At 41.4% G+C, this 72,089-nt stretch overlaps 1 protein-coding gene across 1 annotated transcript; it reads left to right on the top strand.

Annotated features, from left to right (window-relative positions):
• Positions 1-49,834: 49,834 nt before the first annotated feature.
• On the top strand, positions 49,835-56,882 carry DSEL (dermatan sulfate epimerase like). The gene is made up of 2 exons (XM_068147683.1): positions 49,835-50,401; positions 51,094-56,882. Exon 2 carries the CDS (start codon positions 52,009-52,011, stop codon positions 55,657-55,659), a length of 3,651 nt encoding a protein of 1,216 aa, XP_068003784.1. The 5' UTR covers positions 49,835-50,401; positions 51,094-52,008; the 3' UTR covers positions 55,660-56,882.
• Positions 56,883-72,089: the final 15,207 nt, after the last annotated feature.

Here is a 72,089-nt window from a genome sequence, read left to right as displayed (position 1 = left end):
AGCTGTTAGCCATAGAGTCATAAAATCATTAAGGACAGAAAAGACTTCCAGGGATGGTTAACCTGTTCCATTGCCTCACCACTCTTTTAGTCAAGAAATTTTTCCTAATGTCCAGTCTTAAACTTTCCCTAACACAACTTAAGCCCATTTCCTCTCATCCTACCACTGGTTTCTTGGGAGAAGAGACCAACACCAGCCTCACCTCAGCCTTCTGTCGGGTAGTTGTAAAGAGCAAGATCTCCACTTAGCCTTCTCCTCAGACTGAATAATTCCTCCCTCAGCTGCTCCTCATATTAGGTGCCCTCCAAATCCTTTACCAGACTTGTTGTTTTCCTCTGGACATGCTCCAGGACCTCAATGTCTTTCTTAGACTGTGGCATCCAGAATTGAACACAGTACTCAAGCTGTGGCATCACTAGAGCTGAGTACATGGTTTCTAGCTCATTGGCATCTTCTCATAACCATTGATTTCCAAGCTAGTTTAATACACAAATCCCCACATGAAAGTCTCATGTGTTCTTAGATTGCAACAAAACTAGTGGCACATTTCTCCAAGAATGCACACTCTGCTTGCATACCTTTCCTTCCTATTAAAAAAGTAACAAACCAAACAGGATTTGGATGTCTTTGCTTCTGCCATAAAATTTCTTCTTGGCTATGGTGGGCACATTTACACCATAAACTCAGTTCCCTTCATTTGTTTACAGAAAGGAAGACTGGTACCTGCTTTGTCTGTCCTTTGGGGCAAAATGTCAGATGCTCAGGTGATCTACAGATCACAAGATTTTTTTCACTCTTCCTCTTGTTTAGCTCACCTTTACTGTCATGTCTGCTTCTCACTAACCAGAACAGTGACTAACCTATGGTCAGATTCCACCTAACTTCTCTCCATTCAGTTTCCCTCTCTTTAAGTCAGCCCAAATCTTTCTTCATTAGGTGATAATTTCAGTTTTAAAGTTCCTGTTAGGCATGCAGTCAGTACATTTTTGATGTGTAATACAATCTACATTTCTGTGTACCTTCTGCTACAGACATTGCATAATATCCATAAAATCCTGGGGTGGATTTTGTACAAATTTGGGTTTTTTTTCACTATTGCAAATTAACATATGTCTCTTTCTAAGTGAAACTTGTTACACAGTTAATCTCTGAGGCTGTCAGGTTGTTTACCATTGTTGCAGTGTGATACCATGGCAATTAACATCACACCAAGCACTCATATGTTCAAGCAGTACATCTGAGGAGCTGAATAATGGCAGTGATTTGGCAGGATACTTACAATGACGTTATTAGCTCTGGAATTTATTTCACTGCAACCCCTTTTTAACTTTATGTTGGCAAGATTACCAAGAGCTTTCTCATGGCTGTCTGGGGGGGGTTTGTTATTTGGGGTTTCTTAGCAGATTTTTTATTATTTATTGTTTTTCAGGTAGAGTTACAGAACAGTTCAGACAGAAAGAGTTCACTGCTTTGGACTTGACTGATGGGGAGAGGACACTTTTGTACCAATGCAACAAGATTTCACAATATATCTTTTTTAGTATAAATTGGATATATTTAAAAAAATAAAAATAAGTGCACTTTAACAACGATAGGAAGAGTCCTGTTAAGCATAGGTAAATTGAAGTACAGAACAGTTTTCTTGGAGTATTAATATACAGATTTTGGTTAATATTAGAAACACTTGCCTATTGGCATGACCATAAAATATCAGTTATAGCTGAACTTAAACTGACAGTATCAATTTAAGATGTTTTATTTTTGTTCTGAATCTCATTATTTCTGCTGCTCGAAGACAGAGAAAAGATATAAAGAAAAAAAACAATCAAATGGTTTAGTAACCTGTACATATTTTATAAGTTTTATCTATCAAAACTGAACTACAAAGACACAACTGTGTGTGAACTCTTCTCCCAGGAGGGCACTGAATGAAAAATGAAAAAAATTAGAAGATTTCATAACGTTTTCAGCAAAATACATCTTTGACTCATAGGTTCTTGGTTATTTGCTGTTGTTTTCTTGCTCAGTTCAGTCCACAAAGGGTATTACTGGAAATAAATTTAATTCTAAATTAAAGTCTTTATGTAATGTTTGTTGGAAAGTGTTTAAAAGTTTTGAGTCATGCAAGGCTTTGAAACTGCTTCAATAATAGGCTAAAAGATGGCAAGAATCAACAAAATCCCAACCAGTCCTGACTAAAGTATCCCTATTGTCCTGGTTTGAGGTCAGGCAGATCCTTTCTTGCCCCTGAGAGGGACAAAAGAATGACACTCACACAAACAGATTGCAGAAGTGATGGAAAAGCAGCAAGTGTCTTACAGAAGCTACAAGCATAGTGACAAAAGAATCCTAAAACATACAGAGTCCCCTATAACACACCCAAAAGCTTTCCAACACTTCCCTTCTCCCCAACTAAGAGTATACCCAAACCTCCCAGGGGTCTTTCTTCCCCCCACCCTGCTAGGCTAGTCTCCGATGGCCAGGTCTGAGGCTGCTCCCCACTTTTTCCTCCTGACATTAGGCCTAGCCAGGCCTAAGAGGTCTTGAGATACTCCCCTACCGTTACCCAATAGGGAGCACCTCCCACAGGAGCAGAGAGGGAAGAAAGAGGAAGAGAATGACTTTACAGATGGATTTATAGGGTGCAGGATATTATGGGTGTGAAATACACTATTTCCTGTGTCCACCTTGTTGGGTCAGACACTTTGGACACTGGAGGTATAACCTATGTGGCAGGAACAGGAGGAACCCAGCCTAAACTACCACACCTATTGACATAGAATCATAGAATTGTTTAGGTTGTAAAAGACTTCCAAGATCATCAAATCAAATCAAATGTTAAGGACATTGAAACACTTGACAAGGACATTGAAACACTTGAACGTGTCCAGAGAAGGGCAACAAGGCTGGGGAGAGGCCTTGAACACAAACCCTATGAGGAGAGGCTGAGGGAGCTGGGATTGTTTAGCCTGGAGAAGAGGAGGCTCAGGGGTGACCTCATTGCCCTCTACAACTACCTGAAAGGTGGTTGTAGCCCAGAAGGGGTTGGCCTCTTCTCCCAGGCAACCAGCACCAGAACAAGGGAACACAGTCTCAAGCTGCGCCAGGGGAGGTTTAGACTCCAGGTGAGGAGGAAGTTCTTCACTGAGCGAGTTGTTTGTCATTGGAACGGGTTGCCCAGGGAGGTGGTTGAGTCACCGTCCCTGGAGGTGTTCAAGAGGAGATTGGATGTGGCACTTGGTGCTATGGTCTAGTCATGGGGTCTGTGTTGATAGGTTGGACTCGATGATCCTCAAGGTCCTTTCCAACCTAAGTGATACTGTGATACTGTGAAATCCAACCACCAAGCTGAGACACCGTGGCCATTAAACCATGCCCCAAAGTGCCACGTCCACACATTTCTTGAACACTGCCAGGGATAGTGACTCCACCACCTCCATGGGCAGCTTGTTACAATGCCTGATTGTATCACAGAATATGTCAGAGGAAACACAAACTATCATAAAAAGAGGAATCCACATTGAGCTGGAGAGAAAATTTACTATTTCATATAAAAAGACTATAAAATCCAGTGAACTGAACACCTTAAATGCCACTGGCACAATGTATTCAAATACTTCATGTGACACTCTAAAATGTGTTGTCAAACAGCATGGTTGTTGCATGTCCAATAAAAGTAAGATATATTTCAATGAAAAGACTATCTCTGAACTGGCAGAAATATCCTCCAGACCTAAACCCATAGAATGAACTCTAGAAAATCTTGAGGAATAAAGGAAACTGGAAAAGTTTAATAGAATAATAGAATCATTTTGATTGGAAGAGACCTTTAAGATCATCAAGTCCAACCATCAGCCCCGCACTGCCAGGTCACCAGTCCCTGATTTTAAATACCTCCAGGGATAATGACTCCACCACTTCCCTGGTCCAGGGTTTTACAGCCCTTTCCATGAAGAATTTTTTTTCCTAATATTCAACCTACATGCCTCCTGGTGCAACTGGAGGTTTTTTTCTTGAGCAAAGTGTAGCATGTAGATGGTCAGTAGTACATATAGGATCATCATTAAGATGAGCAGTACAGGAGAGAGAGTTCCTGTACTCCTTGCTGACCTGAGAAGTCTTTCTGCAGTACACCTCTGGGCATGGTATGTGCCTCAGGGCCACAAATGGGGACCTATGGACAGTGCAGGCTGCAGCACCCCAGGATGCCCTGCTCTCCTGGAGTGTAAAAGTTACAAGTGGGATGTATTTTTGCATTGTCTTGGTCTACCTCCAGCTTTTGTCCACTGCATCCTACTGTGACTTCTCTTTCTTGATATCTGCTTGGAAACTCATAGAATCACAGAATTGTTAAGGTTGGAAGTGACCTCAAGGACCATCCAGTTCCAACTCATTCCAAACTCTCTATGATTCAGTTCTGGAAAGACCTGCAGCACAAAATGTGCTTCAGTGAACTGATTTGAGTGTAACTAACTCACTAGCTACTGCCACCTTCTCCCCTGTAACTACCATTTAATTTTTCATTAAAATGATAAACAGCCAAAGCAATATTAGGGAAGTGCTCCAAGCAAGCATACAACATCTTGAAACAGAGACAAAAAAACAGAGAGCAAATCTCTACTTACTTATATGCCTCCATAGGGTAAGATAGCTTGTAGAGGTGAAAAATTTAATATACAAAGACATGGACTTTACATACTTTGACAAATATCTGTTACAGCAGTCTGAATTCAGCTGCAAGCTCAGGAAATTACTGATAGTAAGAAAATAGATTGCCCTCCATGTTCTCTGTTTATAATATTATTTTCCTCAGCATCTGCTCCTACTGGCCATTATCAGACACACTGCAGTGGGATGAATGGGGTTCTGTCTGGCCCTTTTGCCAAGCACTGCAGTCAGGACAAAGGTCTTATTCTGTTCTAGATACACTGTTAGCAGCATGCCATCTATTTTTGTGACTGAAAACTTACCTCTGGTTTTTAAAAGGCTTTTAAAAATACTCACAGCAGGAGAATAAAGAATAGAGTTGTCAAAAGCCACCAAACAAACCTACTGTGCTGCAAGAAGTTCTGGTGATTTATGATACTTCTGATGGAGGTTCTAGCCAGGTGGGGGCTGGTCTCTTCTCCCAGACAACCAGCACCAGAACAAGAGGACACAGTCTCAAGCTTCGCCAGGGGAGGCTGGATATTAGGAAGAAGTTCTTCATAGTACGAATGTTTGTCCATTGGAATGGGCTGCCCAGGGAGGTGGTGGAGTCACCATCACTGGAGGTGTTTAGGAAAAGACTGGATGGGGTGCTTGGTGCCATGGTTTAGTTGATTAGATAGTGTTGGATGATGGTTTGGACTCGATGATCTCAAAGGTCTCTTCCAACCTCGTTAATTCTATTCTACTTCTAGTCTACTTCTATTCTACTTCTATTCTATCCTATCCTATCCTATCCTATCCTATCCTATCCTATCCTATCCTATCCTATCCTATCCTATCCTATCCTATCCTATCCTATTCTTCCCAAGGGATGAAAATAGAATTAGTTTCGGCAAAGACAGCATTAACTAAATAAAAAGTCACTGAACCCAGCCTTAGCTACAGGTGTTATCTTGGATTACTTAAATTACAGAGAAGAATAAAGTAGCATTCAGTAATTTGTAGTGAAATATATATATTGGCTTCTGATGTTTTTGTTTGGGTATTGTATGGCTTCACGCATCAAGATCTCAGTTTCTCTCTCAGAAACTTTTCAGAGTAACACACTTCCAATGGTAAATATGAAACTAAAGATATTTTCCCAAAATGTCTAGTTTTCCCTGGGATTCTTGGCATTTGTGGGGCCCTGTGCCTAGAGCAGTTCCATTATGTGAAGCTCTCTACTTCTGGCTCTGGCAAAACTGGAAAGCCCAATTTCAAATGGCCACAGGGAAAAGGTATCAGTCTTCCACTCATCAGAATGTTTCTCTCAAACACTGCAGAAGAAAATAAAATAAAACCAAAACAAATTAACTAATCTCATAAAGAAACAAAGGGGGGAAATAAAAAAATAATTAGTAATGGTATCTATAATTTTCTTGATTGGTACATCATCATGGCCTTAATGTGGAAAAAATCCACAAACAAACAAAACCACAACTAAATAAAACCAAACCTACAAACATAAAACAAACAAACAAAACCCCAAACAAACAAAAAGAAAAGGAAACAAAAAACAGAACAAGATAGAAAACCCTACAGCCTTTGGTTTAATTTTACCTGTATTTAAAACTTTGGTTCTTCCCAAATCCATTCACATAGTCCTAACATCACTCTGTAAATCTGCCTTAGCATCAAATTTGCACTATCTGGCTTAGTCAGTACATTTATTAAACATTCAAAAGGTTGATTTCCACTCAGTGTCACTCTGATGGCTGAAGGGTGTAAATATTTTCAGTATTTCCTTCTGGTAAAGACCTTTACTATCTTGAGACGAGTTGATGGCTCACTGTCAGTGCTGATAGCTCTTAATGTTATGGATCAATCCCTGGAGGCACCAGACCTCATCAGCACCTATGTTTTGCAAAATTTGAGGGTACTTGTCTCGGTCTGGAGACACAGTTCTTATGAATATTCCCGTGTTGTGAAATTAGAGGCACAAACGAGGCCAAAATATCAACAGCTAGACTATTTATTACATAAATAAAGTGGACATAAGAAGGGGAGAGGGAGAAAATAGAAAGGGAGAGAGAGAAGTGAGAGAGAAGGGGAAAGGAATTATATTACCACACCCCTCACCCCCCCCCAAGACAGTTTGAGTCTGTGGAGGAAAGGTGCTGCAGGAGATGTTGGGTTGGTACAGGAACGGTGCTGAGGCTCTGGCTGGAGAAGAGCTGTGGTCCTCTGGGCAGCCTCTTTTCTCCAGAGAAGCATTGTCCCGTCTTTCTCTTCTCAGTGGCATGGTCCGTCTCCTGTGTTTTCCTTCATCTCTGTTTTTCTCCCTAACAAGCCAGTAGTTGCTCAAGTCTTTTATACAGTTTTTAGTCCTTAGGTATGTATCCAAGTATTGTCCCTCAGGAATTCCAGGGGCCAGGAAATCATCCTTAGGTAAATGTCCAGGTATCGTTCCCCCGGAAATATTTCTGTGCATTTCTGTGTGTTTGGGCAAGGTTCTGGATGGAGGGGGGGTGGGGGCCTCCGCCTCCTCCGTCTCCATCCAGACAAGCCCCCACACTCCTTACACATCAGGAAACAGGTGGTGAATCCATTGTGTCACCCTTCCCAGGGTACTTGATGGGTGGAGATTATCTTGCCCTAAAGGCATGATGTCTGGGTCCTTGGGTCCATTGTTGTAGTCCAGTGTTATCATGATGCAATCACAAATTGATTTGCATCCAGGATTGGTCTTTACACCTTCCTTTCAGTGTTGGGCTCTGCCCAACACATATCAGCAATTGTCTGGGCAAGCAGCAAGTGATTTTATCTTTGTTGAGTCACACCAAGAGGGACAAACTTTTAGTCTCTCACAGTACTTCTTTTTAAAAAGACTAAAAATTCTTTCTTAGTTAGAATTATTGTACTAGTTATGACTGCATTTGTGAAAATATGGACACGAAAACAATGTTCCTATGTGAGGCCTCCCCTCTAGTACTGTTTGTAGTTCTGGGCCAATCACTTCAGGAACGATCTTGAGGTGCTGGAGCAAATCCAGAGGAGAGTGATGAGACTGGGGAAGGGACTGGAGGGAACGTCTGATGAGGAGAGGCTGAGGGAGCTGGGGGTGTTCAGCCTGGAGCAAAGATGGCTCAGGAGGGGATCCTATCACACTCTATAACTACCTGAAGGGAAGGTGTAGTAAGGTGGGGGTCAGGCTCTTCTCCCAGGTAACTTGTGAAAAGATGAGAGGGTATGGCCTGAAGCTGTGCCAGGGGAGGTTTAGGTTGGATATTAGAATAGAATAGAATAAACCAGGTTGGAAGAGACCTTCAAGATCATCGCGTCCAACCTATCATCCAACACCACCTAATCAACTAACCCATGTAACCAAGCACCCTGTCAAGTCTCCTGAACACCTCCAGTGATGGCGATTCCATCACCTCCCCGGGCAGTCCATTCCAGTGGGCAATCACTCTCTCTGTGTAAAACTTCCTCCTGACCTCCAGCCTGAACTTCCCCTGCAATTCCTGACAGAAAGGGTAATCAGACACTGGAATGGACTGCCCAGGGAGGTGGTGGAGTTGCTGTCTCTGGAGGTGCTTAAGGAAAGATTGGATGTGGCACTTAGTGGCACAGTCTGGTCAGTGTGGTGGTGTTAGGTGGTAGGCTGGACTTGGATCTCAGAGGTCTATTCCAGCCTCAACAATTCTGTGATTCTGTGATTCTGTATCACAACTGTAAGTACAGCTATAATTAGTGAGGTGCAGGACCTCTGAACATAGGCAGTGATAAAGACATGGGTTTGTTTTATTATATGCTTTCTTATGTGTAAAAAGTGCTTTGAATAGTAAGCTCCTTTAATTTTCTGAAATCTTTATGTGAATTCTGATGATACCAGTATCTATGGAATATTTATGAAAGAGATCAACACAGTTACAAACACAATTTTACATATGTGACTTTTACTTATGAAAAGTTTTATTACATATATTTTGCTTGTGAAATATTTTGGATTATTTTAAACTATTATGGGGTTCAAGGTGACACAGAAATGGAAGTCCTGGTTGACTGGTCTGATTGACATTTTTAATTTATTTAACATATTTATTTTTATAAGAATATTGAACTACATTAATTATTTGTTCAGGGTATACTTCTTGACTGAACAAATACGTTAGTCAAATTTACCTCACTGGTTTAGAATCATGCTATTATTCTTGTATATTATTACATTTTAACTTCTCCATCCATGGAACCCATACTGCACCAGCTCGGAGACCAGGATGTGGCGCAGGACAGTGTTGAAGGTTTTGCTCAGGTCCAGACATCAGTTGCTCAGCCTTCATCTATTGGTGGTGTGACCTTGTCAGAGAAGGCCACCACTCTTGTCCTGTCACTGGGCACCACTGAAGAAAAGACTGGTCCCATCCTCCTGACACCCACTCTTTAAGACTTTATAAGCATTAATAAGATCCTCCCTCAGTCTTTGTCAGTCTAAAGAGCCCCAAGCCCCTCAGCCTTTGTTTTCATAAGAGACATAAAAGCTGCGCTAGGGGAAGTTTAGGCTCGAGGTGAGGAGAAAGTTCTTCACTGAGCAAGTCATTAGTCATTGGAATGTGCTGCCCAGGGAGGTGGTGGAGTCGCTGTCCCTGGAGGTGTTCAAGGGGAGATTGGACGTGGCACTTGGTGCATGGGGTCTGTGGTGACAGGTTGGACTCGATGATCTTTGAAGTCTCTTCCAATCTTAGTGATACTGTGATACTGTGATATTTATTTTCTGAGCTACAACAATTCCATCAAGCATCATAGACATTTTAAATTCAGAAAAAAATCACATCTTAATTTTTGCTTTTGAACAACAAGTGTGCCTGCTGCAATTATTTCAGGTAACAGGGCAACTCTTGGAGATTTTAGCATGAATCAGCATTTCCACAATTTAATTTCTGACATCACATTCAATTAGTATCATAGTATCATTCAGGGTTGGAAGGGACCACAAGGATCATCTAGTTCCAACCCCCCTGCCATGGGCAGGGACACCCCACACTAGAGCAGGCTGGCCACAGCCTCGTCCAGCCTGGGTTTAAACACCTCCAGGGACGGGGCCCCAACCACCTCCCTGGACAACCCATTCCAGGGCTTCACCACTCTCATGATGAAGAACCTCCTCCTCACATCTAGCCTGAATCTCCCCACCTCCAGCTTCATTCCATTCCCCCTAGTCCTATCACTACCTGAGATCCTGAGAAGTCCTTCCCCAGCCTTCCTGTAGGCCCCCTTCAGATACTGGAAGGCCACAATTAGGTCACCTGGGAGCCTTCTCTTCTGCAGACTGAACAGCCCCAACTCCTTCAGTCTGTCCTCATAGGAGAGGTGCTCCAGCCCTCTGATCATCCTTGTGGCCCTTCTCTGGACACGTTTCAGCATTCTGTACATAAACTCAGTACAATTCTGTACATAAACTCTGTGCACACAAAAATTGCTTCTATTTATGAATTTTCTGCTCATGAACAGAAATGGCTTCAGCTTATGAAAATATAAAATGTCTTAATGGCGTCAACAGGGCTTTCAAAACATAGGAAAACTAGCAGGACAGGAGAAGACAAATTGTTTTGAGTAGAATCCCAGTTAAGACTGACATCCTACCTCAGAGGCTGTTGCATGCACCGTCTGTCTCAATACTGGAAGCCCTAGTAGCTGCTGAACGAAATGGAAATTTTTTATTGCTGAAAGCAGTGACCTTACATCAGTGTTTCCAAAATGAAACAGTGTAAGACTTTGCTCTTATATAAAAAAAAAATCTTTGTTATGGTTAGTTGTTTTGCTTCAGAGTCATTTCCTGCTTAAAACTCACATACAAAGTTTCTGAAAGCAGCTGAATGAGTACTAGTTTTATAAGCCATATGTTATTGTTGTTTAACATTCTGTTACAACCAGAGAATGGAAAATCAGTTTCCAGATGACTCCATATCCCAAGCATTCTGGAACAAGAAAACAGCAATTTGAGATTTGATGTTCTTTAGCTATGACAATAATTTTCCTCTTGAGAATAATTTCCAGTTGAGTAAGTATAAATCTTTTTCATTTTTGTGGTTTGAGTAAATGTTTACCTTCCCATTTTCATCCTGAAATGGGAATTTCCACAGATTTTTGGTGAATTAAAGGTTCTTAATGATGTCTTTGACCTTTAAAATTCATTGTATACTTAAATTTTGACAAAGCAAAGTGACTTGGAAAGTAAGATTAATTATGGATCTTTTTTTTCTACTACACTCTCCCACCTCTTTATTTAGCACCTACTGTAGTATCTTACTGTGTTACTGGTAGCTTGCCCCTCCTATTCTTAATCACTGTTAAAACACAACCACTATCATAGAATTATCAGGGTTGGAAGGGACCTCAAGGATCATCTAGGTCCAACTCCCCTGCCATGGGCAGGGACACCTCACACTAGATCAGGTTGCTCAGAGCCACATCCAGCCTGGCCTTAAAAATATCCAGGGATGAGGCTTCCAGCACCTCCCTGGGCAACCTGTTCCAGTGTCTCACCACCCCCATGGGTAAGAACTTCTTCCTAACATCTAATCTAAATCCACCCTCCTCTAGCTTGGATCCATTCCTTCCAGTCCTACCACTCCCTAACACCCTAAAAAGTCCCTCCCCAGCTTTCTTGTAAGCCCTCTTCAGATACTGGAAGGCCACAATAAGGTCTCCTCTGAGCCTTCTCTCCTCCAAACTGAACAACCCCAAATCTCTCAGCCTATCTTCACAGGAGAGGTGTTCCAGCCCTCTGATCATCCTATGATTGTTATGTGTTTTATTAGTTATTACAAATTGTATTTTTGTTTTGATTTTTCATACACATGTATGACATTTCAAATGCATGTGCAAATATGTAGCAGCATATACCACTGTCATTTTAGCAGGCTGGTTTTAGCTGAAGAATATGTTTTCCTCTCAAGTGCAAACAACATTTAGTGGCATGCTTTCTGTGGAGTTCTTTTCTTGCAATTTCATGACTTCGACATTATTCAGATTTCACTGAATTCTATTCAAGTATTCAGTGAGTCAGACTAATTTTGTAATGTTAGAGCTGGGGAACCAGCTTTTGCTTTTGAAAAAGAAATCCCGTTATGAAAGAGCCTCTTTTGTTTCCACAGGTAGAGGCACTCATTGCTTAAAGTAGACGGAGAATATATACCACAATTTATTTTAAAGAAATTTAGATCAGTAGTAACAGATAATTTTAAATTTAGTTTCTGGAAAGCACACCCTTTCATTATTCAAAGAAAAAAAAGAAAAGTAACCTCATTTTTGCAAATTTTCATTTCAAAAAGAATTTGAACCACAAGTGTTCCTAGGAAAGCAACTACTTTTTAGTGCACTTACTTCAGTAAATAAAAAATGGCCATCAGTTTTGATTATATATAAGGCAGATCAGACAGAGAATGTTGCATAGTGTAAAGCTATTATAATTTTAATTAATTGGCTTTATGGGTTTTTTTTGTGAAATAGGATTTCAGGATTTTTAGAATGAGCTTTGTGGTGTTTTGGCTGTTTCTGGATATTCAGTGCTTTAGCAGGCCATTTAAAATTTGTTATTACCTATTTCTGCTCTGGATTTTTTTTTATTCATATAGAAGGTATAAACCCCCTAATTTTTTATATCAAAGAAGTCTATATAATTATTACTTTTTTCACAGAAAGAGTGGTCTGGCATTGAAATGGGGTGTGCAGAGAGATGGTTGATTCACTAGACCTGGATGTGTTTAAAAGTCGCTTGGATGTGATGCTTGGGGATACGGTTTAGGGGTGAACCTTGTACAGAAGGGTTATTGGTTGGACTTGATCCTGAGGATCTTTTCCAACCTGAACATCTCTGTGATTCTGCAATTTTCCCCACTTACCTGATGCAGCTTACAGAAAGTCAGAGGACACAGTCTCAGGCTGCACCAGGGGAGGTTCAGGTTGGATACTGGGAAGAAGTTCTATACAGAAAGAGTGATTGCCCATTGGAATGGGCTGCCCAAGGAGGTGGTGGAGTCGCCGTCATTGGAGGTGTTCAGAAGGAGACTTGATGGGGTGGTTGGTGTCATGGGTTAGCTGTTTGGGTGGGTTGGATTGGTTGATGGGTTGGACACAATGATCTTGAAGGTCTCTTCCAACCTGGTTTGGTTTATTCTAAATAAGTTTATTCTAAATAAAGACTAACAAACAATGTGAGGCAAGAGCAAATTACAGCACAGATCAGATTAATGTCTCAGAGTAGGAAGGTCTGGGTTTTTGTTTGCCAGCACCAAGCTGAAGCCAGGAAATTGGAGAATTATGACATCAGGCTAGCCACATGGAACCCTGCAGAGGTTTAACTACACTTGCCATTTCATTTGTGAGTTCACAAAGTAGACTGCAACCCAGCTAACTACTAGATAACAAAATGATCCTTAATCCACGTAGCTCATTTCCATTTGCACAATTTATCATGGCTTCACCTCAAAAGAACAGATTCTACAGCAGTAACCAGGCAATCATGACAGAAAAAATTGCTCATTAAATTGAGATTATTAATTGAAGGCAACTCTTTCCTTGTTTAGGATTAGAGCAAGTATAAATGGATGAGTCTGAAGAGGGAAATTAAATAATAGGAAAAAGAACTTTTTTTTTCCCCACTTATTTAGTTACAGCTTAACAAAATAATGCCATGGCATGGTCAAAGTTCAGACTTCTCCTGGCAATATAAACATCTAACAGAAAAGTCTTGTGGTCCCAGGCTAAATGAATAGTGTAATTAGGCACAAGTCAACATAACTATGAAATTCTACTGGAGGAAAACAATCTTTTGAAGAGTTTGAGGATGAATTATTATTGAAACAGTACATTAATAATAATTTATTACTAATATTTATTTCTTTTTTTCCACTCTTCTTGTTTTGTTGCTGTTGTTTTGGTTATTGTGATTAAAAAATATGTATTTAACATAGTAGCACAGTTACTTTTGAATTAGTAGAATGGAGGAAAGATTATTCTCAACAAAGTCTTCTTTTGCTAAGACTAAATTAGACCTAAGTGATCACTCACAGAATCACCTCAAAAGATCATCCAGTCTAACCCCACTACCAGAGCAGCACCACCTAGAGCAGATCACACAGGAACACATGCAGATGGGTTTTGAGTATCTCCAGAAAAGGAGACTCAACAATCTCCCTGGGAAGCCTGTTCCAGTGTTCTGTCACCCTCACAGGGAAATAATTCTTCCTCCTGTTTCCATGGAACTTCCTATGACTCAACTTCTGCCCATTGCCCCTTGTGCTGTCATTGGGCATCACTGAACAGAGCCTGGCTCCATCCTCTTGGCACTCACCCTTTACCTATTTATAAACATTAATTAAGTCACCCCTTAGTCTCCCCTTCTCCAAACAAGAGCCCCAGCTCCCTCAATATCTCCTCAGAAGGATGATGTTCTACTCATTTAGTCATTTTTGTGGCTTTGTGCTGGATTTTCAAGAAGTTCCCTGAGGTTCTTCTAGAACTGAGGGACTCAGAACTGGACACAATATTCCATGTGTAGCCTCACCAGGACAGAGTTGAGGGGGAGGAGAACCTCTCTCGACCTACTAACCACAGCCCTTCTAATCCACCTCAGAAAGGCATTGGCCTTCATGGCCACAAGAGCACACTGCTAGCTCATGGTCAACCTTCCGTCCACTAGGACTCTCAGGTCCTTTTCCCCTTCACTGCTTTCCAACAGATCAGCCCCCAGTGTATACCGCTCCATGAGTTCATTCTTTCCCAGGTGCAAGTCTCTACACTCGGCCTTGCTGAACTTCATTAAATTTCTCCCTGGTTTTAGCCAGTAGTTGTGGTTTTAGCTAATACTTTCAGAAAGTGGGGTGGGCTCCTTCGTGAAAAGATATACAAGACAATTACATAAGCTTTTACACCAGTTAACAAAGCACCCTTCCTTACAGCTTGCACTTACAAATGAAAGGAATGTCAATATTTGTTGCTAAAAATACTATGTCATCTTTTCTGATTCATTTGGAAGGTACGTTTTTACTACTGGCCACATTCCACAAAATATTTTGGTTCTTCAATCTTTGTTCTGAGTATGAGCAAAACACAAAATTGTTATGCTTTTTCCATGTCTGCTGGAGTGCCTTCTTGTGTTGTCTGAAGTAATTTTCCAGTGGTATTTCTACTCAGATTTCCACCCCCAAAAATGCTTCAGTTTCTTGTTTCTTTTTTTTCCTTTTTTCTTTTTTTTCCCCTTAATAAAAGGCAGAGCAAAGCCAAAACTATTCATACTTGGAGAATAGTTTGGGGGGGTGGAGGGAATAATGGATAGGAATGTTTATTTTTTTCATACTATGTCTAAATTTATGTTATTAAATGGTATGTTATTACCCTATTGCCAAACCATTTTTATTGAGTGGAAAATAAAATTACATGCAAGCTGTTTTCTTAACATAGATGACTGTCTTTTGCAAAGCAACTTGAGGTTTTATCTAGGCACAGTAGGGAGGGCTTGGAGGGTCTGTATTTTTTTGGAACAGGAAATTTTATTCTGTAGGCTTTTAGAAGGAGAGGAAGAAGAATGAGAGGGAGAGGAAGGGAGAAGGAGAAGATATTATTTTTCTTACTTGTCAGGGGTATGCCAAACCCAAGTAGAGTGAATATTATTGATATTTCAGGTATGGTAGATGGATGGGAGAAATGACCATAGATTTATCGCTATCCTGAAATTCACATTGTTTAACAGGACAAAAGGATATCCTTATTCCTGACAGTTTTTTCCTTGTGGCTTAATTCCCTGCTCTTTAATAATATTTTCTTTTCAGTATGTCCTGCCAAAAAAAATTCTCAGTGTTTTGTTACAGATTGATTTTCCCAGCTCTTGAAAGTAATTCACATTCTTCTCTTCCGTAGTCCAGTAATAGCAATACAGAAATACTCGGTTTAAACTCTGTTACAAAAGTACCTGCAAGTAGGAAACAAGATTTGAGCATCTTTGTTTAATGATTGACATATTCATAATCAGGTTGAGTTTGAATTAAAATATTTCTTTTCCCTTTCCCTTTCCCTTTCCTTTTCCTTTTCCTTTTCCTTTTCCTTTTCCTTTTCCTTTTCCTTTTCCTTTTCCTTTTCCTTTTCCCTTTCCTTTTCCCTTTTCCTTTTCCTTTTCCTTTTCCTTTTTCCTTTCTCTTTTCCTTTCACTTTCCCTTTCCCTTTCCCTTTTCCTTTCCCCTTTCCTTTCCCCTTTCCTTTCCCCTTTCCTTTCCCCTTTCCTTTCCCCTTTCCTTTCCCCTTTCCTTTCCTTTCCTTTCCTTTCCTTTCCTTTCCTTTCCTTTCCTTTCCTTTCCTTTCCTTTCCTTTCCTTTCCTTTCCTTTCCTTTCCTTTCCTTTCCTTTCCTTTCCTTTCCTTTCCTTTCCTTTCCTTTCCTTTCAAAAATCCTTATTTTTTTTCTTATTAAAAAATAGAAATAAAAATTCATTTTTCCACTGAGAAAAGAACATTTTGTAAGGAAACTCAAACTTTCTTGCCCCTATCTGAGTTTGCTATTTTTACGTTGCATCTTCCTCTCTTGTTTGTTGGTTTTGTGCTTTTTGAGTTTCTTTAGTCAAGTAACATTCAGCATAACTTGTGTTGTAAGATTTACTCTATAGTCACAGATTATAAAATTGAATTTAGATTGGGTTGAACTTTTTATTCCACAAAATTTGCTGACTCAGTACCTGCAGATCTTTATTCTCTACCACTGTCCACCAAATTTTTCTCATTCCACCTTATTCCCTCTCCTAAATACACTTAATTTTCTCATGGTGAAGCTATGCTTCAAGAGATTCTATGCAAACCTACAGCACTTCCAAAACCCTATCATGAATTTCTAAATAGAATAAATTTTCTTCTCTCTTTCATTTCTGTATCCTCTTTGCTCCAAAGAATTCTGGCCAACACGCCATACTAAAGTTTGTTCTGATTTTCAGCATTTCTTTCTGTTTCTTTCTAATTATACTTACATGCTGTCAGAAGAAAAAAAGACCTATGGTTGGAAAGACTAGGAATATTATACAGTTATAGGATTCCCAGAAAATATTGGATCTATGCTTGCATATGGTGATTTCCTGTTATACTGATCTATTATATCTTCCTAAAAAACATTTAACACTTCCTCAATCTTAACCAATTATTCTTTTCGTTCTGAATTCCATTTTCACCTTCTAGTGGTAACAAGAGATTTCTGGCAGGCAAAAATAATTGAATAAACTTTAATTAGAATGTTCCAGGTAATAATGGATCTTTTAGGATGGCTCAGGAACAAAGCCTTTAATCCTACAAAGCATTGTTAAAGGCCTGGGTGAAGCTTTTGCAATTTGAGAGGAGGAAAGGTGAGTGTAATATTTTATTTTATTTTTAAAACATATATGATGGGGAAAAGGACCTGAGGGTCCTCATGGATGGAAGGCTGCCCATGAGCCAGCAATATGCTCTTGTGGCCAAGAAGGCCAATGCCATTCTGGGGTGGATTGGAAGAGGTGTCGGTAGTAGGTTAAGAGAGGTTCTCCTCCCCCTCAACTCTGCCCTGCTGAGGATACGTCTGGAATATTGTGTCCAGTTCTGAGTCCCTCAGTTCAAGAAGGACCTCAGGGAACTGCTTGAAAGAGTCCAGTGCAAAGCCACAAAAATGATTGAGTGGAACATCCTCCTTATGAGTACAGACTGAGGGAGCTGGGGGTCTCTAGTTTAGAGAAGAGGAGCCTTAGACGTGACATCATCAATGTTTATAAATATGTAAAGGGTGAGTGTCAAGAGGATGGAGCCAGGCTCTGCTCAATGATGTCCAATGACAGCACAAGGGGCAATGGGCGGAAGTTGAGTCATAGGATGTTCCATGGAAACAGGAGGAAGAATTATTTCCCTGTGAGGGTGACAGAACACTGGAACAAGCTTCCCAGGGGGATTGTTGAGTCTCCTTCTCTGGAGATATTCATAACCCATCTGCATGTGTTCCTGTGTGATCTGCTCTAGATGGTTCTGCTCTGGCAGTGGAGTGCAACTGTATGATCTTTTGAAGTCCCTGCCATCACCTAATATTCTCTGTTTCGGTGATATGCATGCAGAAATAAGAATCTCACAAAAAATACATTTCTGTCCAAGCCTACACATCTACCCAAAGCAGCATCTTTCAAAGTAATTTTGGTTGTAGCTAACACTCAGAGAAAATAAGGAAGCAGAAACCAGCAAAAATTTCTATTATGCAAACCAGATTCCCTAGAGAACCTCTACCTCATACTTGAAACATAGCTGGTAGGGCCCATCTGGCAGATGGGAGGATCAGCTGTTTCTTTTGAACTGTGTTCAATATGCTGCTAGGAGTATTGTTTTTCAAGTGATTTATTTTTCTTTCTTTTTTTTCTTGTTTCACTTTTTGTAATTTTTGCCCCCTTCGCTATCTTGTGTATTCATTCTTTATCTGACTAGAACAGCCAAGCAAAATGTTCTTTAATATTAGTCTTTGAGTAGGTAGGATCAAAAGCTTAAACAGCAGCAACCACCAAAAATAAAGACTTTATTTGATGTATTATTTATATTTCAGTAAAGAATGTGAAGCTGAAGAAAAGATTACTCAACAGTACTAGTCTGTGACAGACTGTCCTCTTCAATAATTCTCAAGCAACCTGTTAGAGTGTGCAAAGAGCAATGCAGTTTTACTCTCCTAATCTCCCATCAAAACACCAATAGACATAATTAACATGCTCTGAACAAATGGCAGTTGGCTGTGTTTTGCAAGCAGGTTCTAAAATACTCTAAGGTCTAAGGCAACCTGCCTGGATGTGTTCCTGTGTGATCTGGTAGAGGTGATCCTGCTCTGGCAGCGGGGTTGGATGACCTTTCAAGCTCCCTTCCAGCCCCTAACATTCTGTGATTCCATGATTCTGTGATTCTGTGAACATCAGCAGATATTTAAAGCCTCACATACAGTTAGAATGAGTGCTATTTTTTGGTTTTGTTTTCACAGTTAGGTATTTTGAATATATATTTAGCATTTTAAGAATAGAAGCATATTTTCCTAATTGATTGATCTAATATTTTTTCCCCTTAAAATTGTCAATACTCATTTCAAGATTGAACATCAGTGAAGCATCTCTTGAGAACCATTCCTTCTCCATTGGACTTAATGCATTTCTACTTGGTTTTGGCTTTTGGTTTGGTGTTGGCTTTTGGTTTGGTGTTTTTTGCCTGGGGTAATTTTTTTGGCTTTGGTGTTTTGTTGTTGTTGTTGTTGTTGTTTTGTTTGTTGGTTGGTTTGGGGTTTTTTGTGTGCATTTTTGTTTTGTTGTTTTGCTTGTTTGGTTGGTTTTTGGAGGGGGGTGGTTGTTGGTGGCGTTTGTTTGCTTTTATTAAGTTTATTTTCAGTTGTTCTCCTTGGTCTGGGTGAGTGGGAAAAGTTTCAATGCCCAGAGGAAAAGTGTCCATTAAGTAAGACAAGGGTGCCTTCCCTGGAAGAAAATAAGTGTGTTTGGAAAGATTATTCAGTGTTTTCTGTAGAAGAGGCTCCTCAGGCTAGAGAGATCAAGAGAAAAAAAGACTGTATTGTTAGAAAGTACAAGCATTCACATCATATTGAGATTTTTACCCTAAACTTGTAAATAGAATGATGAGAAGAAAGTGTTTACTTGCTTCATTTTCAGTCACACACAGAATGAGTTTTAACCTGGAAGTGAGAAGAGGGAACACATATGCAAAGTAGAATAATAAAAAAAGAAACCTAGGCATTAGAGATGATTGTTTTCAACACACATTTATTTCTCCTTTAGGTTTTAATTCACATATCAAGTTTAGGCAGATACAGTAATAAATTGAAACCACTAAAAGGGGTATTACAGCTGACTTCTTAGGGAAACATTGTTAATACATTGCAAATCCATTTGAGTAATGTGCATACATTTGCTGACACAGATAAAATTCTTGGCAGTGTTAGCAAGCAAGCTAAGGCCTGAATACACCACAGCACCTGATATAGACAGTGAATGAGTCTTCTCCTTTTCCAACAGAAATGGAAAAGCCGAATGATGAATCTCATCAACTCAGCATAAATGATCAACATTTCTAAAGTGAACTCCTCCTTACAGAATCACAGAATATCTTCAGTTGGAGGAGACCTTCAATATTATCCAGTCCAGTCTTCAACCCTCCACCAAACCATGTCCCTAAGCACCAGGTCCACACACCATTAACCACCTCCAGGGATGGTGAGTCCCCCATTGCCCTGGGCAGACCATTCCAATGTTTGAGAATCATTTTAGTGAAGAAATATTTCCTAATACCCAGACTGGAAAAGAGGAGTCTCCAGGGAGATGTAATAGCAGTTTCCATACCTGAACAAGACCTACAAGAAGGATGGAGAGAGGCTGTTTGCAAAGGCTTGTGGTGATAGGACAAGGGGCAACGGCTTCAAACTAGAGAAAAGCAGATTTGTACTGGATGTTAGGAACAGGTTCTTTACCATGAGGGTAGTGGAACACTGGAACAGGCTGGCAGGGGGGTGTTTGAGGCCCCATCCCTGGACATATTCAAGGTTAGGCTCAACAGGTCTCTGGGCAACCTGATCCAGTTGAGGATGCCTCTGCTGACTGCAGAGGGGCTTGGACTAGACACCTGTGTCCAGTTCTGGGCCCCTCAGTTTAAGAAAGACATTGAGACACTTGAACATGTCCAGAGAAGGGCAACAAGGCTGGGGAGAGGCCTCGAGCACAAGCCCCATGAGGAGAGGCTGAGGGAGCTGGGATTGTTTAGCCTGGAGAAGAGGAGGCTCAGGGGTGACCTCATTGCCCTCTACAACTACCTGAAAGGTGGTTGTAGCCAGGAAGGGGTTGGCCTCTTCTCCCAGGCAACCAGCACCAGAACAAGAGGACACAGTCTCAAGCTGCACCAGGGGAGGTTTAGACTCGAGGTGAGGAGGAAGTTCTTCACCGAGCGAGTCATTTGTCATTGGAACGGGCTGCCCAGGGAGGTGGTTGAGTCATCGACCCTGGAGGCGTTCAAGAGGAGGTTGGACGTGGCACTTGGTGCCATGGTCTAGTCATGGGGTCTGTGTTGATAGGTTGGACTCGATGATCCTCGAGGTCCTTTCCAACCTAAGTGATACTGTGATACTGTGAAACTATCCTGAAAGTGGTAAAGACAGAAGGTTCTTCAGAGTTTCCCTACTGCTAATGTATTTATATCTTGCTCAAACCAGAAATGACTGGAATAAAACATATTAAAGCAATGTGCATTTCCTACCCAGGTTCTGGAGAGAAAGGTTTAAATTTAAAGACAAGAAAAAATAGAGTTAGTCAGTTATTTTTTAAATTCTAATTAATGTGATCATTATTCTATGTCAGGTAGGAGAAGAAAAGTTTTAAGTGGAATTTCTACGGATAGAGAAGAAAATGTAGTGAAAATTAGATTAAAATATTAACAGTTTCCAAAGTTAAAAATAAATTTAGGCATTGCTCTATGTCAAGATTACAGAACTGAAAACCTAAAGAATAAAGGCTAGACTGAAGGTCCTATTTCACAAAATCACAGAATCACAAAGTGACAGAATCACAGAATCACAGAGTATTAGGGGTTGGAAGGGACCTCAAAAGATAATCTAGTCCAACCCCCCATCCCTCCAGGGGTCAGGATCAACTATACCAGATCACACAGGAACACATCCAGGTGGCTTTTGAATATCTCCAGAGTAGGAGACTCCACAAGCCCCCTGGGCAGCCTGTTCCAGCATTCTGTCACTCTCTTGGCACTCACCTTTTACATAAAGAGCCCCAGCTCACTCAGACTGTACTCAAAAGAAAGAAGTTCCACTCCCTTAATCATTTTTGTGGCTCTGCTCTGGATTCTTTCAAGCAGTTCCCTGAGGTCCTTCTTGAACTGAGGGGCCCAGAACTGGACACGATATTCCAGATGCAGCCTCATCAGAGCAGAGTAGAGGAGGAGGAGAACCTCTCTCAACCTACTAACCATACCGCTTCTAATCCACCCCAGAATGGCATTGGCTTTCTTGGCCACAAGAGCACATTGCTGTCTAACGGTCAACCTTCCATCCACTAGGACCCCTGATCTCCAACAGATCAGTCCCAGACTATACTGATACATGGGGTTGTTCTTTCCCAGGTGCAAGACTATACACTTGTTGAATTTCATTCAATTTCTCCTTGCCCAACTCTCAAAACTCTTGCTGAATGGCAGCACAACCTCCAAGTGTGTCAGCCACTCCACCCGCTTTTGTGTCTCCAGCAAACTTGCTGACAGTGCACTCTGTTTCCCTTGGTTCCAGATTTTCAGTACTCTGACCCTTGCTGAACACTCTCTTACTCCTGACTTTTCAGGAGAACAAAATTCATATTTTTATAGGAAGATTTCTGAAGCAAAAAAAGTCTTTAATTGCCTCACTCTTGAAAGTGATGAGTAACTCAGTCTCTAATCCCATCTGTGAGTGCCCTCATGATCTACACCTTTTGCTTTATCCATTTTGATCTAATTAGTTATACTCACACAAAACTGAGAAGGTTACATGATTTCACAATATAACACATTTGGTATTTTGATAAACTTTAAGATATTTGAAGATGAATGGAAAATTTCAAGAATTTGAACTCCTGAAGCATGAAATCAGGGTTGGTCCAATACCAATCACTGTGCCCAGATGTACAGAAATGAATACGCAACAGCATTGGACAATGTGACTTCTCAAGTAAACCTAAAATTATTAGTAGTAATAATAATAAATATCAATTATTGTTAGTAGTATTTAGCAGGGAAAAATTGCACAGATAATCTGTGTTTCTTCATAAGCAACTTACATGGCAACTTTCTGCAGGTCAGCACAGAAAGACTGTTATAACAGCATTTGGGATGTTGTTGCGGAGCCTGTGTCCTGAGAAAATAACAACTTGCTGTCAAGTTGATTGATTGAAAGCACTTTGCATCACCACTCAGCAGGGATTTAGGCAGGATATCCTGGCTGCAGGAATAACTGCCCTCTTGGGCTTGAGATGGGGTCTTTGAGGTAAGTGTTTTCCTGATGTAATGTTCTCATATTTGAGGATAAGAAACTGTTGCCTTGGCCAGATGTCAAATGAGACTCAGCAATTTAAACTTCAGTGCTCTGCTTTGGTTTTCAGATGTAGAAGGTTATATGTTCTTACTGATAACTGTCAGTAGCTAGAATGGGACAAAGCCATGACCTATTTAGTCATTAACGATGAAGCAGCCTTGCGATGTACGTTTCATTTCACTACTCACGCCCATGTATTTAGTGTGTGTAAGAGACTCTGAAATTCTCAGACAGTCAGTTTCAGCTTCTCTGTAGCTTATCATGGAAATGTCTAGAAGCTGTCATTTGATATGTGGACAGGAGCATGGCTCTGCAGTGAGTTGAAAATGAAAAATGAAAAAGGAGCTTTAGTTAATTGCACTAGCATTGGGCATTGGAAGGAGAAAGAAAATCAAGAGCAGGTGGTGCAAGATTATGGTTGTTATCTACAAACAAGTGCAAAATATTTGTGTCCAAGGATTCTTTCTATTAACAGAAGCTGAGATTTCTCTATTTGAGTGTAAATTTACTAACTACTAAATTAACAATTATATTAAGAATTAATAAATTAAGAAGGAATTAAGAATTTAATTCTAATCATAAATTAAGAATTTAGATAATGAAGAATTAAATTAAATTCTAATAATACAATAAGAATGAATTAAATTACCCCATGAAACTTGAAAAGAAGGGCTTGAAAACCTCAGTCTCCACTGATTGGGATATTCTCCTGGGAGAGAAAAACTACAGATCCATGTCTGTTTAGACAAGGCAAAGAATTGCAGCCAGCGTGTACAATATGCTGGGTGAGTGCTTTTATCCTCTGTAAAGAGGCATATCATCATGATGTCTTGAAAGAAAGCAGGACTCTCTACTCTTTGCCAAAGGAAGTCAAGATTCCAAATTCCAAATGAAATCTGCAAATCCTTGGTGACACATCACATCCTCAGACACATTGTGAACTGAGGCACTTCTGTCATCATGAAAAGAAAGACTTAATTTAAACCAAACCCTTCTCCAGAGGGTTGTGCGCAGCAGGCTATGTGTTGTGATGCCACTTTGATTGCTGCATCGTTGTGATGGGAATATTAATTAACAATTAATTACAAAAACCCAACAACTGAAAAAAAAAACCCTCAAAACTGTAACAAGAGTAGCAAAGCTTTTTGTAAGAGAGAATGTAAAGGAGATAAATCATGCTAATATTTCTATGCAATATACAAGGACTCAGGTATCTATTTTAGGAATATGGATTTCATAGCTGCAGCCAGTTAGGATTGGTGATATTTTGTTTATTAAGGTGACTTTAATATACTTTATCAATTAAATGATAAGTTTCACTTAGAATCATGGAATCATTACAGTTAGAAAGGACTGTTAAGACCACTGAGTCCAACTGCAACCCAAATACCATGACCACTAAACTACCTCCTGAAGTACTATATCTACAGCTTCTTCAACACCTCCAGGAATGGTGACTCCATCACCTCCCTGGGCAGCCTGTTCCAGGTCTCACCACTATTTCAGTCAAGAAATTTTTCCTAATATCCAATGTAAACCTCCCCTGGCACAACTTAAGGCTATTTTCCCTCATCATATCGCTAGTTCCTTGGGAAAAGAGATCAACACCAGCCTCACTCCATCCTTCTTTTAGGGAGTTGTAGAGAGCAATAAGGTCTCCCCTCAGCCTTCTCCTCTTCAAACTAAACAACCCCAGCTCCCTCAACTGCCCCTCACATGACATGCCCTCCAAACTCCTCAACAGCCTCATTGCTCTTCTTTGGACACCCTCCAGGACCCCAATGTCTGTCCTCTACTGTGGAACCCGGAACTGAACCCAGTACACAAGCTGTGGCCTCTTCAGTGCTGAGTACCATCACTTCCCTACTCTTCATGGACACTGCTTTTCATACAGTCAAGCTTGTTGCTGGCCTTCTTGATCACCTGGGCACACTGCTGGCTCATGTTCAGCCAGCACCCCCCAGGTTCTATGTGCTTACTATATTTTTAATGGTTTAATATTATGGCTTAATCTTATGGCTTAATTTTAATGGCAGAGTCCAACGGCATGAGATTTAACACATCCAAGTGCCAGGTTCTGCACATTGGCCACAACAACCCCATGCAGAGCTACAGGCTGGGGTCAGAGTGGCTGGAGAGAAGCCAGGCAGAGAGGGACCTGGGGGGTACTGGTCGATGGTAGGATGAACATGAGCCTGCAGTGTGCCCAGGCAGCCAACAGGGCCAATGGCATCCTGGCCTGCATCAGGAACAGTGTGGCCAGCAGGAGCAGGGAGGTCATTCTGCCCCTGTACACTGCACTGGTTAGGCCACACCTCGAGTCCTGTGTCCAGTTCTGGGCCCCTCAGTTTAGGAAGGAGGTTGACTTGCTGGAACGAGTCCAGAGAAGGGCAACAAAGTTGGTGAGGGGTTTGGAAGACAAGCCCTATGAGGAGAGGCTGAGGGAGCTGGGGGTTGCTCAGCCTGGAGAAGAGGAGACTCAGGGGTGACCTTATCACTCTCTACAACTACCTGAAGGGAGGTTGTAGACAGGCTGATGATGGTCTCTTCTCCCAGGCAGCCAGTACCAGAACAAGAGGACACAGTCTCAGGCTGCACCAAGGGAGGTTTAGGTTGGATGTTAGGAAGAAGTTCTATACAGAAAGAGTGATTGCCCATTGGAATGGGCTGCCCAAGGAGGTGGTGGAGTCGCCGTCATTGGAGGTGCTCAGGAGGAGACTTGCTGGGGTACTTGGTGCCATGGGTTAGCTGTTTGGGTGGATTGGATTGGTTGATGGGTTGGGCGCGATGATCTTGAAGGTCTCTTCCAACCTGGTTTGGTCTATTCTATTCTATTCTATTCTAATCAGTTTTTAATTACTCAGGCTAGATTGCTAAATTAATCCAGAAACTTTGGATTGCAGTTTCTAAAAAGCATCTGCTAGTAGTCTTCAGTGAGTGGGACAAATAAAGGGAATCAGAATGCTTTTAAAATAAGACTCCAAATCTATACCCTATTGCTCTATAGCAGGGCAGTTAAATAGCTCGATTTCGAAGTGCTGGAGCCTCCGAATTGTTTTGGTTCTCAATGGAAGCATCATGTTTGATCTTACCTTTTCTTCAGGGCAAAAAACAAGCTCTGAAAAATCATTGTACCCTCTCTTTGTTGTAAACAGTACTATCCTGCCTGTCGCGAAGCATATGTTCAACACAGCACAGGGTTCTATTAATGCAGCACCGATGTCAGAGATTTGGCTGCTTCCCAGAACCAACTGACAGCATTGTCTTGGCTCTGTGTGTTTAATGTAGCCTCTCCACACTCCAAGGAATTTGTGATTTGACAAGATTTGAGCGAAGGAGCTACTACAAATCTCAATACCCCTGCTCCCAACAATAAGGTGAAAACAAGTTGCTGTACATAACTACTAAAACAGCATTTTTTATTGTTTGTTTTTTTTTTTTTTTAAATGAACTGCCACAGGCAGTTATAAAATGTTGAAATTTTGGTTAATTTGCAAGATCAGATTTGTCAGTGCCCACTGCCAACTGAAAAATTCTTTCTCATGCTGCTGCTGCCTGCAGCTAATTATCTTTTTCTATTTTGCAGGCCTTATGTTTTCTTTTTATGTAGAACTATATATAAATTCTACACATAATTATATATACTATTTTGTTTAATTGCATCTTGCTGGACTTGGCATTCACAGTATTTCCTATTGCAAATATATATATATATATATATATATATATATTTAAAGACATAAAGAGTAGATAAACATTGAGAAGGTAGATTTTTCTTCTTCTTGATGTGGTTATAGTTCTTTTTCTTTTTTTTCCCCCCTTTTCTTTCTACAGAGCAGCTTTAGAACCTGAGCTCCTCTTTCCCAGACAAGCAACTGATGTTTTTCAGAAAGGCAAAGACATATCTTCAGCTTCCTAATGAGGGACTTGGTCCCATCTCATAGCTTAGAGATATTCACTGCTCGTAAAATGCAGGCTAAAGGAAAATACAAAACGTTTGCACTTGCTTGCTGTCAGTCATTTGGAATTGATACATTCTGAGACTTGTAATATTACTGTTTTGCTTACCTTGATGCAGTAAAAATCTTGCCCAAATGGGATCTAGAGGCATTTTTAATGCTAGTTTTTCTACCAGCACACAAATCACTATCCATCACTATCTCTGAAATAATGATCTATTGAGAACCTCTGACAAAGTTCTTTAAGGGCAAACAAGAAGATACTCTGTCCTGATAGTGTTAAAGGAAGTTGGAGACTACTCCTTTGGCTTGGAAGAAACCTCTCAGTTATAAAATATTATCTAGGGAATTCGTCTGAAAAATGCAGTCCATCAAATACATCCTATACAACAAGGGATCTTTTCTCATCTAAAGATGCTCTGCCTGACTTCTAGTTGTGATGTGAATGGTTGAAATATGATATAGCCTTTCTCTCACTTGCATTTATCCCCAGCATTTTGGCAGATATATAAGAACAATAACTAAACATTCCCATTGTAGCCAGGATTGCCTTGCCAATCAATATAGCTGCAGCAGCACATCTGCCTAGGAATGTCCAGGAGGTATGGGATGGTGATGTGAAAGAATTGTCTCAATGCCTGTGGTTTAAGTCGAATCCTTCCCTCCTATGACAACATCTGGATGCCAACTAATGTAGTTATCTATCTTATATGAATAATAGAATGGCTTAGGTTGGAAGAGACCTTAGAGATCATCTACTCCAATATCCCTGACATGGGCAGGGACACCTCTCCATTAAACTTTGCTGCTCAAGGTGTCATCCAACTTGTCCTTGAATACATCCAGGGAGGAGGCATCCACAACCTCTCTGGGTAATCTGTTTCAGAGTTTCACCATTCTTGGACTAAAGAATTTCTTAGTATCATAGTATCATAGTATCATTCAGGGTTGGAAGGGACCACAAGCATCATGTAGTTCCAACCCCCCTGCCATGGGCAGGGACACCCCACACTAGATCAGGCTGGCCAGAGCCTCATCCAGCCTGCTCTTAAACACCTCCAGCGACGGGGCCTCGACCACCTCCCTGGACAACCCATATTCTTCCTAAGATCCAGTCTAACCCACCTCTCATTCAGCTTCAAACCATTCCCTTGTAATACAGGGAATTCCCTTGTAATACAGCCCAGAATGGCACTGGCCTTCTTGGCCACAAGATGAATGTAGCTTTCAAGAAAGCAAGTCATAACACTTAAGAGACAATGCAGTGGGATGAAGGTTGCCTAATCCCATTGTTTCTATTTCATGCGATTATTTGCAAGGTTATCAGCGCTGATTGTTGTTTCGGTCCATTTTACTTTCAAGAAGAGTTTTTGGGGAAAAAAATAAAATATGGTGGGAAGTGTTAAGTAGCAAAAATATGTTGAACTCTATGCACATGTTAAAATATCTGACTGCATAGTTCCACTACTGTATTTACCGAGCATTGGCAAAAGGGCAGCAAGCAAATGATAATGATTTGTTTGTACAACAAGCTTCTCTGTTTGGATCTGGATGACATCAAAGTAGAATATCTGACAGCTTCCCTTCGCTTGTCAGATTACAGTGGCATCTTAGACAAACAAAGCCTCACCTGCAAAGAGAGTTGGAATCACAGCAGATGAAGCTTGTGTGTAAAACAGAGATGGGGAAAAGAAAAAAGCCTAGCAGAGGTGTGAGACTCTCCACAATATTTTCATGTAGTGTTTGAATTTCAGGCTCTGTTGCCAGTTACTCTCAAGCCAAGCTAGTTCAGCCTTTGAGCAATTTTTGTTTCATTTTCTTTTTTTTAAAACATTTTCAGATAGATATGACAGAAGATGATTTTGTATTCTTGGAATGTCACTTGACAAACATAAAGGGCAACAAATAAAGAGAATAAACACACATCTGAGCATTGTCAAAGGCCTTGACACTGACTACAGTCAAGAGGCTTTTTCCACTTTTCACTGTTATTCATGTATCTACTTTTGTGTGTGCGTGAGATTGTTTGCTAGCTGATCAATTATTGGATATGTACAAACACACTAAAAACATGAATTAATCAAATATGAAGTACTTGGACATTTTTGAGCTCATTGTTGTGAGCAGAATTTATGCATAAATGTAAATATCCCTTAATCTTCTTACCTAGCAGGGATGACTATTACCAAGTCTGCAGTAGGGAACAGTAGAATCATAGAATGGTCTGGGTTGGAAAGGACCTCCAAAGATCATCTAGTCCAACCCCCTCTGCTGTAAGCAAGGTTATCGTGGTGCAAGGTTCCCAAATTATGACCACCACAGAGACTGAGAGGGTGGTCAGTTTAGTTATGAAAGTTGAGAAAGCTTTGCTTGCATAGCTTATATGCTGGAGCAAATAAACACTGCCTTGCACAGCCCATCATCTTTCTATACCAAGCTTCCAGTTTTGCAGTTAGCACAGAAAATCTCAGAAATCCTGGCTGTGATCCCATAGACACAGCCTCAAAAACATGGAAAAAGGAGAAAAGACAAGTTCTAAGTCACATACAACTGCAGAGCAAAACAATTGCATAGATTTACATCCAGAAATGAAAGGGAAGTTAGCACAGTCTCCAGGAAGTGAGAAGATAAAGTTTTATGTAATAACAAGGGCTACAAAAAGTTGAAGGGGAAAAACAAATAAAATAACCATTAAAAGGTATCAAAACATCATGAAATGGTTTTCCTAAAAGTCAATGTCATATTGAGTTCTATACAAATATAATACATATCTTATATATCTTATATATATATAATAAATAAAGTATAATCTCTGTACTATAAAAATGCATTAAAGAACTATACTGTCATTCCTGGTTGTCAAGAAAACATCAAGTCTCTTGACCCTCCTCACTCAAATACAGTAAATAATTCCAACAAAGTATGTCTACGGAGACAGACTGAGAGAGTTGGGGTTGTTCAGTCTTGAGAAGATAATGTTCCAAGGAGCCCTTGTTGTGGCCTTCCAGTATCTGAAGGGGGCCTATAAGAAAGTTAGGGAAGGACTTTTTAAGGTGTCAAGTAGTGATGGGTCTAGGGGGAAGGGAGCAAAATTAGAAGTGGGTAGATTCAGGTTGGATGTTAGGAAAAAGTTCTTCACCATAAGGGTGGTGAGATATTGGAACAGGTTGCCCAGGGAGGTGGTGGAAGCCTCATCCCTGGGGGGGTTTAAGGCCAGGCTGGATGTGGCTCTGGGCAACCTGATCTAGTGTGAGATGTCCCTGCCCATGGCAGGGGGGTTGGAACTGTATGATCCTTGAGGTCCCTTCCAACCCAGATGATTCTGCAGTTGTGAGGATTATAGAAATTGAAACTTTGGAAAAACAATCACTTTAGCTTTTAACCTAAGAAAGGAGATGTATTTGCAAACTAGTAAAATCACCAGGTGTAAGGAGTGGCTACTTAGTCATACTTACCAGATTGGCAGTTTTCAGGTGACATATGCTGCTTTGCTTGTCTTTCCATTTGCTATAACTTTCTGATAGTAGAATTTGTGACCCTAGTAGGACAGAGGTCTGAGTAAATTAATTCCTTCCTTCCTTCCTTCCTTCCTTCCTTCCTTCCTGCCTTCCTGCCTTCCTGCCTTCCTTCCTTCCTTCCTTCCTTCCTTCCTTCCTTCCTTCCTTCCTTCCTTCCTTCCTGCCTTCCTTCCTTCCTTCCTGCCTTCCTGCCTCCCTCCCTCCCTCCCTCCCTTCCTGCCTTCCTCCCTGCCTTCCTCCCTTCCTCCCTCCCTCCCTCCCTCCCTTCCTTCCTTCCTTCCTTCCTTCCCTCCTTCCCTCCCTCCCTCCCTCCCTCCCTCCCTCCCTCCTTCCCTCCTTCCTTCCCTCCCTCCCTCCCTCCTTCCCTCCTTCCCTCCTTCCCTCCTTCCCTCCTTGGTAGGCAAAGAGAATAAAAAAATGACTGTGAGAGACCTCTTGGTAGATTTTAATTTGTTTGTTTTCACAGGTGACTTATTTTTAGTTAACCAGTCTACAAATCTGAGCTTTTCAAATCATTATTACATATTTAAAAAAAAAAAAAAAAAAAAAAAAAAAAAACCCACAAGATAGTTGATTGCAAAAGCTGCAAAGGGAAATATTAACTTCTTTCTCCACTTTTCCTGAGAGTTGGCTGGGAGAACAAAGTTGTGTAAACGTCTGGGGGTTTTGACAATAAAAGTAGGTGTAATGGCTTTCCTACAATTTTAAATATTGTCTGTCTCAAGAGGTAGCATGGCTTAACGACAAAGCATGTGTTGTGCTTTGGATAAATATTCCTAAACAATAGAAGCATAACAAGGTGGGGTTTGTTGTTACTGCAATCTATTTTCACACAAGTGACCCACCTGTCATGACCTTGACTCCAGAACATTACTTAGAAAATGAATACAGAAGATGGGATTAATGACCTGTGGAAAAATCTTGGGCTACCAATTCTCCCAGATAGTCATTAATCCCTCAGAATTGTAACAGAACCTGATCATTAAGGCTTAATTAATGTATTAATATAGTGTCTAAATGCTGCACTGCTTTGTTTTGATTTTTATTTTGGTATAATTAACCTTTTGGGAATATTTGATTAATGGAGAAAGGTAATAGATGTTTGCCAGGGAGATGCCAGATTATTTCTTTTATTCACAGTAAACACAAGTAAATTAATCAAAGCTCTTCATGTGTTTGTACATTTCACACTTCTGAGAGCTGTTGACTATAGGAATTGAAGGGCAAGAGCATGATTAGAAAGGCTCATTATACTTTGGTGGTATTCTTCATGAATATGTTTACCACTCAGACAGAGCAGACTATGAATTCTCAGCAGGGCAGACAACATTGAGTTTTACTGCTTCTGTCACAGAGAAACTAAAGGGCAGAGGTTGAGGGCAGAGCTGAGATGATAAATCTAGAAAAAGACCCTTGGAGACCCATGCTTGCTTCTGCAGTAGCCACATGAGAATGTATTTCAAGGGGTATTGTCATGAATATTGTCAATGAATGCAATATGAGTGCTGAATGCTGCTGCTAGTATGGTTGTCTGACCACAGCAGATGCTCCTAGCAGGCTAGGACACTGTTTTCCTCAATGGCAACAGCAGGAGATGGGTTTTGCAGAGCTCTCAAAGAAACCAAGATACTCAATTAACAAGAAGAGTAATAAAAACTAATTTCTTGTCCACATTGCCAATGTGATGCAGAAACATTAGTCATAATTTAAGATTGTTTGGAATATAAACCTGGTCTTGCAATTTCTGAAGCCATTTAGGGGTTGTAGCCATTCATTCACTTCCAATTAGGGAGTTTCTGATTCCCTTCTTAGCTAGATTTTTAACATTTCATTTTTACATCTGACTCATAACCAAGTCAATTGTATTACTCAGTGGATGGCCAAAGACATTTAATTTCTAGATGGCTACAAAAGCAATATGTATGTTCCTAAAGGGATAAGGTAGAAGTCTGATAGCATTTTAAAAGTGCTTCTGTCTATCTGTATCTAGGTATTCTAAAGGGGGGGGGGGGGAGTGGAAGCCCCAGTTCCTGGATGTTTTTAAGGCCAGGCTGGATGTGGCTCTGAGCAACTTATCCAGTGGAATATATCCTTGCCCATGGCAGGGGGATTGGAACTAGATGATCCTTGGAGTCCCTTCCAAACCCTGACAATCCTGTGATTCTCGTAAGTTTCAGGTGAATAACCTAGATTGTATTCTCAGCATCCATCTGCCTCTCAAGGTATAATGTACACATTTAAATATAAATGTGATGTGCTGATTTCAGATAGACTCTTCCAGTTTTAACAAATACTAAGTAAAAGCTTCCCATTCTTCCATTTCAAAATAGATAATAAAATATTTAAATAATCCCCAGCTTGAGGCATAAACTCTAGGCTGTAATTTATTTTCTTCACATGCAAAAAAAGCCTTCCAAGCAGTTCCCAAAATGTTAGAAAGAACCCTTTTTTTTCCCCTTAAAAAACATTGACATTAGTTTAATTTATATTTATCATCTTCTTTTCATTTAAGAACACAAATTTAAGCAATTTTTATTTTTGCCAGATATCTATTTACATTGAAACAAGAGATAAAATACTCACCACAGAAAGGCTAATGGAAGAAAAGGAATAAAGCTAATTAAATGCTTATTTGTGCCTTGATCTGATTTATCTTGCAATTTCCTGCCTTATTCTGCCTGTTTACTAACGTACTAAATACATTCCTATTACTTACATTCATAGGAGCAAAAATTGCATAGGAATTGGAGTTTGCCAAACAAGTATAGTAGAATATATACTAATGACACCTCAAAATAAGAAAGTTATCTGTTACTGGTTGAAAACAATTTGCTTTCTGTGTTTGGTGAGGGATTTTTTTGTCTCTTGAAAGGAAATTGGAAGTTTTTATGCAATTTTCATGTCATTGTTTTTTTTTTCCCCTGTAGAAGATCAATCAGCTTTTATTGTCATGCATCTACATGTGCTCTTACGGCCAAGAAGGCTAATGCCATTCTGGAGTGTATTAGGACTGTGGTTACTAGGTCAAGAGAGGTTCTCCTCCCCCCTCTACTCTGCACTTGTGAGGCTGCATCTGGAATATTGTGTCCAGTTCTGGGCCCTTCAGTTCAGGAAGGACCTCAGGGAACTGCTTGAGAGAGTCCAGCCACAAAGATAGAATAGAATAGAATAGAATAGAATAGAATAGAATAGAATAGAATAGAATAGAATAGAATAGAATAGAATAGAATAGACCAGACCAGGTTGGAAGAGACCTTCAAGATCATCACGTCCAACCTATCACCCAACACCACCTAATCAACTAACCCATGCAACCAAACACCCTGTCAAGTCTCCTCCTGAACACCTCCAGTGACGGCGACTCCACCACCTCCCCGGGCAGCCCATTCCAGTGGGCAATCACTCTCTCTGTGTAAAACTTCCTCCTGACCTCCAGCCTGAACTTCCCCTGGTGCAGCCTGAGACTGTGTCCTCTTGTTCTGGTGATGGCTGCCTGGGAGAAGAGACCAACCTCTGCCTGTTTACAACCCCATGATAAAGGGAGTGGAACATCTTCTCTACAAGAGACTGAGGGAACTGGGGCTCCCTCAGAGAAGCCTGAGGGGGGACCTCATTAATGTTTATAAATATGTTACGAGTGAGTGCCAAGAGGATGAAGCCAGGCTCTGCTCAGTGATGGCCAATGACAAGACCAGGGACAAGGGTGGGACTTGAGGCATAGCAAGTTCCATGTGAACATGAGGAATTTTTTTTCCCTTGTGAGGGTGACAGAACACTGGAACGGGCTGCCCAGGGGGGTTGTGGAGTCTCCTTCTCTGGAGATATTCAAAACCAAATTCTTGTGTGATCTGGTACAGGTGATCCTGCTCTGGTAAGGGGATTGGATTGGATGATCTTTCAAGGTCCCTTCCAGACTCTGACATTCTGTGATTTTGTGATTTTTTTAAAAACCAAACAGCTACTGAGGTTAGAGGACCCTAAACTAACACCTAATATCATCTGTGGGAAAAGAATAGTGGGTGAAAGGTAAAGTTAATTCCTTAAACTAATACACTTACATCTCCATTGTATTTAACGTTATGAGGTTACAGTCTCTACAACACTCTATCTGTAATTGTTTATTACCATTGAACTTAAGGTGCATCATTGAAAGGAACCAATGTCAAGTGTTTGTCTCAGGCTGAGTATTTTGGCTGAATTTTAAGCAAAATTTTGAAGTTAATTTTATATTATTTTTTTTTTGCTAAAATTAAATATTTAAGGTAAATCTTTTATTCAAGGAAAAAAACCAAAAAACCTCAACTCCATTATTTCCCTTCCTTTGAGCAAAGAAAAAGAATTTATCAGGGCTGAGACACTGTTGTCTAGACATCAAGAGTGTGTCATTTCACATGGGAATTCTAAGGTTGGACCAAACCTGAAGGGTCAAAGGAAAGACCAGCATAAAAGAACCAGTCAAAATCACTTTTTTTCACTTCCTGAGTTCTGTAGTAAGCTCGTTGTAACTTGAAATTACTGGAGGCAGAGAAAGGAAGGTAGACATTTGTAATGCCAAACAAATAAGGCTACAAATAGGGAGTTTTTGTCTTCTGCTTAACCTGCACTTCCCCCTGCTGATGTCCTGGTCTGGAGGAAGTGGAATGGAAATTAGTGAATAGCCTGGAGGCAAAGAGGGAAAGAGGGAAAGTGCAAGGTCAAGAAGCAAAAAGCAGGTGGTGTGATGTTGGAAAATAGGAGCCTTGAGAAAAAAAGAAAAGAAAAAGGTTAGGTAAGAGAAAGTCATAATACAAACTTTATCTCCTGGCCATGCCACTGCATTTTTGCCCTCTAGGGTCAGAGGGGGTAAAAGGGATGAAAACGTGTAAAAATAAAAAACATAAAAATGAGCAAAACTTCCCATGCTAGAGGAAATGTTAAAATTCTTTTTTTAAATGGAACAGTTGGCAGCATCTCTTACCATTTTCCTTATGTTTGTCAATGTTTTTGCTTTGATCCTATGCTCATTTTTGTTTGGGTGCATGTCCTAATTGTTAAGACTGTTAATTCTGTGGCAAGCAAGTTGAGTGAGGGTCTCCTCCCCGTCTACTCTGCCTCATCTGGAGTACTGTGTCCAGTCCTGGGCGCCACAGTTCAAGAAGGACAGGGAATTGCTTGAGAGGATACAGCAAAGGGATACAAAGATGATTAGGGGACTAGAACATGTCACAGTTTCACTAAGATTGGAAGAGACCTCAAAGATCATCGAGTCCAACCTGTCACCACAGACCCCATGACTAGACCATGGCACCAAGTGCCACGTCCAATCTCCCCTTGAACACCTCCAGGGACAGCGACCCCACCACCTCCCTGGGCAGCACATTCCAATGACTAATGACTCGCTCTGTGAAGAACTTTCTCCTCACCTCGAGCCTAAATTTCCCCTAGTGCAGCTTTTATGTCTCTTATGAAAACAAAGGCTGAGGGGCTTGGGGCTCTTTAGACTGACAAAGACTGAGTGAGGATCTTTTTAATGCTTATAAAGTCTTAAAGAGTGGGTGTCAGGAGGATGGGACCAGTCTTTTCTTCAGTGGTGCCCAGTGACAGGACAAGAGTGGTGGCCTTCTCTGACAAGGTCACACCACCAATAGATGAAAGCTGAGCAACTGACATCTGGACCTGTGCAAAACCTTCAACACTGTCCTGCGCCACATCCTGGTCTCCGAGCTGGTGCAGTATGGGTTCCATAGATGGACCATTCAGTGGATAAAGAACTGGCTTGATGGCCACACCCAAAGAGTGGCTGTCAATGGATCCATGTCCAAGGGGAGGCCAGTGACAGGTGGAGTCCCTCAGGGATCAGTCCTGGGACCAGTTTTCTTCAACATCTTTGTTGGTGAGAGGGAAAATGGCATTGAGTGCACCCTCAGCAAGTTTGCTGGTGACACCAAGCTGTGTGGTGCAGCAGACATGCTGGAGGGAAGGGATGCCATCCAGAGAGACCTTGACAGGCTGGAGAGGTGGGCTCATGACAACCTCATGAGGTTCAAGAAGACCAAGCACAAAGTCCTCATCTGGGTCAGGGCAACCACAGGAACAGATACAGGCTGGGCAGTGACTGGCTTGAGAGCAGCCCTGAAGAAAAAGACTTGGGGATGCTGGTGGATGAGAAGCTCATCATGAGGCAGCAGTGTGCACTTACAGCCCAGAAAGCAAATCATATCCTAGGCTGTATCAAGAAAAGCATAACCAGCAGGTCAAGGGAGGTGATTCTCCCTCTCTACTCTGCTCTGGTGGGACCCCACCTGGAGTACTGTGTCCAGTTCTGGAGCCCCTATTACAGGAAGGATCTGGACATGCTGGAACATGTCCAGAAAGGGCCATGAGGATGATTAGAGGGCTGGAGCACCGCTCCTATGAGGACAGACTGAAAGAGTTAGGGCTATTCAGTCTGGAGAAGAGAAGGCACCGAGGAGGCCTAATTGTGGCTTTCCGGTATCTGAAGGGGGCCTACAGGAAGGCTGGGGAGGGACATTTAGGGTGACAGGACTAGGGGGAATGGAAAAAGAAAATAGAAATGGGTGGATTCAGATTGGATGTTAGGAAGAAGTTCTTCACCATGAGGGTGGTGAGACACTAGAATAAGTGGCCCAGGGAGGTGGTGGAAGCCCAATCCCTGGAGGCTTTTAAGGCCAGGCTGGATGTGGCTCTGAGCAACCTGATGTAGTGTGAGGTGTCCCTGCCCATGGCAGGGAGTTGGAACTGGATGATCCTTGAGGTCACTTCCAACCCTAACAATTCTATGACTCTAAGAGGTAGTGTGCACACACCTGCATCTAAACATGAGGAAGAATTTCTTTACATTGAGGTTGCTAGAGCACTGAAAGAGGCTGCCCAGAGAGATGGTGGGGTCATTCAAAGCCTGTCTGGTCACCACCCTGTGCAACCTGCTCTCCGGTGTCTGAGAAGTTGGACTGAAGGGTCTCCAGAAGTCCTTTCAAACCCCTAACAATCTGTGATTCTGTGAATTCCACAGCTAATGCAGATTTGCCACCTACAGAACCGTGAACAAAACAGTGTCCTATATTTAAAGCAATCAGATGACAAATTTTACTGTATATAGCTTTGTTGTTGTATAGCTCACAGTTGATTTTTAATGTATTCCCTCCTACAGTTCAGCATTTTTATTAATTAGAAAATCCTTTACAGCATTTTTCTCTTTCCCTCCTCCTCTTCCTGCCTCTTCCTCATGTGTGTTTATGGACTTGTCAATGAAAGGTAGGTAGCAACCTTCACAGTCCCAGATAAAGCTGCATTTGAAAATAATGGTGATATTCATACATTACCTCATCACAATACTGAGTCTGTTGACTGCAGTCTCATTTCTTTCAGTGTTCCATTTTTGAAATAAAATTGCTGCAGCATGTCGAGAGAATCTTGACAACATTGCACAGTGGATGACTGACATACTGCATTGTGTCACCAAGCTTCTGATGCTATTTACATCCTACTGATTTGGGCTGGCTTGTATCTTTTCCACAGAATTCCTTAAAGGATAAGCTGTACATCTCCAAATGTAAAATCACAAGACATTGATTTGGCTTACTGTTAATGATCAAGGGGTAAATTCAGTGTCTGAGAAGTAGAAAATAGATTCTTCACATATATTGCATTGGGTTGGGTTGGGGTTGGAGTGGCTGGAGAGCTGCCAGACAGAGAGGGACCTGGGGGTGCTGATCAACAGCCACATGAATATGAGCCGACAGTGTGCCCAGGTGGCCAAGAGGGCCAATGGCATCCTGGCCTGCATTAGGAAGAGTGTGGCCAGCAGGAGCAGGGAGGTCATTGTGCCCCTGGACTCTGCTTTGGTTAGGCCACACCTTGAGTCCTGTGTCCAGTTCTGGGCCCCTCAGTTTAAGAAGGACATTGAGACACTTGAACGTGTCCAGAGAAGGGCAACAAGGCTGGGGAGAGGCCTTGAGCACAAGCCCTATGAGGAGAGGCTGAGGGAGCTGGGATTGTTTAGCCTGGAGAAGAGGAGGCTCAGGGGTGACCTTATTGCCCTCTACAACTACCTGAAAGGTGGTTGTAGCCAGGAAGGGGTTGGCCTCTTCTCCCAGGCAACCAGCACCAGAACAAGGGGACACAGTCTCAAGCTGTGCCAGGGGAGGTTTAGACTCGAGGTGAGGAGGAAGTTCTTCACCGAGCGAGTCATTCGTCATTGGAACAGGCTGCCCAGGGAGGTGGTTGAGTCACTGTCCCTGGAGGCCTTCAAGAGGAGATTGGACGTGGCACTTGGTGCCATGGTCTAGTCATGGGGTCTGTGTTGATAGGTTGGACTCGATGATCCTCAAGGTCCTTTCCAACCTAAGTTATACTGTGATACTGTGATACTGTGATACCCTCAAAAGGCTTCAAAGGGCTTCTTGTCCAACCCCACTGCAGTCAGCAGGGACGCCTCCAACTAGATCAGGCTGCCCAGGGCCACAGCAAGTCTCATCTTGAATGTTTCAAAGAACTGGGCCTCCACCACAGCTCTGGGCAACCTGTTCTAGTATTTTACTACTCTTATTGTCAAGAACTTTCTCCTGATGTCCACCCTAAATCTACCCTGCTCTAGTTTGAAGCCATTGCCCTGTGTCATATTGCTACAAGCCCTTCTAAATAATCCTTCCCCTACCCTATCTCCTTGGCATGCCTGTGGACACAGAAGAAGATTTTTAAATAGTTGGTGTTTGAGGAATCTTCTCCAGACTAAAACAAAAGCTGAATTTCTTTGAAATATGTTGTTTGATATTTGAAATAATAGAATTTTTAAGTGATGATAGTTTACATTTTCTGTTTCTGACTGTGGTTCTACACTATAGATTTTGAAGGCAAGCCTTTTGATTTTTTTATATTCTGATTAATAGATGCTCTAATTATGCAGATAAGACTTCTTTTTATTTATTTTGTTCTGTTCAGAGTTGTCAGATGATGTGTTGAAGCTTTGCCTAAAGAAAACTTTTGTTCTGTTGCAGAACAAAGACAGAACAAATGCTTGAACAGGTTTGTGTTATTTTCTACTATGTTCACAACACTGCTAAATAAGCAGCTGGCTAAAAGCTCTTATTCTCTTATTCATTAGGCCTTGTTAAGGCCTTGGAGGCCAAGAGAAGATTGGGCACCTACCCTCTGACAAGTGAACTGCCAAGGGGATGAACAATATAGAGATGAGGGGCTTAAGATGATTAGAAATTTTCTCAGTTACTGTCAGAATTTCAAGAGATTTCATCTGTTCATCTAGAAAGTTTCGATCTCATCAATCAGTGATATCAATAAATCATTTAGTTTCAAAAGAGAACTGTCAGGAAAATTTTAAACAATTCTCAGTAATTTCTTTGCAACTCCAGGCAGCAACGGTCCATATCTGTCACCAGTCTAATGAGCTCTGGGCTGAAATAGCTGGAACTTGGATTGCTTTCTGTGCACATTGCAAAATCATCTGGATTTGGGAAGAAGAAGGAAGGCTACAGAGCTTACTAGAGATACTTTACTGCCTTCCTAGCTGCCAGAGTCAATTCTATGTTTCTGGGAATGGCATGGTTCAGCACAGGCAGTTGAAGTCATCTTGGTTTTTGATGGCCTTTGTTTGTGTATTTGTTTGCTTGCTGCTGCTCTGTAAATATATCACAAAAGGACTGGAGATGGATATAGATTTGTGTCTCTGTGTGTGTGTGTGTGTGTGTGTGTGTTGGAAAAGCAAAGGGGAAAAATATTTGAAACTGAGGGCTCCACATTTGCTGACAATTAGATAGAAAGGGGATACATCAATTGATGTGTTTTCTGGAAATGAAAAAGTGTCAGAAACACACTAACTGCTTAAGTGTTCTCTGAAGCATTTGTGATGGCAAGTAGCTCATGTTAAATGGATGAATATTTTTGTTCTTACATCTCCTGGCTTTCAATTGTACTATTTAGAAAGCACACTTGAGTGATTTTTTTTTTTTCTCTCTGAATACATCATTCCAATGAGTCAAAATAGTACTGTTCATGTGTGCCAAGGATATCTATTGTGTGCATGTGTGTATGAAAAAAAAATTACCAGATGATATCCAACTTCTCTGTACAGCTGTTTGCAACTTCTTGAAGCCTCGTAAATAAAACAAAGTCTCTTATACTATATGTGCATATTTTTTTTTTTCATTTAAAAGTTGTACTGCAGACTATTACAGATAGCCTTGTAATGTAGGAATCTGAATGAGTCCACAGCAGTTTCATGAATCACCAGTGAAATCAGGGCCAACTCCAGGCATTGGCAGAAGAGGCAGTTGCCTAGACAGTAAACTGGAATAGACAGGAAAATATCCATAGCTTAATTATCTTTCCCTAGCTATGCTATATGTCTGGAAAGTCCTTCTGGTTGGCTAATGTTGCCAGAAAGGTCAAGGTGTATGGGGGCAGGAGTGATTGTTATGTGGAACCAGGGAAGGAGAAAAGAGGCAGTAACCATGGTGTGGAATTCTGCTGTTCCATTTACCTCTACTTCTTTTTATGCCTTCTTTTACTGATGAATGGCCAGGTGTACCTCCCCATGATTATAGTGGCAACAACAATTTTTGTTTATGTTGCTGAGAGGTCTTGAGCTGGTTCCAAATGCAGTTATGTTAGCAGAACAGGAAGCAATTCAAATGCCATTATAAGAAACCTATTTGTATGACCTTTATAAGTGTCCATTGTATTTTTCCACTTTTCTAGATGAATGAATGAATGCCATAAAAGAAAGTCTGATGTGATGAAAAATTCATACCATTTAAGATCTGTGAATTTCTCTTGATAGCTCTTTTATTATCAAATTTGACAAAATCTGTTGAGAGGTACATCTGGTCTTAATTAAAGACTTAAAATTGCAGAGAATTCATCACATTATCCAAAAAGCTCTTCCAGTCTTAATTAGAACCACTGTTAATAATGTACAGCTCATACATCATTAAAGTTTGAGATTCAGTTTTCAGCTATTTGATCATTTCATACCTCCTGCTGTTAATTCATGAACCTTTTAGTGTGACCTCTGTTGTGATCTATAGATGGATCAGCTTGCATCTTAACTTTATCATCTGAAATTTAAATAGAGTCTTCTCTTTAACATGGGTCAGCTAAAAACCATACACTGCCCTGAAGTAATATTGAGGGTAATTTTTGATGTATCAGCTTAGATCAGCGAGGTCCCAGAGGACTGGAAGCTGGCCAACGTGGTGCCCATCCATAAGAAGGGCCGGTTGGATGAGCCAGGGAATTACCGGCCTGTCAGCCTGACCTCAGTGCCTGGCAAGATCATGGAACAGGTCATCCTGAGTTCAATAACACAACACTTACAGGATGGCCAAGGGATCAGGCCTAGCCAGCATGGATTTAGGAAGGGCAGGTCCTGCCTGACCAACCTGATCTCCTTCTATGATCAGGTGACCCGCCTGGTGGATGTGGGGAGGCCTGTTGATGTAGTCTACCTGGACCTCAGCAAGGCCTTTGACACCGTCCCACATAGCAAACTGCTGGCCAAGCTGTCAGCCCATGGCTTGGACGGGAGCACACTGCGATGGGTTAGGAACTGGCTGGAGGGCCGAGCCCAGAGAGTGGTGGTGAATGGTGCCACATCCAGCTGGCAGCCAGTCACTAGTGGTGTGCCCCAAGGATCAGTGCTGGGCCCTGTGCTCTTTAACATCTTTATTGATGATCTGGATGAGGGCATTGAGTCCATCATCAGTAAATTTGCTGACGACACCAAGCTGGGGGCAAGAGTTGATCTGCTGGAGGGTAGAGAGGCTCTGCAGAGAGACCTGGACAGGCTGGACAGATGGGCAGAGTCCAACGGCATGAGATTTAACACATCCAAATGCCGGGTTCTGCACATTGGCCACAACAACCCCATGCAGTGCTACAGGCTGGGGTCAGAGTGGCTGGAGAGCAGCCAGGCAGAGAGGGACCTGGGGGTGCTGGTTGATGGTAGGATGAACATGAGCCTGCAGTGTGCCCAGGCAGCCAAGAAGGCCAATGGCATCCTGGCCTGCATCAAGAACAGTGTGGCCAGCAGGAGCAGGGAGGTCATTCTGCCCCTGTACACTGCACTGGTTAGGCCACACCTCGAGTCCTGTGTCCAGTTCTGGGCCCCTCACTTTAGGAAGGAGGTTGACTTGCTGGAACGAGTCCAGAGAAGAGCAACAAAGTTGGTGAGGGGTTTGGAACACAAGCCCTATGAGGAGAGGCTGAGGGAGCTGGGGCTGCTTAGCCTGGAGAAGAGGAGACTCAGGGGTGACCTTATCACTCTCTACAACTACCTGAAGGGAGGTTGTAGACAGGCTGATGATGGTCTCTTCTCCCAGGCAGCCAGTACCAGAACGAGAGGACACAGTCTCAGGCTGCGCCAGGGGAGGTTCAGGTTGGATGTTAGGAAGAAGTTCTATACAGAAAGAGTGATTGCCCATTGGAATGGGTTGCCCGGGGAGGTGGTGGAGTCGCCGTCGTTGAGGGTGTTCAGAAGGAGACTTGATGGGGTGCTTGGAGCCATGGGTTAGCTGTTTGGGTGGGTTGGATTGGTTGATGGGTTGGACACGATGATCTTGAAGGTCTCTTCCAACCTGGTTTGGTTTATTCTAATAAAGGTTTATTCTAATAAAGGTTTATTCTAATCCCAGAAGGAAAAGCTTCCTTAATAGAGCTTGTTACCTATTCAAGTTAACTAAGCTTGTTACAACTAGCTTGGGTACCTATTGTGCACAGCTACACTGTGTTATGTACACATAAATGGTCTCTCTGGCAGCATTTACAAGTTAAAAATAATAACAAAGGTCCTCGGAATCACAGAGTACACATGGAGAAGACAGTCTAAAAGAAACATTCTAAAAGAAACCTGCAGCCAAAACACACTATCAGGAAAAAAACAATCCAACCTGTTACAAAACTGGAATCTTCCCAAAATGCAGCCTTTGAAAGATCTGGCTTAAATAGCACAGAAATTAATACAAATCCTGTGCCTATAATCCAGCCTAAGTCAATCATGACTTGGTGCTATATTGTAATGACCTTGATATTTCTGCTCCACTTCCCTCACATGAATTAGAGGTCAGTGGCAATCTACTTAACATTTAGCAAAGCAAATGTTAAATTTGACCAGCAATGGTAAGTGCTTGGGAATGTAGGGTTTTTCTACACTAAAAATGAAAACTATTTGCAAAAGGCTCTTACTTGAAAAGGCTTGATAGTCTATGAAGTCAACATTTCTATACATCTAACTCTCAAACTCTTAAGGCTTACTTAGATGATTAAAAGTAGCTGGCACTCTAGACCCCTCCTCCTGCAGAACAAACCATCAGAATTATGTGTGGAATGATTCAATCAGCTTTACAAAGGTTTTCAACCTTAAAGTAGTCTCTAGCGATGCGGGTTTTTACTACTCTACACCTCCAAATGTATATGTATATGTATTGTTGCCTTATGCCAGGTAAACTAAACTAAGAGAAATTATCTAGATTGAAACAAGTATTTTATCAAATGAAATTTGTTTGAAACTCTGTCCCCTGACCTGTTTCATGACACCTGTATCATCCCTCAATAAAGGAGGAGATGGGAACAGTCAACCAAACAGGAGAAGTGGTAGTCACTTCTTTCCAAGGAGCTCTCAATAAAGTACTTGTAGAACCACACCATTCCATTTAGGATTACTTCATAGTCATTTTATTAAATCTCATAGGACTGTGTAAAGTGAGATATCCCACTACGCTGGATGATTGCAGCATTTATTTATTGACAACAAGTCACTTAGAAATTTTAGGCAGAACAGGTCAAGTGTTATGTAAATTCAGCGTACTGTGCTGCAAATTGAGATATTCCATTTGAACCTGAGAACTTGCCTGTTTCTTGGTGATAATGAGTGAACTAATACATGTTGCTCTGGCCCACCTGCCTTGTAATGCAGTAGGCTTTGTTCAAGTAAGTGCAGTATTTGAATTCTTTGTGATGTAAATCATCTTAATATCTCTCTTAAATATTGTTTGGTTTCTAAAAAGCAAAACCAGGAGATACTATTAATCACCACTGCCAACCTGAGCATACCCATATGGGTTGTAATCTGTATCTTTCCAGTTTTTTAATGCTTCTAAAGCTGCTAAATATAAGCCTGTGCATTAGTGTAATGAATAGAACTACAAAAATTATGCTCAGTTAAGATTTGTAGTTGTACTCTTTCACTATAATGTCTAATTTAGTATCTTCTTAATCATATAATCTGAAGACAATGGTGTAGACCATAACAGTTTTTATTTTCAGCCTTATGATTTAATTGCTAGCTCTGTAGGTTCTGCTTGGCCAGTAGGAACATTTTTCATATGTATTCCTCAAGGGTTGGGCCATATATTTAAACATCTCTTCCAGTTAATTTTAATTTATGGTTGCTAGCAAATAAGAATACTGTATTAATAACTGCTGGTGGAAGGTCACTAGTGATGGGATACAGGGATTTAGGCCCAGATCCAAAGCTTATGAAGTCATTAGAAAGGCATGCACTTCATGGAAATCTCAACAACAAGCTTACATTAGGATTGCAAAGCTACAGCTGAAATACTTCTGATAAAATGAAAACAATAAATAAGTGTGATTTTGCACCAAAGCTAAAGGAGAGATTTGATTTCATGCCTTGATTGTTCATGAACGACTTTGATTTGCAATCCGAGGGTAAAACTTTTTCACAGCAACTGATCTACTTCATGAGATTCTGATGCTAAGTTCTTCGCTGGCTAAAACTATATCATTCATTTGATCATTCATATGTCCAGTATCATATTCTGGTTCAAAATCATGGTTGGGGTTTTTTTGGGGTCTTTTTGGTTGGTTGTTTAGTTGGTTGGTTGGTTGGTTTTCTGGTGGTTTGTCTTTGTTTTGTTTTGGGTAATGTGAAGAGCTCCTTAGACTGGCAAGACATTAGGGCAAGAAAAAGATGTCTTCCTCTTCCACTCATGTGGGTTTTATATTAAAATTAATAATATACATTGTATATTAATAATACATGTTGTATTTCAAAATTTGGCAACTTCTAGGCACAGGTGGCAAAGCAACCAAAATATAATCAGCAAGCCTTGAATGCTTAAAGGCTTCCATAAATACAGCATTTGTAGCATCAATCTTCTTTTCTTTGACTGGGGATGATTTTCCATAGTAAGAAGAAGTGCACCAATATAGATCCACACATATGTTATTTCAATCAATTCAATCTCCTAAGAAGCTGGAACTATGCTGTTCTGACAGATTGCTGAGGGTCTCCCTGAGGTCCCACCTCAGCACACAATGTCATCCCTAATGTTTTAAAACTACTTGCACTGAAGATTGTTGCTATTCAGCCTGGAGAAAAGAAGGTTCCAGTGAGACTTCATAGCAGCCTTTCAGTACCTTAAAGGAGCCTACAAGAAAGCCAAGAAGGGACATTTTACAAGGACTTGTGGTGATAGGATGAAAGGATTGAAGCTTTTGGAGTGCACATGTAGACTGGAGATTAGAAAGAATTCATTACAGTGAGGGTTGTGAGACACTGGAACAGGTTGCCCAGGAAGGTCATGGATGTGTTCAAGGCAAGGCTGGATAAGGCCTTGAGCAATCTGGTCTAGTGGAAGTTGTCCCTGCCTATGGCAGGGGGAATGGAACTAGATGATCTTTAAGGTCCTTTCCAACCCAAACCATCCTATGAATCTATGAATAAAAATGCTACCAAAGCAGAAATAGTCCCATTCACTTCAGACACAGTGTCTGAGACAGTCACGAATGGACTTAAAATTACCCCTGTTTGTAGCTGGCATATTTAAGGGGCGGTTTTGCAATCTACTTAAGCTGGCCTGGCCTGAAACTGCGCTGCCCTGTTGTGTCTGCAGGAGCAATTATGGACCAATGAGACTGCCAGCCGTTCTGACACAAAGGGGCTGGCAGCAGCACACAGCTAGGACAGAGAAAGAGTGCAGCACTGTGGCTCATGGTAGTTGTTCCATCTAAGTCTCTCCACCAACAGTGAGAGCAGGCAATTTTCAGCCCATGAGCACTCTAGCCTTGCAGTGTTGGAGAGCTCCACTAAACAGAAAAATCTGTAATACAGAACAAAATATACAACTTCTTTTCTCATTTTCTTGCCCAGTGTGATAAACTTAATCATATGTCCTGGTTTGAGCTGGAACAGAACTAATTGTGTTCAGCGATTTTACTTTTACAGTGATGAGCCAAGTCTCATCTAGCAACTGCACTATCCAAAGTCAATGCAGTTTTTGCAGTGCCTGCTCCTAGAACTGAATATGCTCTGTTTGTTGCTATTGCTAAGGACTGGTGTGCAGAAAGGCTCATGCTTAGGCTTGCTCCTGTGCAGACCAAGGTGACTGCTAAATCTTGTGTACCATGCTGGGGGTGCAGAACGTAAGAGGTGGCATCTGTGGGCAGGAACATTCAGGAAAGGTGACCCTAACTGACCAACAAGGGATTGCATTCCATATACATCATATTCAGTACAAAGCTGAGGGCTCACCAGAGCCAAGCCTCTTCTTCAGTGGCCAGAACATGAGGAGAACTCTGTTCTGTCTTTGATCCCAATCTGTGTGTTCCTGAATCCAGTTCCAGAATGCAGATCCTGAATCCAGTTCTCATCTGCCGCTGAATTCAGTCTGGAACTACCCCAGTGCCTGCCCACATCATCAGTGGTAGTGATGACTTTTGCTACTTGAGAAGTTAGGTAGAAGTTTCAAGAGTCTGCTGTTACCTGGCACTTAGTTACTTCAGTTCAGATCCTATCTCAAATACCTGTTTTGTGTTGTTTTTTTTTCTCATATTTGACAGCAGCATCTCATTCATTTGTGCACATTTGAATTATCATCCTCTTTGACACTAGCAAATGTGTTGTTGCAATCCAGCTGATTATCCTACTCTTCACTTCCATCTGTTAGCACCTGGCCTGTACTCAAGCAGGGTAATGCTGTCAGCATTTTCAAGATCATTCAGACGACTGACTCTAACATCAATGCAGAATGCTGTCCCTGAAGCAGTACCCCAGAGCTTATCACCAACAGCAACCCATGATTTCTCATAGGGAGAACTTGAAGTGACAGCCCGGTCAGTTTCCTGCGCGTCAAAACTCATTTTCTTAGTAGATATTTTATAGCTGCTTTTTTCCTTTCCATGTTTCTTTTCCTTTCCTCCCTGCTGATAGCCCATAACCCTTGCTTTTCAGCTACTCATAGTTAGGAAAATATTTGGAAGTGTAGCAATACAACGCAATTTGTTGCCAGATGGTCAGTGTTTCCACAAAGAAAAAATGTAAATGGTTAAGTTTTAATAGTTACTTTCCCAATCAAAAGTTGGTCTGAAAGTGACCTTGATTTTACTGACCACTTTTTAAACATCATTATGCAATCAAGTACGGCAGAATGCCAATGCAATTCAGGCTCACTTTATGCAAAAGAGCTGGTTTCAACCCAGGGTCCCTATTTCTAATTACCTTAATCCAACTCCTTTGAAGTTTGCTTCACTTAATTGTTTCTCCTGGATACCAGTTGAATCCATGAGGTTTTGGTTTTGTTTTTCAGTTGCAGTATTGGGTAACTGCTGACTGTGGAAAATAACTGACAGAAAAATAATTGATTACTAGTTCCACCATTGTCGTTACTTGGTTTTGGTCAGGGTTTGTTTGTTTGTTGTTTTCTGTTTGTTGTTTGGTGTTGGGGTTTTTTTTTAAGCAAAAGGACTCAAAAATAATACAAATTAAACTGCCTGTACTAGCTGAAATCATAGATGGCTAAAGATGCTCTAGCTTTGCAACTGGCTTAACATAAAATCAGACTTAAATATTCCACCACTGCATCTTTGATAATGTGAAAGAGCTTTCACAGAAAAATGCCTCGTAAATGTCTTTGCTGCATTATAAGTAAGTCTTTGTCAAAATGATATCATTTGTGAATATATGGGGCCAGTCAATAACTCATTGTAATGCTTCTCTACAAATATCACTTTGCATTTGAACACTGTATATGTAATGATCTCACCACAGGTCCCAGAGAGTGAGAAAAGCTGTTGGGAGAGCTTTATTCTTGCTTTTCACCTAACACAAGTCTTCCACATGTTCTGCTCATTCAGAATTGCTTTACAATTTATGGGAGAAGTCATTCTTGGAGATTTCAGTATGTTCTGGAATGGGTCAACCATGGCAAAAATGCCATGGGTACAACGCAGGCTACAACGGGAATAGAGGGAAAAAGATGTGGGAGATTTTCATCTGTTGTGTATTCCACTCAGTTTCTACTGGCTTAAAGAGGAATGTGGCCTCTATTGTTGCTTTACATTTCCCTTTGCTCTCCACCTGGAATTACTTCCCCAGTAGCATAAAAAGACAGAATTTCAGATTCAAGGTCAGGGAAATACGTGATGATCTTCAATCATTATGCAAATTTCTTCTGATGGGAAGATATGATCCAGGCAATAATCAGTACTTTTTCCTCTTAAGTGAAGTCCACAGGGCACATCTGAAACATTAGGTTGGTTCCAGGCATAGTTCATCATTGATGGAAATGTGCATAATTTAGTTCTCCTAAGGTGCTCTCCATAGCACAACGAAACAGACTAAGTATCCATAATGTATGGCCATTATATATTCATATATACATTTCAAGATAGTTATATACTGAGCAGCTTAAGAAATACTTAAATATTCAACTGTATTTTGTAAGATACTAGGCAAGAAAAATAAAAAGAAAAAAATACAGGCTATGCCTGGGGAAAAGTGGTGATTTATGCTATTGGGATGATTAAACCCCACATCCTTTGAGGTACAGTTTATAAACATAGTAAATGGTTGCACACACTGAAAAATGCACACCCTTTCTTTTCCTGTAGTGCACTTACTACTAAAGAACCGATTGATTACAATTTAGGTTACAATATTAGGCTCTGAAAGTCATCACCAGCAATGCAAACTGCAATTCAAACCCCCAAAAGGTGTTCTACCTATCGAATTTCTTGGGCGGATCAGAGGAATGAGGCAGGCTAGACATCTACTCCTGGCCCTTGACCGCATCACTGCCCGTGAACGAGTTGAGGGGCAGAGGTTTTTACGCTTCATTAAGGTTTTATATCTTACTTCGGAAGCTTTCAGCTAAAGCTGAATGAGACTGGCATAAAATAAAGTGGCAGCACAGAGAGGCGGTTATAAAAAGCAGGACCGCTCCGGCAAACAGATCCTGCGTATCACTGTGGTGTCTGAGATACGAGCATTGTTGGGCTCATAAAGTTGCGACCCAGAGGACGGACGGCTTCCGTCGCCCTGCTCAGACCTGCCCACCAGCCCCTTTGCCCACCATGACCCCGCAGCCGGTCCACGGCGGAGCGGTAGCTGCCATCTGGTCACGGAGGCGACCCCCTCTCTGCTCCACAGCACCTTTTTTTTTTATTATTTTATTTTCCGTGGAGCCCCTTTACACCTGCCTGCTGCTCCCCGGGCCACTCCATCCCCGCCTCCCGGACCCTCCCTTACCGTTGACACGGGGTAGCCGCCGCGGGAGCCGCCCGGCCGGCGCGGCCCCGCCTCCTGCCGCCGCTCCCGGGCGCGGCCTCCCCCCCTCCCAGCTCTGGACCCGGCCCTGCCCCCGGGCGCATCCGCCGCGCTCCTCTCTACCGGCAGCCCGCTGCCGAGGCGCGGGAGCGACGGTGGCATCGGCTGCCGCGAGCAGCGGGCAGCTCACGCAGTCGCAGGGAAGCAGCAGCATCCCGGAGCGCCGGCCGAGCACGGAGCGGAGGATTGGCATATCCCTGTTCCGCCGGGGGCTGCTCTGACAACCCCGCTGCCGCCGCTGCCTCTTCTCTTCTCCTTCCCTTCATTCTTCCTTCCCTCCCCGCCCCTACGGAGCGACATCCTCTGCGAGTTAACCTCGCTGCCTGCGTCCACTGCTGCATCTCTCTTGTCACTAACTCCGGGGAGCAGCCGGCGGAGGGTAGGGACCCGAAGTTGCGATTAGCCCGGGTGGAAAGTAATGGCAACACGGAAGGGGCCGGAGCCGAGCACAGCATAGCCCGGCCCATCCGAGCGGGGCCGGCGCAGCGCTTCTCCACACGCCGCACCCCGATCCGCGATGGGAGGTTGGCTCCGCGCCCCGGGCTGAGCTGGTCGGGGCAAAGCGACACCGCCCCATGACAGCTACCCGCCGACCCGACCCTCACCGTATCCGCTATGGTAAGACGTGAGGGCTACACTCGGGGGAGGGGAGGACGCCAGGCATGAGGAGACTGGGAGAGGGTAGTCTCGGCAGAGGCGAGGGGAGAGCGCGGGGCGCGGCCGGGGGTCGCTGCTGAAACTTGTACAAGTTGTGCGGCCGAGGGGCGGCGGGAGGGATGGCGGTGGTCGCCCTCTGCTGGCCGCGGGAGGCGCGGCTTAGGGCGGCGTAGCGGGAGGCGCAGCGGGCGCTGGTAGGCTCCGTCCCGGGGCTTGAGGGGCAGTGGGTTAGTTTGGCTGTCCTCCCGCTTTCCTCCTTCGTTTGGCCCGGCAGAACCATGCGTGTGGCTTATTTAGACATCTATTAGAGTATTTATTAATCTGAGCTCCATTAAATTTTAGTGGCTTCTCAGATTCATTTTTTCCTGGGCAGCTCCCCGTATCGTCATGGGAAAATACAACCTGAGAGCTCGTAGTCAGCCAGGAAAACGTGAAATAAAGTGAGCAGTAGTAACCAGTCGGAATTTCTGTTTTGCCAAGGATAAATTTTGTGTAACTTTGAAAATGCTCCTTTCGATTTCATTTCTGTAAAATCCAAGGTGCATTAATTCACCTTTCCTAGAAAGTTAAGGAATATGTTGTTACCTTAAAGTACTTGAACTATTTTCTGACACCTGTACATCTTCAGAGAACTTTTTTTTCTGTTTCCACAGAAAGAACCAACATACAAAGTGTAAGGAAACCCGAAACTGCTCTTTTAACAAGGAAACCTGGGCTCTCTGCCTCTTTCTCATGTTTTCCTTTTGCTTCATAACGGGAGGAGCAGGATTATCGGAATCACTGAAGCAAAATTTGGGGCATCATTGGCTGAAGCTAAGATGAAAGAAGGCTTGGAAATATGTCAATACTCCACGACTATTAATTCAGATGCAACTTTCACAACAGGGAATAGTGGTTGAAAGCAGTTTCATCAAAAGACACTAAAGGAGGATCAGGGTTGAGGGTTTTTTTTCTTAGTAATTTTTTTCTTTCCCACTCACCCATGTGTCCCAAAAGAGAAAGATGGAAAGAGCGCGTGTGAAAACTGAGATGAGGGGAAGGCTGAAGACAATGACTTCACTTCTGTTTGCCCTGTAAATTCCCCGTTTCATCAAATACAACACATTGTTTCAAATAAATTATATCATTCTGTGATCGGTGGAGTTTCTGTCGGCTCTGAAAGTGGAATATGACCTGATTGAAAGCTTTTTAAAAGAGTAAATGTGTGACTCCCGATTCCTTTTTTTTCAAGTCAAGTGGTTCAAGTTATCAAGAGATTCAGTCTCTTAACTTGTGGTTTATATGTTTACCTTAGAGATTTTACTTCCACCCCCAATTTTAATATTTATGCTGTTGTATTTTGAGAAAAATGTGAACAGACAAGTCACCTAAGAATTAAGTTTTCAACAGCCTTTTTATTTCAGTTCAGGTTGCAAGTAATCTGAGTATCTGTTGGAATACATGCTTTTGTCATAAAAAATATGCCTTAAGATGTTGGGTTTTGTGCAAACTGGATCAAAGTTTGACATCTGAACATTGTGTTTTGTTAGGAAATGCATGCCTGGGGAAGAGGAGCTGCCTAATGGATCATGGCTCTGATGGTCTCAGGGCATACTTTATTTCTAGCATTAATGATGGTTGCTGTCTTCACTTTTGAAGAATCTGTAAGCAATTACTCTGACTGGGTGACTTTCATAGAGAATGTAGATCAATATGAAAACCAGAAACTTGAAGGTCTTAGTGCTGAGCAGAAGCTGAAAAAAACAGTTCTTCATCCAAGCTTGTATTTCAACGCTGAAGATGTTCAGGTGCTGAGGCAGAAGGCTCACACCAGTCACTCCCATCTATTCCGAGCCATCAGAAGTGCGGTGATGGTTATGCTCTCCAACCCGTTGTACTACCTACCTCCACCCAAGCATGTGGATTTTGCTGCTAAGTGGAATGAGATTTATGGTAACAATCTGCCACCTCTAGCATTTTATTGTTTGCTCTGCCCCGAAGATAAAGCTGCATTTGATTTTGCCCTAGAATATATGGATAGAATGGCTGGCTACAAAAACTGGTTGGTTGAGAATGCACCTGGAGATGAAGTCCCACTAGGTCACTCCCTAACAGGATTTGCCACTGCTTTTGACTTCTTGTATAATTCACTGGAAAATGAGAGAAGGCAAAAATACCTGGAGAAGATATGGTCTGTAAGTGAGGAGATGTATGAGTACTCAAAGGTTCGCTCCTGGGGAAAGCAGCTTCTCCATAATCACCAAGCAACCAATATGCTCGCTTTACTTATTGGGGCTTTAGTTTCTGGGGGGGACAAAGGATCTCAGGCAAATATTTGGAAACACACTGTTGTGGATGTGATGGAGAAAACAATGTTTCTACTCAACCATGTTGTAGATGGGTCTCTGGACGAGGGAGTAGCCTATGGGAGTTACACAGCCAAGTCGGTAACACAGTATGTTTTCCTGGCCCAGCGCCACTTTGGCATTAACAACCTGGGCAATAACTGGCTCAAAATGCACTTTTGGTTTTACTATGCCACCCTCTTACCAGGCTTTCAGAGGACTGTGGGCATTGCAGATTCTAATTACAACTGGTTTTATGGTCCTGAGAGCCAACTGGTTTTCTTGGATAAGTTTATCCTGAGGAATGGAGCTGGCAACTGGCTAGCACAGCAGATTCGAAAACACAGACCCAAGGATGGGCCCATGGTGCCATCCACTGCACAGAGGTGGAGCACACTGCACACTGAATTTATATGGTATGCCGCTGAAATCACTCCTCAGCCACCACCTGACTATGGCACTGCTAAAATGCATGTGTTTCCTAACTGGGGAGTTGTTACTTATGGCGCTGGATTGCCAAACAGTCAGACAAACACCTTTGTGTCCTTTAAGTCTGGAAAACTTGGTGGGCGTGCTGTCTATGATATTGTTCACTTTCAGCCATATGCCTGGATTGATGGCTGGAGAAGTTTTAACCCAGGACATGAACACCCTGATCAGAACTCTTTCACTTTTGCTCCCAATGGGCAGGTGTTTGTATCTGAGGCTCTTTACGGACCTAAACTCAGCCACCTAAACAATGTCTTAGTCTTTTCTCCATCTCCTACAAGCCAGTGCAATCAGCCTTGGGAAGGACAGCTTGGTGAATGTGCCCAGTGGCTGAAGTGGATTGGTGATGAAGTTGGAGACTCAACTGGAGAAATTATAACAGCCTCCCAGGCTGGAGACATGATGTTTGTGAGTGGTGAGGCAGTATCTGCTTACTCCTCAGCAATGAAACTGAAAAGCGTTTATCGCATTTTGCTGCTCTTAAATTCTCAGACCTTGTTAGTAGTAGACCATATCGAGAAGGAGGAAGACTCTCCTGTTGATTCTGTCAGTGCCTTTTTTCATAACCTTGACATTGATTTTAAATACATACCCTACAAATTTAAGAACAAATACAGTGGAGCTATGATGGATGTGTGGGATGCCCACTACAAGATGTTTTGGTTTGATCATCATGGGAGTAGTCCTGTTGCTAGGATACAGGAGGCAGAACAAGCTGCTGAATTCAAAAAGAGATGGACTCAGTTTGTAAATGTTACCTTTCCCATGAAAAGCACCCTTACGAGGATCGTTTACCTTTTCTATGGCCCATATGTCAATGTTTCTAATTGCAGACTCACAGATAATGCAAAATCTGGATTTCAGATTTCGCTCAGTGTCAACAACAGTGAAAATACCATCTCGGTTGTGACCGACTATCAGAATTTAAAGACAAGGTTTGATTATTTGGGATTTGGTGGTTTTGCCAAAGTAGTTAATGAAAACAGAGTGACCAGGTTTGGCCTAGGTACTGAATCTGTGAAAAAACAGGTGAAAAACAATAGGGTGGTATTCCCGTTTGGATTCAAAGTGAACGTCATTGCAGGATTAGTTTTGGGCATCAGTTTGGTCGTACTGGCTTTTCAGTGGCGGTTTTACATATCCTTCGGTAAAATGTTGCGTTGGATCCTGGTGCTGGTTGTCACACTGTGGCTTATTGAATTGGTGGATGTGTGGAGCATGTGTACTCAACCCATCTGTGCAAAATGGAGCAGTGACATGACGAGGCTGGAACATGATAAAGGCAATAAAGCCAAACAATTAGAAGGAAACCCTGTTGTTTTGCCAGATGTTATCATTACTTCACTTCCCACTTCTGGGGCAGAAATACTAAAACAGCTGTTTTTCAATAGCAGTGACTTCTTATACATCAGGATACCTACACCTTATCTCGAAATCCCTGAGACTGAATTTGAAATTGATTCCTTTGTAGATCCATGTGAATGGAAGGTTTCTGATGTCCAGAATGGTCATTTCCGTCTTATCCAAGGCTGGCTCCAGTCTCTAGTTCAAGGCACAAAGCTGCACTTACAAAACATTCGTTTACATGAAGCCAGCAGAAGTAAAATTGCTCAGCATTCTGCCATAAGCAAAGACAAAAAGAAAAGATCCAAAAAGAGAGAATCTCTGTCAGAACAAAGAGGCAGGGCAAGAGGGAGTCAAGATAAAGATGCTGAACATATTAGGGAACTGAGAAGACATCTCATCTATTACCCTAATGCAAGACCTGTGCTTAGTTTAAGTAGTGGAAGCTGGACATTAAAGCTTCCCTTCTTCCAGGAAATCCTGGGACCAACGATGAGAGCATTATATGTAGTAAGGGATCCACGGGCATGGATCTATTCAATGCTATACAAAAGTAAGCCAAGCCTTTACTCCTTGAAGAATGTTCCACAACACTTGGCTGCAATATTTAAAGGGGAGAATGGTAAGGGGAAATGTAATTTAAATGAAGGGTATGCCCCTGAGTATGAATCGTTAAGGAAAGAACTTTCAAATTCAAATTCAAATGCTGTTTCTGTGTTATCCTATTTATGGCTAGCAAACACAGCAGCAGCACTGCGAATAAACAGCAATTTGCTGCCAACTAATTATCAGCTGGTCAAGTTTGAAGACATTGTGAGCTTTCCTCAGAAGACGGCTGAAACAATTTTTGCCTTTCTTGGTATTCCTCTTCCTCCTGCTAGCTTAAACCAAATATTGTTTGCCACTTCCACCAATCTTTTCTATCTTCCTTATGAAGGGGAAATTTCACCAAGTAGCATTCATGCCTGGAAAGAAAACATGCCCAGTGAAGAGGTTAGGCAGATTGAAGATATTTGTTATTCTCTAATGGACCATTTAGGATACCCAAAGTTTATAGAATAAATGCTGCCGGTCAGCAGAAATTTGCACTAATGATCTCTTGACTCCCAATTTGTGGATTAAATATTGGAGAAGTTTGTTTATTCTTGTAAAATGTGTACAGTCTGCTACTTTCAGAGAGATTTTTTTAAGAAACAGATAGATGTTCCTGCAACTGTGGTTGGCTTTTGTGGTGGGGGTCTTTTGTTATTGTTGGGTTTTTTGCTTGTTTCCTTTGTGCTTTTGATTTTGTTTGATTTTGTTGGTTTTATTTGTGTTTTTAAATAACAAACACCACCTTGTAACTATTTTTGCTGCCTTTCAAAAAAACCAGAAAACTAAAAAAAAAAGCAAAGCTGTGTGAACTATTGAAGAACAACCAAACAACCAGCTGGGAACATTATAGCTCAGGGGATTAGTATGAGAATATGAAGCTTTTCACCTCCAGCTCACCAGTTTGACTCCAGCCCAAGTGGTTAGTTCCTGAAAGTGCTTACAATCTGATGATTGTACGATGCTTATACGAAATAAAAGTGGTTAAACTGGTCCATTTCCCCCAACGGTGATAATTAGCCCCCTTGGACAGGTTTACTGATGCATTCTGTCTGTGTCTCACTGATCACTATCGTGGTGCAAAATAAATGTGCGCTGAGATTTAAGGCTGTTCAGTGTCGCTTCAGTGGGAGGAGAGACAGAACGTTTGAGTTCCTTATCTATGGTCTCAGCAGACAGGACCAGGACTGGAATGGACATGGATATCGCATTGTAGATACGGTTCCTTCAGCTCAGAGATGCGGCACTTAAATTGGTTTCATGCTTTGATGAAAAGAGAAGATTTCATTCTCCATGCCTGACAATGTGGTACCTTTTGTGAGCCTAAAGTAACCTATCTGGAGAGAAAAAAAAGAAAGAAAAAAAAAAAGGATAAAAGCTAAGAAACCAACAAGATTTTTGTGTAATTTTGACCTGCCTCAATCTAACTTATTTTTTGAAGGTTGCTAGCACTGTTTTTATACAGCAGTTCTTGTATAAGAGGTTCTACAAGGATTTTATCTTTTTTGTTTTGAGTAAGACTCTTCCACCTTTCTCTCTTGTAACACATTTCTGTGCTGATTCTTGTGCATAATTTCGCTGAGACCAGTGCAAATATTTGATGTCGTTGTCAATGGTTTATTGTTGATGTCTGCATAAAATGGCAATCTGAGATATAGAAGACAAGAAATAAATCTCCAGGCTTGTGTTGCTGAGGGACGTTTTGCTTTTGTGTATAATGGATTGCTGAAGGACAACCATTGCTAACCTCAGGTCTTCTTTCACAGAAGGGAGAAATCTGGAAATCAGCTGTCCCTCAGCCACCACACATTTTGAGTGATGTTTCCCTGCAGTAAATTATTTCCAAAGTTGTCTGGTTTTTATTATGATTGGTATTTCTTTTACTTGGTGCTGTAATATGATACCGGTTTGGAAGCAGATAGGCTTGATAGGATAGATGTATCTTTGTCACAGCTTATTTTCTTCTTGAGCCACACTCTTCATGCATGCCCATTAAAAAAAAGGAAAATAATTTCCCATTTCCCAATTTAACTTGCTCTGCAGTCTTTGGAAATGCATGCATATTATAAATGTCTGCAGATGTGTAAATCAGATGACAAAGAGGCATCTGTTTCCTTTCCCAGCTGTTTTTTATTACAAATGGAAATATCTTGGAGATACACTTCCATTGGGCTGTGGGAGCTGGGGTAAGCTTTGGCTTAGTATATTGAAATATGTGCGTAATTAGTTTTTATCTGGGTGGTAAACATTAGACAATGTCCAAAGTTGCAGTGAGTTTCTTCATGCAGATTGCAGGTACCCTTGCTGATTTTTAATATAAAGGAGATCTTGCCTTTCCTTCCAATTTTCCCTATCTTACCCTGCTGTCTTGTCCCTCCCATATGTACATTTCACATCCTCTGGAGCATGTTGTGATATTCATTGTGATCTAGATAAAAATAGCTTCTCAACCAATCATTATTACATCAAAATAGGCATCTAGCATGATAAAACTATTGATATTTTGCAGCCTCACTAACCATAACCTAGCTGTCATTTATTAGCAGTAGCTGTACTTCCCTCTTTATCCTCAGTTTCAGCCCTGGCTAGATACATTAAGGAAATATTAAACAAGTTAATATTTCATAGTTTCATAGTTTCATTCAGGGTTGGAAGGGACCACAAGGATCATCTAGTTCCAACCCCCCTGCCACGGGCAGGGACACCCCACACTAGATCAGGCTGACCATACTGACACATAAGTGAAATTTTGGTTTCCAACTATCATTCTCTTGATCTAGTGTGAGATGTCCCTGCCCATGGCAGGGGCATTTTAACTAGATGATCCTTGAGGTCCCTTCCAACCCTAACAATTCTGTGATTCTACTTTGGCTTCTCTCTGAAGCCCATTTTTGTTCATATATTTAGAAGGGGAAAAAAAAAAAGGTATTGATGTCTGTACAGTCTGTACTTGGCAGAAGAAGTTTCTGCATTTGCCTTCTATTTCCAGGATTTACACTCTAGATTCAGAACAAATAAAAAGGGTTTTCTCTCACAGTTGTTTTAGGGCAGCTGAAGGTAAAAATTAAGCCTGACTGTATTTGTGGAAAATAGAAAATGACCTTTAAATCCCTTCCTGAAAATGCCATATGGAATATCACAATAGTTTATAAACCAAGTTTTTGTTTGTTTTTGAGAAGTAACGGTGGACAGAATCATCTGTTGGGAGCATCCTCTGTGCTGCTTTTGGAATACAGATTATCCCATGCACTTGCCTTCATGGTAGCATCATTGCTGTTGTTAATTATATGCAAGATTTAGCAGAGCAGCAAAGCTAGTGAAGGGTCTAGAGAACAAGTTTTATGAAGAACAGCTGAGGGAACTGAAATTGTTTAGTCTGGAGGAGACTGGAGTGAGACCTCATTGCTCTCTGCAACTCCCTGAAAGAAAGTTGGAGCCAGGTAGGGGTTGGTCTCTTCTCCCTAGTATCAGCTGATAGAATGAAAGGAAATGGCCTGAAATTGCACCAGGGAAGGTTTAGATTTGGTATTAGGAAAAAAATTCTTTATGGAAAGAGTGGTCAAACATTGGAATAGGTTACCCAGGGAGCTGGAATCATCATCCTTGAACGTGTTCAGGAAACATGTCGACAAGACACTTTGGGACATGGTTTAATGTCCATGGTGATGTTAGGCCAATGGTTGGATTCAATGATCTTAGAGGTCTTTTCCAACCAAAACAATGTCATGATTCTGTGATTCTATAACTGATTTGTTTTTGTACTCTACTTTCCCAGTTCAAAGAATGTATAATTTATTCAGATTTCATTGCACTCTGTGTTCCCTGTACAAATGTAAAAAGGTAGAAGAGAACTTTATTTTTGGAAGCCATTGTGAGGGCAAATACATTATAATCTTTATGCTAAAAATATGTACAAGGAAAAGCAGTGCCTTTGAAAATAACAGAGTAGGAATGCCTCAGGTATGGCAAGTTTTCAATCCAATATTTGTTGTGTTTGAGACGATTTGTTACATGGCCACTTAACCAACATTAGTACCAGTCAAGAGATACTCCATAGCTGGGGACTTTGTGTTGAGATTGTGGCCTCCTACCTGTATGAATAGCAAAATGAGACACAGCATAAAGGTGAATAAACATGCATATGGTTGACAAGAATGCCCACTAGAAGATGCAGATCTGAGACTTTGTAGACAATTTCAGTGGCACCTTCCAAAAAATGACAGTACTGTATGGAGAAGCAGCACTGGTGAGACCACACCTTGACTATTGTGTACAGTTCTAGGCCCCTTACTATAAGTGACATAGAAGTGCTGGAGTGTGTCCAAAGAAGGGCAGTGAGGCTTGTGAAGGACTTGGAGCACATGGCCTATGAGGAACATCTGAGCGAGCTAGAGAAAAGGAAGCTGAAGGGAGACTTTTATCATTCTTAAAAAAATCCTTGGAAGGAGGTTAGAGCAAGGAGGTAGACAGCCCCTTTTCCCTGATGGCAAACAATAGGACTAGAGGAAAAGGATGCAGACTGTGCCAAGGGAGGTTTAGGCTGGATATTAGGAAATATTACTTCACTGAAAGGGTTATCAAACATTGGAATGATCTGCCCAGGGCAGAGATGGAGCCATCATCCCTGGAGGTGTTTAAATGGTGTGTTGACCTGGTGTTTAGGGATGTGGTTTAATGTTGACCTTGCAGTACTGGGTTGAAGGTTGAACTAGATATCTTGAAGGTCTCTTCCAACCAAAGATATTCTGTGATTCTGTGAGATTCTCTGAATATTGTAGAGGCCTAGTGATAAAACCAAAAAAAACAACAACCTTGCTTTTCTCTATTATCTGTGCTAATCTTAAATCAGATTAATCATTAGAAAGATAATTTTTTTTTCTTTTTCTGAAAGTGTTTCCACTGAAGTTAGTGTGGTTTCATGTGGGGAGAGCATGAGCACAATTTGATAATATGAAATGATTTTGTGGGCGTGCAGAGGTATCCTTAATATTATCTTCTCTCACAAGTTTCTGGAGGATGAATGGTCACTACACAGACATTAACCACTCCTTTCTTCATGTAGTAATATTCAACCCCATCAGTAAAATTTAAGACTTGTTAGCCCTTTTATATCTGTTCAGCTGTGTTGGATTTAAGTGTCCTGGCACTTTCAGTTATTCTTTCATAAAGATGCTCATGAAAAAAGTCTCAGAACTTTCTCTCAATTTTGCTTCCTTCCCCCCCCCCCCACCTCCCTGTGTTAAATGTTGATAAGTATTTGTACTATGTTGTAGCTCCAACTGTCCAGTTATGAGACACCTAAGATTTTAATGCATTTTTTTAAAAGGCAAATTTCATTTAAGTGCTTATTTCTCTGAATCATATTTGGAAGCCTAAGAAAAGTAAACACTAAGAAAAACATTTTAGTTACTTACTTTGTAACTAAGTGACAGTGGCCCTGGGGAGATGCACGTGGGTCTTGGCGTTCAGAGTTCTATCACATCTCATGAATCTATAGTCTTTGAGCCCCCCTAAATGCCTCTGTTGCTTCCAAGAGCAGTATCTGGGGAGATGAGCCTCAGTATCCTGGTCAGATTGGCTCATTTCATTCCCTTAGCCACGTAGCTGGCATGCAGCCCACACTGGATTTGTATTTGAGCAGTTAATTTGTGAGATCCAGAGCTGATTTTCTGTGAAAGCTCCTGAATGATATGTAAAATACATGGCACAACTCATTTGACACTGTAATACTATTCTGATAGTGTTAGAATACAAATCAAACAACAAGTGCACTTCAGGCTTTGTAAAGTTATTGGTAAACGATTTGTAAAGCTGCAGTCATTGATTAGATTTTAATTTTACTTAAAACCAGTTTAACGTTTTGAAACTTAATGATGTGACTGGTGAGGGAGTCCTGCCTCCACCTGACAGTCAATTATTTCCATTTTTAACCTCAGAGATAACTTTTTATTTGATGACTATGAACATACATGAATATAGCACTGTGCTGAAAACATTTGAAGTGCACAGATCAAGATTCAGAATAAAAATGTTGCCTCAATATTCTTGTAAGTTACAAAAGTCACCCTCTTTGCAAGTTGCTCACATGTTGGGCCCCATATGTTGGAATATTTTAAAATTATAAACAGGTATTTATTTACTTGACTTAGAGGTAATTTATCCACATCAATTCTATTTAATTGCACATAATATCATGTTTTTTTTCGAGAGAACAAGTACGAGATCTTAACACTTCTATGATCAGGGCATCATAAGCTTTCCTTCCTTTCTGTACACTCCCTTTTAGCTTTGGTTCATACTGAAACTTGTGTGTAAATCTCGACACGTATGGGCAGTTTTCCAAGTGAGAAGTTTGTCTGGAGACTCTTCCAGACACAAATTCCATTTCATTGCATTTCAGTGTAGAATATCATGGACTATATGCATCAAAACCTTAAGCTGTGAGCTCTTGAGAACTGGGCCATAAATAATTTGGACATTAGGAAGAAGTTTATACTATGAGTGTGGTGGAACAGTGGAACAGGTTGCACAGGAAGGTGGTGGAAGGACCATCCCTTGAGAAATTCAAGGGCAGGCTTGATGGGACTCTGGGCAATCTGATCTGGTTCAAGACAAGGGGACACAGTCTCAAGCTGTGCCAGAGGAGGTTTAGACTCGAGGTGAGGAGGAAGTTCTTCACCGAGCGAGTCGTTCACATTGGAACGGGTTGCCCAGGGAGGTGGTTGAGTCATCGACCCTGGAGGCGTTCAAGAGGAGATTGGTCATGGCACTTGGTGCCATGGTCTAGTCATGGGGTCTGTGTTGATAGGTTGGACTCGATGATCCTCGAGGTCCTTTCCAACCTAAGTGATACTGTGATACTGTGATGTCCCTGCTTACGGCAGGGGTTGGACTAAATGACCTCTAAAGGACCCTTCCAACCCAGTGCATTCTGTGATTCTGTGAAGAGGAAATGATGCCTTGATGACCTCAATGAACCTCGTGGATGTCATTGACATCCATGGGGCCAAAATGCTATCATCTGCTATCATCAAACTATTAGAATCTACTTAGCCTGAATATTCCAAAACAACAGAAACTACAGGAGATGAATACCTCCAATGGTCAGGAAAGATTGCTGTTCTTGATATTCAATGAAAAAACCAAAGAAATGGAATATAACATTGTTAAAAAAAAATATAGATTGCTCTGTAACCTTAAGTAAAGAAACCTGTAGGCTGTTTGATAAATTTATAAAAGGGGACAAAGAAACAAACAGGTATTGAACATACTTCTCAGGATCTCAGGTAGTGATAGGACTAGGGGGAATGGAATGAAGCTGGAGGTGGGGAGATTCAGGCTGGATGTGAGGAGGAGGTTCTTCACCATGAGAGTGGTGAAACCCTGGAATGGGTTGTCCAGGGAGGTGGTTGAGGCCCCATCCCTGGAGGTGTGTAAGACCGGGCTGGATGAGGCTCTGGGCAGCCTGATCTAGTGTGGGGTGTCCCTGCCCATGGCAGGGGGGTTGGAACTAGATGATCCTTGTGGTCCCTTCCAACCCTGAATGATACTATGATACTATGATACTATGATAATGTACAAATGTCAGGACTGTGATTTCCTCAACTGAGGAGAAATTTGCTGATATACAATCTATGCTTCTCATGAAGGAGGTGAACAGGTAATCTTGTGCTGTCTCAGAAAATACTTAATAATGGGAAAGTGCTGTTTTACATTACTGAAATGATAGTGGTTTAAATTACACTATGCATCTTTGAGCTGACAATATGCTCAGAGCTATACGTGATGTAGGAGAACAAAAAAAGGCAGATTTTTATTCACATCTATCTAACACAAAACAATCTCTGAAAGGTTCTTCATTTATGGTCATCTAACCCCAAATCTAGTTTGCCATCTTTACTGAGAAAGATATTGTGGCATTTAAGACCTGAATTCATCTATCTCACATTAGATAATTTATCTTCCATATCTAGCTAAGGAGCATTATCACTATAGAAGCAATGGGAAATGAGTGTCGCCTTCAATGGCAAATGGTAAAATACTTCCCTCTCTGTAAATCCTCAACAGTCCTCAAGGGAGGCTTAAACTCTTACTTCAGATGCCCACTAGAAAGCTTCAAAGGAAGCAAAGTGAATTAGGCTTTAAATGTGTATGGTCTTCCCTCTAAGTAGATATCTGTGTCTGAGCAGTTCTAGAGCACACACTCTCCAAACAAAATTTTGATGAAACATCCTGCATAAAATAAAGCGATTGCTAGTAAAAGAACACTATTCTGTTATCTTTTCCCAACATCCACTTCCCCTTAAAGTATTTCACCACATACAATATCACAAAATTTTGTGATGTGGTCAATTGCATGTATTTATTATTTTTTTTCTTAGTATTTCTATTGGTGTTTGTTTTTAATATGAGAGTCACTGTTATCTTTCAGAAAGTAATCATGGCAAGTCCTCGGTTACACAGTAAGTATGTGTGAGGTTTAGTAAAAGACCAGAAAGTAGATATATTCTTAGGAGAAATTGGTTTATTTCCATCTCAGTTCTCAGGAACTGAACTCCTAAAGCAATCCATAATTTCAAAGTCTCAGGGATGTAATTCTCCACCTGTACTCAGCACTGCTGTGGCCTCACTGCAGATCTGGGCTCCTCACTGCAAGAAAGATATTGAGCAATGAGACTGGGGAAGTGAGTGGAAGGAAAGTCTGATGAGGAGAGGCTGAGGGAGCTGGGTTGTTTAGTCTGAAGAAGAGGAGAATCATGAGGGACTTTATCACACGCTAAACTACCTGAAGGGAAGGTGTAGTAAGGTGAGGGTCAGTCAGGCTCTTCTCCCAGGCAACTTGTGACAAGAAGAGAGGAGCACCAGGGGAGGTTTAAAGCACTTCCTCATGGAAAGGGTAGTTAGACACTGGAATGGACTACGCAGGGAGGTGGTGGAGTCACCACCCCTGGAAATGTTTAAGGAAACATTGGACATAGTCTGGTTGATGTTGGTTGTGTTAGGTCCTAGGCTGGACTTGATGACCTCAAAGATGTTTTCCAACTTCAGTAATTTTGTGATTCTGTGATAAACACTGTAGCGATGTACAAACTGTATATTCAGAATATTTTGTCTTACAATAACTGAGCTGCACCCAGGAAAGATTTTTGAAGACTGATACCTGTACAGAGACCATTCTAACAATTTAACACCAAAAGCAAGCAAATTCCAGCAGCCATGAATATCTTCTTGTATTTTTAATTAAAAAACCAAACATACAAGCAAACAAAAAATACCCCACCAAATTACTCTTCCACCTCCCACACCACATAATCGAGTTAACTGGAATGACTGCAGCCCTCTGGATCTCTCACTGAATGTGGGTTGGCACAGGCAGTATCTATCCAGAGACACAGCTAGTTCAGCATTCTTATTGCTGCAAAGGTGCAAAACCCACTGCAGGCGCATTTGAGCTGCAGCTACTTTCCTGCAGCGGAGTTTTGCAGGTTTAATTGACTTTTTTGTTCATTTAATTTAGCAGAAGGTACTTGGGGTATACCTTGCACACAGGAGCAAGAGGAAGACCTGATTTTCTCTCTCTCACGTGAACTACAGTATATTGTAAAAAAAGTTTGCATATTTTAAATCTTGATGACATTATATTTGTCTGTCAAATAGGTTTAATGTTGTCTTTTGGTGGAGGGTGTTAGCCCTGTGCCTTCTCTGTTGGTTATTGCTTCACGGCTGCTCAGCTGGTGTTGTGTGCTTATCCTCTGTAGATCATCTTGGGGCTTGTCACTGTATTCTCACAGGTAATTGTTTATTTGTTTATTTGTTTGATATTCTGAATCTTGAATCTAACTTGGGCTCTGGAGAAAGTTACATGGAAAATGTCTATTAGATAGGAGTAACAAGGTGTGGTGCAAACAAATGCTGTGTGTTGCAAGTTCTTTGGCAATATTTATTTTTCTGAAAGGTTGTTCAAAGTTAGCAAATACAATGTATGAAGCTAAAGGAAAACTATTACCAAGAACATAATAAAAGGCAGACTGGCAGAGAGAGTAAAGGCACATCTGTTTCTGTGAAAACCATTGATATTTTCACTCTTAATTGCTTAGAACTTGCTTACATTTTCTTTGGATGTTTTAAAGACTGTTTCTGTTTCCATCCTACAGCTTGTCTAGACATAGATTTCATTCTGTGGATTCTGAATCTTAATGTTAACTTTATTACATTTTCTTGAGCCTTCTGTTGTGTTTCCAGTCTCTTCTTTTCACAAATTACATCCTATAGATGCCACCTGCTTTCACAAAACATAGTCTTAGACCTGGTGAGGACTATGACAGTCACACAGAAATGAACTGAGAAACAAAATGTTAAAGAGGATAGACTTGACAGTGTGTTTTGGAATAGTTAGGTCTTAATGAGCTGCCATATGATACACTGGGAATGCCTGAATAATAGACTTTATTATTCTCTTTAACTGATCAGCTGGCGGCCAGTCACCAGTGGTGTACCCCAGGGATCAGTGCTGGGCCCCGTCCTCTTCAACATCTTCATCGATGATCTGGATGAAGGGGTCGAGTCAGTCATCAGCAAGTTTGCAAATGACACCAAGTTAGGGGCAGATGTTAGTCAGCTAGAGGGTGGAAAGGCTCTGCAGAGGGACCTCAACCGACTGGACAGATGGGCAGAGTCCAATGGGATGGCATTCAACAAGTCCAAGTGCCGAGTGCTGCACTTTGGCTACGGCAATCCCATGCAGAGCTACAGGCTGGGGTCGGAGTGGCTGGAGAGCTCCCAAACAGAGAGGGACCTGGGGGTGCTGATCGACAGCTGCCTGAATATGAGCCAACAGTGTGCCCAGGTGGCCAGGAGGGCCAATAGCATCCTGGCCTGCATTAGGAAGAGTGTGGCCATCAGGAGCAGGGAGGTCATTGTGCCCCTGTACTCTGCATTGGTTAGGCCACACCTTGAGTCCTGTGTCCAGTTCTGGGCCCCTCAGTTTAAGAAGGACATTGAAACACTTGAAGGTGTCCAGAGAAGGGCAACAAGGCTGGGGAGAGGCCTTGAACACAAGCCCTATGAGGAGAGGCTGAGGGAGCTGGGATTGTTTAGGCTGGAGAAGAGGAGGCTCAGGGGTGACCTCATTGCTCTCTACAACTACCTGAAAGGTGGTTGTAGCCGAGAGGGGGTTGGTCTCTTCTCTCAGGCAACCAGCACCAGAACAAGGGGACACAGTCTCAAGCTGTGCCAGGGGAGGTTTAGACTCGAGGTGAGGAGGAAGTTCTTCACCGAGCGAGTCATTCGTCATTGGAATGGGTTGCCCAGGGAGGTGGTGGAGTCATCGACCCTGGAGGTGTTCAAGAGGAGATTGGACGTGGCACTTGGTGCCATGGTCTAGTCATGGGGTCTGTGTTGATAGGTTGGACTCGATGATCCTCGAGGTCCTTTCCAACCTAAGTGATACTGATACTATGATGCTGTGAACGTTGTCTGTTTCAAATTGCTGTAAAAGTACTGACAGAAAGATAAGTTAAAAGACACTTTTGTTTGGGTGTATTTTGAATTGTCTTTTTTTTTTTTTTCAGTGCTATTCTTTTGCACTTCCAAGCTATATTAATTTATAACTAGGGAGCTATTTACGCAGTGTAGCTCTATAACATTACTGGCACCAAAGGATGTTATTCAATGAGAGGCTGCAGTTTTTCCTGCTGGGTATAGATTCAGTATTGATGGTTTCTCAACTACTAGCATCCTTTGGTGATACATTTGAAAGAAAAGTTAGCTTCTGTAGTGAAGAATTGTTTTGTATTAAAGAATGGACTACACTGCTGAATAGAGGTGATGTGAAAACATCCATATTGTAGGCAGTCAGAATGCTATCAGTTAGTCATGATTAAGCCAGTCTCAGAGTCAGATCTCTAAAATAGAGGTGTAATTCTCATCTGTTCCTCAGCCTAATTATCAACCTCTTCACCTATTTATTTGCAGCCCAGGCTGACATGAATTTCCTTCCATTTGCTGACAGAAATGAGCAAGCCTACATGAAGATATTGGGTCTCTGTTAATATACCAGGACTTTTGTTAAGCTGGTCTCACTTTAATGTGTATCTGTACCTCTAAATTGCTCCAGAGTGCTTTTGCAGATCTTACATAATGAATGATCCTGTTGACTTCAGTGTGAATGAATTTACCCATTAGTATTTCATCTTTCTCTGATAATGGCCATGCCTTAGTACCTTTAGCACATGAAGCTAATGATTAGTAAAGAGCCAGGCTAGACAATAAACAAAGAACTTCAATACTCATTGTTCACAGGTTGTGGAAAGTGCTTGCCAGCAATATGCTTCATCTGCAGTTAGGTCAGTTGGCTGTGCATAGAAACAGACCAATAGGATCCTTTGCAATATCTCCCTTGAGGAGTTTATAATGTAAAGGTTCAGTATAAAACAGATAATATATATATATGATTGCATTAGTGCCTCTTAAATTAATCTAGGTGCAATTTTCTTTTTGATTTAAAAGTGCAAGGAATACAAAAGGGAAAAATAATGTTATTCAATTGCATTCAAATATAAATAAACAATTTATAAAATCAAGACAGTCACAGAATCACACAATACCTTTGGTTGGGAGAGACCTTCAGATCATCTTGTCCAACTTTCGTCCCAGCATGGCAAGGTCATCACTAAATCATGTCCTTAAGCGTCAGATCCACATGCCATTTAAACACCACCAGGGATGATGACTCCATCTCTGCCCTGGGCAGATCATTTCAATGTTTGATAACCCTTTCAGTGAAGAAATATTTCCTAATATCCAGCCTAAAGCTACTCTGGTGCAGCTTGCATCCATTTCCTCTATTGCCGTCAGGAAGAAGAGGCTGTCCAACTCCCCTCTCCAACTTCCTTTCAGGTGCTCGTAGAGAACTATTCAGATGCTATTAAAGTTTGCTAAAATAAAATAAAAATGAAAATAAAAAATTCTGCAGAATGAGTTTATCAGGACCTCATTAAGCACTGGAACGCGCTCCCCACGGAGGTGGTGGAGTCTCCTCTGGAGACTTTTCAAGCCCTATTTAGATGCATTCCTGTGTGACCTGCGCTAGATTCAATGGTCCTATTCTGACGGGGGGGGTGGCCTCAAAGATCTCCAGAGGTCCCTTCCAGCTCCTAACATCCTGTGATCCTATGAACCACTTAATAGGTTTCTTGCTCTAGGGTAAATTCTGTTCATGGCACTTAAAACATCAAAAAAGACGAAACAAACCAAACCAAACCAAATTGTATTCTATTTTCATTTTCAGATCTTGTTTACAGGCAAACTTATTTATGCAAATTACCAGAGGCAGCACAGAGTCTTGTTCAGAAAGACAAATACTGTAGTAAGCTAGCTTTCTAGTTTGACTTTGCTTTCATTTTATAGATGAATGCACTGATCTAAGCTCAACTTTAAATGAGCTTACCTGCATCTCCAAAATTTGCAGACAGATGGGCTAGTCCTATCCTTTTTTTTTTTTTCCCCAGTAAAGTTTAAATGCAATTAAGTGGTCAGAGAATATGGAATTTAATGTAATAAGAATCAAAATACTTTGAATGTATTTAGCATTTGGGTTGTACTGGTTACATTTATTTTTGACTTTGAGTTACAATTGTACTTCTCTGAAAATAAATCCTCAGTGATACCTCACATCTATCTCATTGTTATCCAGTTAATTAGAAACACTTGGGTGATGGACGTTCTAGAGATCCTGCATCTCATATTAAACACTGTTCCTGCCTCAAGAGCCCTCTTCGTGTTTTGCACTCAGTACCAACTGAATATATGTTAAACAGCAACAGACCATGCAATTCTTACTGCAAAGTGGTTGTAAAAGTAGCCTAAAATCTTTACACAGGAGATTATTATTATATCAAAGATAGGTGCTTTTCATATAAAAAATTAGAGCTCTGTCTCTCAGACCGTGAAGATCACGGCACAACACGACTTCTCATTCTGCTCTTAAATGGTCAGCTTCTTTGGATGTTCTTTGATGTCCTAACACAAAAACAGCAAAAAAAGCTGTTTCAAGAAGAAAAAAAAAAATCATAGCTTTAATCAATACTTGTAAATACATAGCAGGTTCTCCTAATAATTACTTTGCTTGCCTGGGTGTATGTACAATCACGTTTTACTGGGGTGTATATTTCTAACTGAGTATTTGCTGATGGTAGGAAGGCATGATGATATGCTAGCTCATATTTTGCATTGACAGAAGAGGTAGTCAAAGCTGGGTAGACTATAGCCTAGAGATTTTCACTGGCTGCAATTCAGCATTGCCAGAAAAATCCACTGTAAATAGAATATTTTTATTGTGCTCACAGGGAATGCTGCTGTGCAAAGAGTGATCTTTCTTCATCGAAGACTTAGCAGAGTTTTTTTCATGCTGTATCTTTCCTTTCTGCCAACACAGCAGAGCAAAAAGGCCATAGCTGGAGGAGAAGATATATCTGCCAGAATGTCCATGCAGTGTGATGATCCTCAGGAGTGTCACCTTTGCTGTGCAGCCACCTATTGCTTGAATAAAATCTCAGAAATCTCGTACTTGTGAACACCCTACAGACTCAGAAATAAGAAGATATTTTAGAAATAACCCTTAAAATTACTTTTAATCTCATGATATAAGAAGTAAACACACAAATTCCATGGCTTTGACTCATGCTCTTGAAAGACTAACAATGCCCAGGTGTGGGATGTAGTCATGTAACTGAGAAAGTAATTTTCTGGAGAAAAACAACGTTTCAGCTTCTCAGGCCAAAAGTGTATGACACAGAGTAATTCAAAAGCAGAAAAATAGGTTGAGAGAATGGGCTTCCACACGCTTTTTACTGCTAGCTCCGATTTATAGCTGTGTCTACTCAGCACAAAGGTTGAGCACTGATTAAGATACTGATCAAAACTCCTTCAGATCTGTTAAGAAGGGTATAGGCTCCACTTTCTTAATTTCCCATGTTGAAAGGTACCAGTGTAGGTCTTTTAATATACTTTTTCTTAACTGGTGAAATATGCCAGTGTACAGACAAGGAATGGCACGTCCAAGGCCAAGTTCAGTACTTATGCCGACAGTGGGGATGACAGGTGGGAAGCATGCAGTGTGAATGAAAAAACAGGGGCAGTTTGGGATGAATGAAAGGAAAGAAGAGTCTTGAGATGAATAATTTGCAGAGGGCTGGAGATTCCAGCCACCTGTAACCTGTCAAAAGTATGACCTTGTTAACAAGCATGTAATCGTAGAATGGTCTGGGTTGGAAGGGTCCTCTAAAGGTCATCTAGTCCAACCCCCTCTGCAGTCAGCAGAGGCTCCCTCAACTCAGATTGCTCAGAGCCCTGTCATGCCTCACTTTGAATATCTCCAGGGATGGTGTCCCAACCACCTCTCAAGCCCCAACCACCCCCCCAGGCAACCTGTTCCAGTGTTCTACTGCACTCACCGTAACATCCAATCTAAATCTCCTTTTCTCTAGTTTGAAGCCATTGCCCCTTGTCCTGTCACTGCAGGCCTTTGTAAACAATCTCTCTTCATCATTCTTGTAGGCTCCCTTCAGGTACTGTAAGGGCTCCATTAGGTCCCCTCAGATTCTCCTCTTCTCCAGACTGAACAACCCCAGATCCCTCAGCCTGTCTTTGTATCATGGTTTTCACTGCCTTCCTCTGTACCTGCTCCATCAGGTCCATGTCCTTCCTGTATTGAGGGCTCCAGAGCTGTACACAGTACTCCAGGTGAGGTCTCACCAGAGCAGAGTAAAGTGGCAGGATCATACTACTTCTCTAAGGCAGCTGTACTGCACTGTGACTATCATGTCAGAAAGGAGAATAGCATGATTGGTTCTCTAAAAGAGCCTCATTTAATTTTATAATTAAACTTTTTCTTAATGAAAAATGGCCAGCATCATATATTGTTTATGCAACGACAAGTTAGAGCTCAATATGTGATATCTTGGAAGATGTTTTTTGTTTATTTGTTTGTTTGTTTCTAATCACAGGTTTCCATTAGGAACAGGTGAATAAAATATTCACCTTCATGAACTACTGAAAATAACATGGAGTATGGAGAGAGATGAAAACTTTACTAATTCCAAGCAATTCACATGAATTGCTTTAAAACTGTGATGTCATTTGCAAAAAATCTCTACATCTCCTGGCTCAGTTTACAAACTTAGATCATAGGAAAATACTTATGTGTAGCAAACTCCTACTGTATCTCACTACTTGGATTCTTTATTTTCAATTTTATTGTCTAACTGATGTATTGGGGGGTTTATTTCTTTTCTGTAAATAGCACTGAGCATTTATAGATAGATATCCTCAAAAACCAGAAGCATCTTTTTGTTTTGAAAATGCCTCTAAAAGTAAGCAGTGTCTGATGCTCTATGACTCAATGTCATCATAGTAAATGAAGATAATGAAGCTGAGCTACAACAGCTGAGGGTAGGTAGCCTTCTATCTGCAGAAGAAATGGCATTGTGGGACAGGGACTTGATCTTAATGACAGAATGGCATTACATCTGGGAGTTGAGCCAGAAAACAGCTACTACAAAACTCAGCCTGTGCAATGCGTTATATCTCTGCCCCTGCCAGCCCCTTTTCTTCCTTTCCTTCTGTAGTTGAAAAAGGAGCCCTCTCTACAGCTCCATTACGACCAGGATAAAAGTGACCTCTTTAAAGATTTGACTTCTTTTGTTTTCTGTGTTGTGGCTTCTATTAATTGAGATAAATGAATAAAAGCCATCATTAGTGTTGTCTGAAACACAAAGTCTGAAACACAAAGAGAAGATGCTGAGTGGCACTTGAACTACTTTATTCTCTTATAAGGCAGTATGGCAGTTCTTATTCTGATTGTAAATTAAAAAAAAAACCCTAAACAGCATTGGATCTTTATC

Source organism: Melanerpes formicivorus, unplaced genomic scaffold (genome assembly GCF_026170545.1).
Source record: "Melanerpes formicivorus ecotype bairdi unplaced genomic scaffold, bMelFor1.0.p_v2 SCAF_15, whole genome shotgun sequence".
NCBI classification, from domain to species: Eukaryota; Metazoa; Chordata; class Aves; order Piciformes; family Picidae; genus Melanerpes; species Melanerpes formicivorus.
The sequence above is the reverse complement of the archived record's forward strand: the minus strand, read 5'-3'. Positions and strand labels throughout refer to the sequence as shown.

Bases quoted from the DNA above. Each gene is read 5' to 3' on its own strand.
- DSEL (XM_068147683.1), top strand. From the start codon at position 52,009: ATGGCTCTGATGGTCTCAGGGCATACTTTATTTCTAGCATTAATGATG.